General features: G+C 36.2%; 6 protein-coding genes across 11 annotated transcripts; 4 read left to right on the plus strand and 2 right to left on the minus strand.

The window, feature by feature from the left end:
- Positions 1-13,052: 13,052 nt before the first annotated feature.
- On the plus strand, positions 13,053-15,598 carry LOC112287345 (actin-related protein 2/3 complex subunit 3). The gene is made up of 4 exons (XM_024530259.3): positions 13,053-13,204; positions 14,400-14,508; positions 14,664-14,933; positions 15,117-15,598. Exons 1-4 carry the CDS (start codon positions 13,202-13,204, stop codon positions 15,260-15,262), a joined length of 528 nt encoding a protein of 175 aa, XP_024386027.1. The 5' UTR covers positions 13,053-13,201; the 3' UTR covers positions 15,263-15,598.
- A 22,156-nt stretch (positions 15,599-37,754) lies between these two features.
- LOC112287565 (cold-regulated 413 plasma membrane protein 2) lies at positions 37,755-39,749 on the plus strand. The gene is made up of 4 exons (XM_024530666.3): positions 37,755-38,006; positions 38,597-38,704; positions 38,822-38,904; positions 39,033-39,749. Exons 1-4 carry the CDS (start codon positions 37,831-37,833, stop codon positions 39,278-39,280), a joined length of 615 nt encoding a protein of 204 aa, XP_024386434.1. The 5' UTR covers positions 37,755-37,830; the 3' UTR covers positions 39,281-39,749.
- Positions 39,672-42,972, minus strand: LOC112287564 (uncharacterized). 6 transcript variants are annotated; one of them, XM_090253673.1, is made up of 5 exons: positions 42,580-42,971; positions 41,028-42,396; positions 40,720-40,902; positions 40,218-40,485; positions 39,672-39,966 (listed from the first exon to the last, which is right to left on the minus strand). In XM_090253673.1, exons 2-5 carry the CDS (start codon positions 42,264-42,266, stop codon positions 39,959-39,961), a joined length of 1,698 nt encoding a protein of 565 aa, XP_090109799.1. In that variant the 5' UTR covers positions 42,267-42,396; positions 42,580-42,971; the 3' UTR covers positions 39,672-39,958. The 6 variants fall into 6 exon arrangements, with proteins under 6 accessions (XP_090109799.1, XP_024386430.1, XP_024386431.1 ...); XM_024530662.3 differs by having other exon boundaries at positions 39,672-40,485; positions 42,596-42,972; XM_024530663.3 differs by having other exon boundaries at positions 39,672-40,485; positions 42,580-42,972.
- A 3,731-nt stretch (positions 42,973-46,703) lies between these two features.
- LOC112287636 (protein DAY-LENGTH-DEPENDENT DELAYED-GREENING 1, chloroplastic) lies at positions 46,704-51,071 on the minus strand. The gene is made up of 8 exons (XM_024530844.3): positions 50,935-51,071; positions 49,532-50,717; positions 49,100-49,185; positions 48,784-48,957; positions 48,282-48,396; positions 48,046-48,143; positions 47,535-47,670; positions 46,704-47,132 (listed from the first exon to the last, which is right to left on the minus strand). Exons 2-8 carry the CDS (start codon positions 50,399-50,401, stop codon positions 47,064-47,066), a joined length of 1,548 nt encoding a protein of 515 aa, XP_024386612.1. The 5' UTR covers positions 50,402-50,717; positions 50,935-51,071; the 3' UTR covers positions 46,704-47,063.
- Positions 51,072-51,245: 174 nt separating this feature from the next.
- Positions 51,246-53,976, plus strand: LOC112287637 (uncharacterized). Its single transcript, XM_024530845.3, has 5 exons — positions 51,246-51,544; positions 52,356-52,405; positions 52,567-52,693; positions 52,801-52,905; positions 53,046-53,976. Exons 1-5 carry the CDS (start codon positions 51,403-51,405, stop codon positions 53,714-53,716), a joined length of 1,095 nt encoding a protein of 364 aa, XP_024386613.1. The 5' UTR covers positions 51,246-51,402; the 3' UTR covers positions 53,717-53,976.
- Positions 53,977-58,744: 4,768 nt separating this feature from the next.
- LOC112287931 (uncharacterized protein At5g01610) lies at positions 58,745-60,713 on the plus strand. Its single transcript, XM_024531578.2, has 3 exons — positions 58,745-59,175; positions 59,633-59,687; positions 59,890-60,713. The coding sequence occupies exons 1-3, from the start codon at positions 59,089-59,091 to the stop codon at positions 60,270-60,272; spliced, it is 525 nt and encodes a 174-aa protein (XP_024387346.1). The 5' UTR covers positions 58,745-59,088; the 3' UTR covers positions 60,273-60,713.
- The last annotated feature ends 235 nt before the right edge of the window (positions 60,714-60,948 follow it).

Raw genomic sequence — 60,948 nt, forward strand, 5'->3', positions numbered from 1 at the left:
AAAGCAGATGGAGGAATCCAATGTCTGCTCTGACGCCGCACATCCATTATTCTATACACCACACTGAACACCATGCAGTATATGAACACCCAGTATGCGTCAACTACACTCTTGGGCTCTCATACACGCAGCTCGCACGTCATCTTCGCCGATCTTTAAGCGTTGAGAATGTCTTCCTCCTCCTCTTGGAACTCGGGGCTATCCTTCTCGATGGCAGTGACGTTGTTGTCGGATTGGCGTGACAGGGTCAATCCCAGAAGCCGCATTCCTTCGAGCTCGAGAGCGGCCATGCGTTTCTTCCTCTCATCTCCGCTCTTCGCCCATTGCCAGAGGGAAGTGTACCTACAGTACACATGCGCGTGGTGGAAATCGAATGTCCTCTTGGGATAGTAAGCGGCGACTACTGTCAGCATGTAGAATACCGCCTCGTAATTGTCGACGGAATTCTTCTTGAACTTGGTTGCCGTCTAGCGAGCCGAATCGTCCATCGCTTCTCTGGTTATCTCATCCGAGGCCGCAAAGATCTTGATCTGCTCGGGGGTAATGGTGAAGACTGCCGAAATCTCTAGCCAGGCGAGGAAGTCTTCATTCCTGAATTGCTTGGCCAACTCCAGCAGACGCTGAGCAGGAATGACGACAGTAAGGCCGGATGCAGCCATGTTTCAGCAGAAGAACTTCCAGCCCCACACGACAGCAACGCAACTGTTCACCAGAGATATCCCAGATGAGCCTCGGAGGCTAGGACTTCTAATGCTAACAGCGACCTGTTATTGCATACGAATGGGAACGCAGACGACAAACTCAGCGTACTAACACGATCACCTCTACGAAGAGAGATTTGGAGCTTGCATGCAGCAATGAGAATTTGGGACCTAGATCAGAGCAAGCTGTGGCGCCACCATGACTAATTGGGGAGAATGATCATCCGTTTATGAGGAATCTACTCGGGAGTCCCGACGATGTGCTGTTCATCTTGTTTGAATCACTCGATTGTTCATCCGGGAGCATCCTCAGGCAGCTCGAAGTAGGAACAGCCAAGTGGAGACGATCGAGCTAGCTGTCCGCATCTTAGTAGCACGTTAGCCACTTCTGCCTAAGATCTTCCTCATCCAAGAAAAATATGACACTCGCTCCCTTGTTACCCGGTTTACTCCCTTCCACATTGATTGCATGCGTCGTGGATCTCCTTTGCGATGGCGTTCACAATGCTACAATCCGTTCAATGAGGACCTTCATTGAGGGTGCATGGTAACTCGTCGTCAATCTAAGACTATGTGCATGAGGGAGCAAGGTAACTCGTCGTCTCTCGGGGCATTCTTCGGCGCACGCGGCGCAAGATGTAGCGGGGTTAACTAAAAGTGAGCTACTGACTCGGGTTGGTCTGTAACCTGGATTTCAAGTACACACAGAACACCACATGCTCCAGATCAGGCGATCCGAGCCGACAAGATTTCTCCCGAAAAACGCGGCCACTTTTAGTTCACCGGAATTCAGCTGCAGTTCATCGGATTTGAAGTAACTGGATGCACGGTCGAGTAGAAATGTTGAAGAAAACGATCGAGAAGACAGTCTTGGAGCGATTTCGCGGAACAGGTTCGCAGCTCGCACTCTGACCTTTATACTTCATCCGTCCGACATCCATGCATACACGAGATGTTGGGTAGTAACACACAAAATTGCGGGCAATTACACACGGTTAAGGGGTTAGGGCTTATTAAAATGTTCTGGTGCGAGGAGCTTTGGGGATTTTCTGTTTATCTAGTAGTAGAAACTGTGAGGTTTCTGAATAATGATAAACTCAAGAACTGTATCAAGCATCATCAGGACTTTATATTACATCGAAAGAGACCTGATTATGTACTAGCTTGGACTAGTAGTAATCGGATCTGTGCTCAATAGGGTTCTTTGCCAGAGGACTCCTTTAGACCAATCTATGTCCTTAGGATACCTTGATTGATATCCTGATTTCCATATACTTGGAACACCCTGATGAGTATAACTTCAACACCTCCCCTTACTCAAAGGTGTATCTTAAGTGTACATACATATTTTTTGAGCCTTTTCCAGCAGAAGCAATAGTAACCATAAGAGTTGAGGAGCAACCACTATTAGTCTCCCTGCTTTAGTTTCTCACTGATAACTTTTTTAATGCTCTTGGTGATATTCCGTGAATAGTTTTAAATTTATTCTTACTAATACTGATTTGTAGCTCGTCTCAATGGAAGAATTTCATCTTACGCGTATGGACCAAGTGTCTCTTCCTCCGTCAAGCTGGGTGTATGATGGTGAATTTATCTTCAATCACTGTAGTCTAGATTCTGAGGCTACCTAGAATGGTTTACCATTTTCCTATCAGAGAAGCTTCACTGTAACACCTGATGCTGATGGCCCTTCACCCTTTATTGAATTTGGGTTGTGAACACTACTGCCCACAATTCCAAATTCTGTTCTGGTTGATATCGTAAGGTCCAGACTAAACTTTCATACTTCGCCATCACTCTTACACTCTCTACAATTGGCTAGCAGATCTTGGAGGAGATATGTAGACACTTTAGTGGAATGGGCTGCCTTAAGATGTGTGAAGTTGGATACACATGGATACTTGGAGTATGTTAGAAAAATAAGATGAACTAATTTTTCATGTGAGGAAAGATTTTTACTTAAGATAGAAAGGTTTGAGGATCTACTTTGAGAAGATTTAGGATATGATAGGGAGCATATAAGTGAAGGAATCCATGAGATAGAGGAGAACAAAGACTAACTATTAATTTCTCCTTTATGAAGTTAAAGGAAGGTATTTGGGACACCACAATGATTTTCTAGTAAAGGTGGATTATAATCGATGGCTTTGGCTTGAGCCATGTTACATAATGCTAGTTTTTGCCTAAATGCTGAAACTTCACTTTCTCTAGTGCCTTTGGGAGGATGTCAGCTACTTACTTTTTTATGTTGACATACCTTACATCAATCTCTCATATAATAATTTTCTCTTCTGATGAAGTGATAATGAGTTTCAATATGCTTAGTCTTTGCATGATAAATTAGATCTTTAATAATCTTAATGTAGCTTTCATTATCAACAAAGATTGTAATAATTACATGATATTTTTTGATTGCTTCTAGGAGTGATTGGAGCCATATTGCTTCTTTAGCTCCCTCCAATAAGGATTTACACTTTGCTTCTATAGATGAAAGTGCAACAATGGATTACTTCTTGGAGCTCCAAGTTATAGGTGTTGATCCTAGCAAAAATACGTAATCTGATGTGGATCTTTGATTAGAGCAGTCTTTAGTCTAATTAGAGTTATTATGTCATGTGATGTCGGTGGAGTCACCTTCACAATAAAAAAAAATACTATAATCCTTTATTGCAGATAAATATTGAATAATATGTATTAGTGCATCTATGTTGGATTTTCTTAAATTATTTAGAAATCAACTTAATATGTTAGTAGCAAAAGAAAAATCTAGCTAGATTTGTAGTTACAATAATTTTTTAATTATTCTTTGATATGAGATGGTATTGCATGGTTCAACTTCTTCCTTAAGGCTTAGTTATAGTTTTTTTGGAAAGGGTGTTTGAGCCAACAAACATCTAGCCATGTAGAATTCATCTAATAAGGTTGGAATATATGCAATCTAAAATATGAAGATTCCATCTAAAAGGAGAAAAAATTCTACTTCCAAATAGAAGTTTAGTAAGTCTAGATTAGTCATTTAAAATCTTTGCTCTAATTGCTAAATCAATCATTTAGTTTGTGTGTTATTATTCCTTGTAATCAACAAGTCATCCACATACAATATCAAAATGACTAATTGTGGCCCATTACTTAGATGATATAGATTATAGCCAAATTTTGCATGGTGTAGTTTCTAGAGTTGCAAGAACTTAGCAATATTAGTTTACCATGCTATTGAAACTTGTCAAATATCATATAGCCTCCAAATCAATTTGCATACTTTATGCCCCTTCATGTCAAGGACAAGAACTCGATGAAAGCTAAAGAGTAAGTGAGACTTTTCTCAAAAAGAAATAGGACAAAATAGAAATATGTATATTAAGAAAGAAATTGGAATAGCTATTGCCAAAATACAAGAAAACTAGAGACCCTTGAAACTAGACTAGAAGCAAGAAAGGAGTTGACAAGAGTGAAGAGGGCTTCACTCTTGCCTCTATATATACTATCTAACTAAAAGCCACGTGGCGATGTTCTATAAGACCTCCAATATATGTTGACTTTCTAGGCCACATGCCTTTGCTTGCAAGGCAAGTTTTCTATGGATGGACCACGTAGTTAGCTTGTTCTTTAAGCTTCCAACATGCGTGGCACATGGCTAACTTGTTGACCAAGTTTCTAACCTAAAAGTCAACTATAGACTCCTATAAAGTCAAAGCAGCGTCTATGAAGCTTCTAAAAAGCTTCTCTAGAAGATATTACACAATTAACCTACTTTTACATACTTTTATCTATTCATATAGGTAATTATATATATGTCCGTGACATTACCCCCCCTTCTAGGGACGAGTTCCACGAGGAGCGGTGATTATATATTGAGAAAATCTAATATGCGGCGAATTGTATTTGCTACATACTCTGATCTTTGTTCTCTTCGAAGATAGTTGATGGGTCCTCTTAGCCATCGATAGTGTCCCATTCCAGGGCGAGAAGACCACCCTGTTATTTGATCACTGTTGAGGCCTTCATAACTTCCTTCAAATAATATATTTGAAACACCATCAGGAGTCGTTCCTATCTCCAATAATATCACCAAACATCGAGAATCTCTTCCAAGGTCGTGATACCAAACGCGTTGTATCTCACCATCTATTCGAGGAAGAACATGTCGTTCTTGAGGATCTTCATCTCGGTTGCGTCGTCTTGAAGGTTGTGACAATTGCAATGTCTCATCCGGTAAGTCAGCAAACGAAGGTTCTTGAGTTGAATCCGCTGGTTGTTGGCTCTCCATCTAATTAGCGTCACAAATGCAAAGAAGTTACAAACAAGGATAGGAAATTGAATGTTATCTTGCCTCAATCTTGTCTCTTTTATAAGAGAGGTTTTCATCTTGGTTTTGATGGATGTCGTTGATGAAAAACTTTGACTTTAGCTGATGCATTTGCTAGATTCCTGGATGGCTCCCATGTGCGCTCACTAATATCATATCCGCGCCAATGAACAAGATATTCTAGCTTATTTCGGCGCCGCCTTGAGTCTAATATCTCTTCCACCTCAAATTCTTCATTATTATCTACTTCTATAGGAGGCGGTGGCATTTGTCTTCTTCCTTGTATATCCACTGTCTTATATGGTTCAAGAAGAGACACGTGGAATACAGGATGGATCTTCATTGACTCCGGTAGATGTAACCGATATGCAACTGGGTTGATCTGTTCAGAAACAGAAAAGGGGTCAAGCCTACGATAGTCCAATTTGTCACAAGGTCGAGTGGTCTTGATATTGCGACGAAGTAGCCATACCTTATCACCCACGTTGAGTTGTGGTTGCTCTTTACGATATACATCTGCATTTATCTTTTGTCGTTCTTGAGCTTTCTTCAACTGCGCCTTCATTATTGCATGTAACTCTGACAACCGATTTGCCATATCTTCTGCTGCAGGATTATCAACTTTTGAAAAATCAAAAGTATCAAGTCGTGGATGATAGCCATAATTGGCAAAGAAAGGTGTTTGTTGCGTGGAAGAATGTACCGTATTATTATAAGCAAACTCTGCCAATGGCAGAAGGTTTGTCCAATCATCTTGTTGGTAGTTGATAGTACACCTTAAATACTGTTCCAAGACTTGGTTTACGCGCTCTGTTTGTCCATCAGTTTGAGGATGGAAAGCTGAAGATAGCTTTATGTCCACTTTTAAAATCTTGAAAAGAGTCCTCCAGAATCTCGACACAAATTGAGTTCCCCTATCCGATATGATATCTTTAGGTAATCCATGATAGCGATAGATATTATCAATGAAAAGCTTAGCTGTTTCTTCACCTGTGATAGATTTTGTACATGGCATAAAATGTGCCATCTTGGTGAAACGATCTACTATCACAAATATAGAATCATAAGATCTTGAGTTTGGAAGATCTGTGATGAAATCCATAGAAACAGAAGACCATGGTTGTTCTGGTATAGGTAATGGCTGAAGAAGTCCGTAAGGTCGATGTCGAGGAATTTTTGATCTTGAACAAATATCACATGATTGTACAAAGTCTTTGACTGACTTCCACATTTGTGGCCACCAAAAATCTCTTGATATGAGTTCCAGAGTCTTATTATATCCAAAGTGCCCTGCTGCTGGAAAGTCATGACGTGCTTGAAGAACACGCAAACGTGCTTTTCCTTCTGGAACATATAGGCGTCCTTCAAAATATAATAGATTATTCTTGAACTCGAACTTAGAAGAATCATGAGACTTGGAAGAATTATTCTCGATATCATAAACAAGAGGGTCTGAGGACATACTGGACTGGATTTGCTTCAGAAAAGTTGAATCAACAATCAATGTTGATTTCACTGCTCGGAGATGAAATTGCTCTGGTTTCAAGAGGACCGTTCTTTGTTGCTCAAAAGCTGCATCTCCTTCTTTTGGTGCAAAATAAGAACGTCTAGACAGGGCATCGGACAAACCTTGTTGTTTTCCTGGCCGATAAGTGATAATGAAGTCGAATCTTGACAAAGACATACTCCAACGAGCTTGACGACGATTCAACACGCGTGCTGACATGAAATACTCGAGGTTCTTGTGATCTGTATACACAGTGACTGGACTAGAAGCGCCTTCTAGATAATGACGCCATTCTTGAAAGGAATCCACGATCGCAAGAAGTTCTTTATCGTGGATCTCATAATTGATCTCGGCTGCTGAGAATTTTCTTGAATGAAAAGCTATCGGATGAAGTTTGTCATCTGTTCCCATTTGTGATAAAACTGCACCCAAGGCAAAATCCGATGCGTCTGTTTCCATAAAAAATACCTTGGAAAAGTCAACACGATATAAGACTGGTGCAGAGACAAACGATGTCTTCAAGGCTTCAAATGCTGCTTCCGCTTCTTGATTCCATTGGAATTTATCTTTACTAGTCAAGCGTGTAAGTGGAGCTGCAACTCGTGAGAAGTCTTTGATGAAGATCCGATAGTAATTGGCAAATCCCAAGAAACATTGGACATCTCTTACAGTCTTTGGAATCTTCCAATCCATGATTGTTTGGACTTTCTTAGAATCCATCATAAGACCATCATTTGAAATGATGTATCCTAAAAAGTCAACTTGAGTAGTGTGAAATACACACTTTTCTATCTTGGCGTACAATCCTGCATCTCTAAGTTTTTGTAATACTTGACGAACATGTATTTCATGTTCTTCAACATTCTTAGAATAAATCAGGATATCGTCTAGGTAGCAGACGACAAAATTGTCTAAGAATTCACGAAATACATCATTCATGAGATGTTGAAAAGCAGCTGGTGCATTCGTGAGTCCAAAAGGCATGACATTGTATTCAAAGTGTCCGTACCTGGTTCGAAACGCAGTCTTCCATTCATCTCCTTCTTTGATCCGTACTAGATTATATGCTCCTCTTAGATCTATTTTTGTATAGATCTTAGCTTGATTTAACTGGTCAAGGAGTCCTGATATCAAAGGTAATGGATACCTGTTCTTGATTGTGATCTTGTTGAGTCCTCGATAGTCAACACACATTCGTAAAGATCCATCTTTTTTCTTTACGAATAAAATTGGAGCTCCTGCTGGAGATTTTGAATGGCGTATGAAATTCTTCGCTAAATTCTCATCAATGTATGTCTTGAGTTCAGCCAACTCATCTTGCGATAAACTGTAAATTGGTCCAAATGGTGGCTGAGTTCCTTCCTTGAGATCGATTGAACAATTGTATGGGCGATGCTCAGGAAGAATATCTGCATTCTTTTTCTCAAAAACGTCTTGATAATCCTGATATTGACTTGGAATGCCACTTGAAGTCTTTACGCTTTCAGAAATAGGTGCAGCATAAATAGCAAAAGTTGATCCTTCTTTTGCTGCGTGTATAAATGCTTTTGCACCTATAAGTGCGGGTTTTACTATACTATACTCATGGTTTTTTACTTGATTAATAGAACTGTTACTAATGCTCCAAGGAAAATCAAGTTTACGAGAAATCCAATCTATTCAAGGATTATACTTTTCTAACCATGATAAGCCTAAAATTATTGGATTAGAGGGAGATCTAATTATATTAAAAATTACGCAACTACTATGACCATTTATTACTACATCTACAGGAAGTGTTTCGTGAGTTACATCTCCAGAAGACAACGGACGACCATCTATGACTTCTACGTGTACAGGTTTAGTTTTTTGTATTAATGATATTCTATGACATCTAGCAAATTCTTCATCTAAAAAACAAGCTGAGGCTCCTGAATCTATCAAGGCAGAGGCTTTGTAATTATTAGGTCCTAAACGCACATCTATTATAAAACAAGGAGATGGTTTTGAGGAGAGGATAGGACCTTCATTAGAAGTTGTACAAGATTCCAGCCGCACGGTCCCTATTGTAGCTGGACGTACTCGTTTTCCGACATACTGTCTTCTTTCACAGTTGTACTCCTCATTTTGTATTTACGTCGCTTCTTTGGACAATGTTGAGCAGTGTGCTTAGGTTCTCCACAATATAAGCACAATCCTTCTTGTCGACGACGAGACTTTTCTTGCTCAGTAAGAGGTTTGAAACGTACCGCATCAATTTGCATATCCTCTACTTCTGAAGGTATGTGTTGAGGAGACGTCGGTGTTGTCATTGAATTGTAGTAACGTTGAGGCCCACTTGTGCGACTCTCGGATCGAAATTCAAAAAGTCGATTGTCGCACTTCACAGCAAAGTCAATTGCTTGACTCAATGTTTGAGGATCAGGTAAATTAAGCATCAATTTCTTTACCTCATATTGTAATCCGTAGAGAAATTGACTCACAAGTGCGGCATCATCCCACTTGATATCAGTTGCAAGTTGTCGAAATTGCGAAGCATATAATGTTACTGATCGATTGCCTTGTCGCAAAATACGGATCTTGTTGGTTGCAACACGAATTGCATCATGTTCTCCAAACATGGATCGAAACTCCGCCAAAAAAGCCTCTAGATTATCCAATATTGGATCTCGTCGTTCAAGAAAAGATGAAAACCATGACAATGCTGATCCTGAAAGAAGTGTACCAATGAATCTAACTTGTGACCCTGGAATTGGATAGCTCTGGGGTTGAAGTTCAATCACTAGTTGGACCTGATTGATGAATCCTCGAAGCTTGGATCTGGTACCATCAAACTTCTCGGGCAAGGCAACTCTCGGTTCTCTAACACTCGAAGGGTGTTCCATTCTAGGAGAAGGGACATGGTTTGGTGCAGATGTTGAAGCAGCCCCAATCATCTCTATATCTTCACTTTCTACCATTCTTGTTGCTCCTTGTGGTGGTAAATTGAGTTGATGCATCGCAAGCATTAACTCCCTCAATTGTTCTTGCATCTGTGCCATTGTACTCTTCATTTCAACAAGCTCTGCCATAGTAGCACTTAGAAAAGAGAAGATGTCTAATAACGCTCAAAACAAATAGAAGAGAGGAATTGATAACAAAGAAAATACTAAGAACAATATCAGTTTAAAAGAGGGTAATCCGCAACTTCTAATGCGCTTATGTCTTATCAAGAAAAAGGGGTAATCCACTCTTAATCAAGAAAAGACAAAGCTCTGATATTGTAAGTGCACTCTTGTCAATCTGTCAAGGACAAGAACTCGATGAAAGCTAAAGAGTAAGTGAGACTTTTCTCAAAAAGAAATAGGACAAAATAGAAATATGTATATTAAGAAAGAAACTGGAATGGCTATTGCCAAAATACAAGAAAACTAGAGACCCTTGAAACTAGACTAGAAGCAAGAAAGGAGTTGACAAGAGTGAAGAGGGCTTCACTCTTGCCTCTATATATACTATCTAACTAGAAGCCACGTGGCGATGTTCTATAAGACCTCCAATATATGTTGACTTTCTAGGCCACATGCCTTTGCTTGCAAGGCAAGTTTTCTATGGATGGACCACGTAGTTAGCTTGTTCTTTAAGCTTCCAACATGCGTGGCACATGGCTAACTTGTTGACCAAGTTTCTAACCTAAAAGTCAACTATAGACTCCTATAAAGTCAAAGCAGCGTCTATGAAGCTTCTAAAAAGCTTCTCTAGAAGATATTACACAATTAACCTACTTTTACATACTTTTATCTATTCATATAGGTAATTATATGTATGTCCGTGACACTTCATTGGAACTATGAATCATTCAAGTTCCTACATGTACACATCCTCTTGCAATTCTTTATAAAAAAAATATATAGTTTTTACATTAAGATGTTGTATTGGCCATGCTTGACTTGTAGCTAAGGCGACTATGGAATGAACTGGATTCCACTTCACCACTAGTACAAAAGTATCCTTGAACTCAATCCCTTTACATTATTTGAAGTCGCATGCTACCAACTAGACTTTCAGCTTATGTGGCTTATTATCAAGGATTAGTTTGATATTATAAATTGACCTTGACATGATTAGCTTCTTACTTGCCAGTAGATCTATCATCATCTATATATTATTTTGGTGGATCAATTCAATTTCTTATTCCATTACCTATCTCCATCCTTTGTGATACAATACCTTGCGATAATTGATTGATTTATTAGTAGCTATTACGATATTGATGAAATTTTCTTAGATAAGCTCGTTGAAGTATAGGACTATGAGTACCTCATCTCAATAGTCCTATATTCAATATGATGGATATCTATCTCAATGCATGTTTATTTATATGGATGTAAGATTGGAGTTTGGCAGTTTAATTGGAGAGGCAAGAAGTTGTTATCAAAGGTCAAGAATGCTATTTTCATCAAAGATGGGCCAATCCACTTTGATTAAGATATCTGATTTTTTCAATTTTTCTACAAGTTTAATGCATGGAATGGCATCCTTTGTGTGTGATTGGTGTTCAATAAATGACACATGTTCAATACATGTTTAATGTCATAAATTATTAAGATTATTTATTCTATTTGATAGTAGATCATACTCAACCTCTACCTCAAAGCCAATGATTCTTTTATTGAACCTCATATCCTGTGTCACTGCAATTTTTCTTTGAATTATAACATTTGAATGCTTTAGAGTTGGAGTCATAACTGACTAGTATGCTTTCGGTTGTCTTTGAATTATAGTGTCTGATATTCAAATAGATCCAAGTTTTTATTAAATTAACCCACCTATCATAACCATCATAAAAAGAAAAAATGATCTCAAGATTCATTTCTCTGTTGGATCTACAACCAATAAAAACCAACCACACTCATCTTGATTACCATATTCTTTATCATTCATCAAGGGAGTCTATTTAGTAAAAGAATGGGTCTAATTAACATCTCCCTCTACACATAGTTTGTGGGGTGTTAGAGGCGCAGTCGATGTCAAGGTAATGGAGAGGTCTGAGTTATGAAGATTGCCGTCGGTGCTGAGACTGCGCTGGATTCCCACCAGCTTCATATCACGGTTGAGCTTGCATTTCACTGGAAAGCATAGCTGATACGTCAGAAGATATGCGATGCAGCGCCTGCCAATGCTTCTGAATTTTACAAGTAATAAACTCTGCATGGGAGTGTCGAATTCTGGCAGACCTGCTTGCTCTCGTTGATGGGGCTTAAGCTGCTGCATGATTGTCGAATCTGATGACGTTGAATTCTTAACCCCTGGTATGGGGTAGCCAATGTCTTCAATCCCATGGAACCTATACCTTTGTGATGTATTAAATGCCTTCATTGTAGCAGCTATGATGTTTACTCCACTGAAGGGTGTAGCCACAATGCAGGCTTGAGAAATTTCTTTATATAAACTTGCATGATGAAGGTCAATTATGATTGCAAGCCTTGAAACCCCGTACAGAGGCTCATCACACTCGAAGCATTCAGATAGCTTACTAAAATATACCTGCCAGTGCTTTAGGGTTGTAGTTGCCTGCAATTCTTTTACAGCTTGAGTGATGGTAGGGTGTCAGTACTGGCAAGTGATATGATCGGTAGATTTACATCTGCAGGTGAGGTGACGCTGCTAACTTCCCTATACCTGCTTGATTTGGTGTCACTTGCTTGCTTGGCCGCTATTTTTTCGAGTTTAAATTTAGCCATGGTTTGATGTGTTAACCTACTCAGTTTCTTCGTGAATCTTTGGCTCATTCGCTGCTCTATATGTACGATTGGAAAGATTTTTTTAAGAAAGTCGACATCAGGTTGCTTGTTTGAGTTTCTTATTCTGCGAACGTGAAATGCAATTCACGCCTAACTTGAAGAGCAGGGAATGAATTGTCGAGTTCCGTTTGTGGTGAAGATTCCAACAAATAGTGTGCCAACTTCTCTTAAACTCCTAATTATATTTGGAAGTTCTGCTTTGTTACTTGATTGGCAGTCCTTCAAGGAAAGAGACATACTGCTGTTCTCTGTTATTGGCAGGCTCAGAGCTGCTACCAGATAAACAAAATTGAACTTCATACTCTGTCCCTTCACAATCAAGCCCTAATCCTTCAAATGGCACCACTAAAACAGGTGGGTTACGCCAAATTCTTCACAGCGTAAGGCTCTCAGACGCCAATAGAGCTTATGATTTACGCTTGTCCATACCTGCACAAAAATTACATAACAGATGAAAAGGCTGTAATTGCAACTACCGAGGATCAGAATGAAGCTTCTGTCCTCACCGTGCATACAGACTTCGCAGATGAGCCCACGTAAGAAAGTTATTGCAGCATTTCTAAAAAAAACCCCTAACTTCCTGTTAATCCCCACTCGAAAGTACGTGCGTTGTACCTAATGGATAATACATTCACGACAAAGATTTCAACAAAAACTGCAAAAGTTCACACATGATTGTCGAATGGTACGCAAACAGCGGCCGGCAAGGCTCTTCATTTGGCACGTACTCTCAATTATCCATCCATCCCTGGTTATGGAACTCATCCGTTTGTTGTTGGAAATGCATAGGCGAATGGGCTCGGATCGAGAGGTGTCGCCCGTCACGCGAGGACGCAAGGAGCGAGAGGACGAGTGGCGTTGAATTTGGGGCCGAAGGATGGTGGTCGTCTGCTCATGATAGGAGCTTTGTGCACATTGCCCTGTCAAGATGGTGAGATACGCCTGTCAGTCTGATTCCTCCCAGTCCACTTTGATGTAGGTCCGCGTGATGGGTGAAGCTTTTCGGAATCCTTTTGTGTTTGGGGTGATGCTGATTTAGGCTCCCATGAGCAGGATTTTTAATGAGTCGGATTCAATAGTTGGATTCTGCTCGTGCGAGGGTTTTGCCTCATTGTTTTGTTTAAGTGGTGAGCAGAGGAGCTGGTTTTTTGTCTGTTTCTGTCGCAATGATTAATTTGTTCATTTTGGTTTGTGGTCTCCATAGCTTTTAGCTCACTGATGTGTTTCTCTTGGATCTTGTCTGAGTTCTTCTTGCATTTTATGTATCTTGGATGTTTTGAGGAAATGACTGCGCGCTCTGGTTGACCTCAATTTGGGTCGTTTCTGAAAGTTCGCCTTGGTGTTGCACTCTCGGCATCTGCAATTAGGTCTGCTTACGCTGGGCTGATATTGAGACATTTATAGTGGATTTTAGCGTGCACTTGGCTAGGATTATCGAGTCAGAGACCGAAGTACGGGCTCCCCCAAGAATCATTACTTCACACCAGCCTAAATACCGTGGAATTTTTTTCTGGGGGGTTGTGATCGTCTCATATGAGAAGTGAAATCCTTTCAGTTTCCTGAGAATCGTTCATACTCTCCTTTCTAGGCCTTTATTGCTACTTGGGTTAGAGGACTAGTTTGATGAGATCAGAATTAGCTCTTGCTTGATCATTAAGCTACCGTATCACCTTCTCAGCCTTAAACTTCGGGAAACCGGCACGGAAATTAGGCAGATCCGAGTTTAGTGTCAATGGATAGGTTAAGTCCATATGTTGCATATTATGAGGTTTGTGTTTGTGGTTGATAAATTTTCCTATCCTGGAATGCTTGTGCCCTTTATTTTAGTTGATCTGACATCCTTTCGAAATCTCCTTGGAATCATTGGAATAGGTAGATCTCAAAATGTATTTGATTAGGTCGATGAAATATACTGTTACCACGAAGTAGGTGCGTGAGGTTCAATATGATGGGGGTTCCATATAGGCTATTGGAGCTATGCAGTAAATATTGATCTCAATTTGCATTTACCTGTCTGGATTATGATCCATGGGTGATCTATAGAGTCGTCGAAGTATGGTTTCTCTGTCCGGTTACAGATTATGAACTTATATAAAATGATTGTTGCTTGTGTTCCTTTGTCGCAGGTCCATCATTCATCAGTTAAGGTTGATCCAGAAACGCAACATGCATGCAGTTGTCCAATTCTTCCTCTAAAAAGTCACATAAGAGGACCTGCTCCCAGTGCTGAAGCAGGTATATCTTCGCAATATTAATCTGATAATTTATCGGTCATCGTGCTCTAGTTTATGATTCATGCATTGAATGAAGGTTTTTATGATCTTCGCATGCACCTATCGCGGGATTTACTGATCACTTACAGGAATTGTCTATGTTATCTATGTAACCAGGTAGCACAGACATTATTGATGAGGCTATCAACTTCTTCCGGGCTAATGTACTATTTAGGAAGTTCGAAGTCAAAGGTTCTGCGGACAAGTTGCTTGTTTACTTGACTCTGTACATAAACATGGCCCTTAAACGCATTGAGGCATGCAAAACGGAGGCTGATGGCGTGAAGGCCATCATTAACCTAGGGCTAGAGAAGTTTCCCATTCCTGGTGAACCTGGGTTTCCTTTGGGAGGCCTATTTACTGCACCGCAGACAAAGGAAGAAGGAGGTAACTAATTTTCTATTACCGCTGTAATCTGTCATGATGAAGTGAATCTTTTTTGATAGCTTGTTCCATCGAGAGTCTGTAATCCTTCTGCCTCGAAGGTTTGTTCTGATAGAATACCGTCTAGGCAATCGAATGCATGCAGCAGTGCGCTTGGATTAACGAAGGTTGTGTGGCTGTCTGCAGACTTATTGCGTAACTACTTCAAGCAAGTGCGGGAAGAGACTAGTGGAAGGTTGATGGAGAAAGTATATCGCCGAAATGGCACACCCAACAAGTGGTGGCTGGCTTTTGCAAAGAGAAAGTTTATGAATATCATGATGCCGCTTTGATTATTAATTGTTAGCAGTCCTCTTGTTCTGTATTCTTTTAGATTAACCGATTTGAATCAAGCCTTTCTAAACAATGGAAGTTGTTCCAGTGCTCGTGCATTCTTGGGTAAAGAATTGGACCAAATAGATTGATATTTCCTGTCAAGAACAACTTGAAGGAGGTTGACTCAATAAAAGTTTAACTGCCATAGGTAAGAAGAGTAATCTTAGGAGGATTAGCATGGCATGAACTAGACATGATGGAACTGTAGATAGCTAGACATTTGGCGGTGGAATCTGCACACCGAACCTTGTTAAGAGGTTGCAAGAAAGTATACAACATTTTTCGTTTGTCAAGTCCACATCTTCACATTTGCCACTGTTTTTTCAACTGCAAGATACCTCCATGTTGGGAAGTATCTCTAGTCAGAGTTTCTAGATTAGCGGCACTGAAAGGCTGCAAACTTCAGTTTCTAGGTTAGCGGCACTGCAGAACTTTGCTAGAGTTAGCCAAGTTTGGTAGGTGCACGCTATGACATGTTTCTAGGGTGACTCTTATACAAGTGGGCACCATCTCATGTTTAGACACATGCTGTGCTTTAAAGATTTGAGCCTGATTGAAAAGTCCTTTTTTGGAGCTTGCCTTGTTTTTTTCACTTGCTGTTTTGTAGCTTTATTTATTTTCATCTTTGTTGTATCTTATTTGCTGATTGTAATGTGTTTGATTATTTCATTGTAGATTCATCAACAATGGAAAGAAATCCAAAAATGATTTAAAAAAAATTGATTTGGTAATAATTCTAAATAAAATATAATTATATTACATCACATGTTATATAATTAGATTTTATTTGTTCATTCTATTCGACCATTAATTTATATAAAAAATCAAAATTCTAAATTTTAAATAAGTAACTTATAAGTAACTTATGTAATTGGATTTGATTTTGAATTATCATTTATATGAAATTGTGATTTTATAATTAGATCAACCAAGATTTTACTTAATCAACTATTATTGCATACATTAATAGTTCCATACTATTCATATTCCTTATCACTTAGTAAAATTTATTAAAGTTTGTTTAATCATAAATTTTTTATTAAATTATATGCATACAAAAAATATTTATTGATAATTTCTTAATAATTTTATATCTCATTATTATTTGAAGTTATTTTTTAGATTTTTAGAATTAAAAATGAGAGGTTTTCTCTTCTATGGTATTTTTTTAGAATCTCTACCAATCTCTCCTCTATGCTCAATATATCAAAAATTATATGTATATATATATATATATATATATATAATATACACCTAATTTGTATAATTCTAATACATTATAAGTAAATCATTCTTCATTAAAGTTTTTTATACCACTTTATATTACTTCATTTCATAGTTTCACCAACATCTAAACTATTCCATAGTTTTTTTTAATTTTGATTTATTTACTTGTAATATTTTAGCATTCGAATGATGTAAATTATATATATATATATATATAAAATTTATAATATTTAATTTTCTTTTAATTATTTAAAATTTTACTTGCTAATAAAATAATAAAAATAAAATATATGATAAGCACTTGAACCATAACTAAATTCTATAAATTCAATAATAGAAATTAATTATGAGATCTATAACAAAGAGCTCTTTGGAATTGTGGATTCATTTCAAGAATGACATCATTACTTAGAAGGCACCTTGAGTCCAATCACCATATATACAAATCTTAAGAACCTCAAATACTTCATCTCAACATGTATTTTAAATTATTGCCAAACTTATTAGAGTATGTTTTTATGAAGATTTGATTTTAAGATCACTTATTGATCCAAAAAAAAAACAAGGTTTGTTGGATGCCCTTTATTGACGTTCTTATTTTGCACCAAAAGGAGATGCATCTTTTAATCAACAAAAAAAAAATTCTCTGAAAGCAAGAATACTTTTATCTTCAAGCAATAAAATCTACATTGATTGTTATTTCAATATTTGTCAAGAAAATTCAATCAAGTATGTCTTCTAATTCTCTTATCTATGATATTAAAAATAATTCTTCTAAGTCTCATGATACTTCCATGTTTGAATTCAAGAATAACCTACTCTATTTAAAGACATGATTATACATTCCAGAAGGTAGGGTATAATTACATAGTCTTCAACCTCGTCATGTCTTTTTAGCAGTTGGACATTTTTGATACAATAAGACTTTGGAGCTAATATTGAGAGATTTTTGGTGGCTTCAAATATAAAAGGCAATCAAAGACTTTGTACAATCATATGATATTTGTTCAAGATCCAAAACAACTTGCCATTGACCTTATAAAATTCTACAGCCATTACCTATTCTAAAACAATTATGATCTTCTGTTTCTATGGATTTTATCACGGATCTTCAAATCTTAAGTTTATATGATTTTATATATGTGGTAATAGATCATTTTACCAAGATGGCATATTTTGTACAATATACAAAATCTATCACAAGTGAAGAAATGACTAAGTTTTTTCTTAACAACATCTATTGTTATGATGGATTACTTAAAAATATTATATCAAACAAGGAGACTCAATTTATATCAAGAAATTAAAAAATTAATTTTAAGATTTTAAATATAGATATAAAGCTCTCTTCAGCTTTTTATCCTCAAATTGATGAGCAAAAAAAATAGATGAAAAAAGTTTTGGAGTAGTAATTAAGACATATCATCAAAATGATTAGACAATTCTTTTACTATTGGTAAAATTTGTATATAATAATTTGGTACATTCTTCCACTCAATGTCACGAACATACTCATGTAAGCTAGTAATTAAATATACAAATAGGTGGAAGTAAGTAAAAGTAGGTAAAAGTAAATTAATTCTATAGTATTTAATATAGAAGCTTCCTAGAAGCTTTATAGATGCTGCTTTGACTTCATAGGTGACTTTAATTGACTTTTTGGATTAGAAACGTGGTCAACAAGTTGGCCATATGCCACACATGTTGTTAGCTTGAAATTCAAGCTAACTATGTGGCCCACACGTAGAAAAACTTGCTTTGTAAGTCAAGGCATGTGTCCTACAAAGTCAACACATATTGGAGGTCCTATAGAACGTCACCACGTAGCCCTTAGTTAGATAGTATATATAGAGAAATGAATGAAGCCTTCTTCTTTTCTGTCAACTCCTTTCTTGTTTCCAATCTAATTTCAAGAGTCTTCATGTTTTCTAGTCTTTGGCAATAGCCATTCCAGTTTCTCTTTCAATATACATACTTATTTATTTATATTTTGTTACCTTTTTTTGAGTGAAGGCTCACTTGTTTGAATTACTTTTTCATCGAGTTCTTGTCCTTGAAAGATTGACAAGAGTACACCTACAATATCAGAGCTTTCTCTAATCTTGATTAAGAGTGGATTATCCTTTTTTCTTGATAAGATATAAGCATATAAGAAATGACGGATTACCCTCTTCTAAACTGATATTGTCCTTAGTATTTTCTTTGTTCTTAAGTCCTCTCTTCTATTTATCTTGAGTAATATTAGACATCTTCTCTTTTCTAAGTATTATCATGGCAGATCTTGTTGAAATGAAGAGTGCAATGGCACAAATGCAAGAGCAATTGAGGGAGTTAATGCTTGTGATGCATCAACTCAATTTACCACCACAAGGAGCAACAAGATTGGCAGGAAGTGAAGATATAGAAATGTTTGGAGCTGCTTCAACATCTGCACCAAATCATGTCCTTTTTCCTATGGTAGAACGCCCTTCCAGTGTTAGAGAACCAAAAATTGCCCTATCCGAGAAGTTTGCTGGCACTAGATCCAAGTTTCGAGGATTTATCAATCAAGTGCAACTTATGATTGAACTTCAACCCCAAAGCTATCCAACTCCAAGATCGTAAGTTAGATTCATTGGTACGCTTCTTTCAGGTTCAGCACTATCGTGATTTTTATCTTTTCTTGAACGACGAGATCCAATATTGGATAATTTAGAGGCTTTTCTGGCAGAGTTTCGATCCATGTATGGAGAACATGATGCAAATCGTGTTGCAACCAATAAAATCCATATTTTATAACAAGACAATCGATCAATAACGTTGTACGCTTCACAATTTCGACAACTTGTAATTGATATCAAGTGGGATGATGCTACACTTATTAGCCAATTTCTCTACAGATTACAATATGAGGTAAAAAAATTAATGCTCAACTTACTTCATCCTCAAACATTGAATCAAGCAATTGACTTTGCTATGAAGTGCGACAATCACCTTTTTGAATATCGATCTAAGAACCATACAAGTGGACCTCAACGTTACTATAATTCAATGGCAACACCAACACCTCTACAATACATACATTCAAAAGTAGAGGATATGTAAATTGATGCAATATGTTTCAAACCTCTTATTGAGCAAGAAAAGACTCCTCATCCTCAAGAAGGATTATATTTATATTGTGGAAAACCAAAGCACACTACTCAACATTGTCTAAAGAAACGACACAATCACAAAATGAGAAGTATGGTTGTGAAAGAAGACAATATGTCAAAAAACGAGTTTGTTCAGCTATAATAGGAACCGTGCGGCTGGAACCTTGCACAACATCTAATAAAGGTCCTATTCTCTCCTCAGAGCCCTCTCCTTGTTTTACATTAAATGCTATTTTAGGACCTAAATATTACAAAACCTCTACCTTATTAGATTCAAGAGCCTCAACGTGTTTCTTAGATGAAGAATTTACTAAAAGACATAGCATATCTTTAGTAAAGAAAACTAAACCTGTTCATGTAGAAGTCATAGATGGTCGTCTATTGTCTTCTGGAGATATTACTCACGAAATCCTTCCTATAAAAGTAATAATCAATGGTCATAATAGCTTTGTAGTATTTAATATCATTAGATCTCCGTCTAATCCAATTATTTTAGGTTTATTGTAGTTAAAAAAATACCACCCTCAAATAGATTGGATTTTCCGAACTCTTACTTTTTCTAAAAGTATAACTAACAATGTAGTTAATCAAGTAGAGAGTCATAAGTCTAGTTCAATTAAACCTGTATTTATAGGTGCAAAAGCTTTCTTGCATGCTCCTATGAAAGAATCACCATATATTATTTATGCCACACCTGTTTCTATTGATAGAAAGACTTCAAGTGGCATTCCAAGCTAATATCAAGAATTTCAAGATGTATTCAAAAACAAGAATGCGGATACACTCTCGAAACATTGTCCCTATGATTGCTCAATTGACCTTCAAGAAGGAGCACAACCGCCATTCAGACCAATCTACAGTTTATCACAAAATGAGTTGACTGAACCCAAGGAGTATATTGAAGAAAATCTAGCCAAGAATTTCATACGCCATTCTAAATCTCCGGCAGGAGCTCCAATTCTATTTGTGAAGAAAAAAGATGGATCATTGTGGATGTGTGTTGATTATCGAGGACTCAAGAAGATTACCATCAAGAACAGGTATCCACTACCTTTAATATTTAGACTTCTTGATCAGTTGAATGAAGCTAAGATCTATACAAAAATAGATCTCCGGGGAGCATATAATCTAGTACGCATCAAAGAAGGAGATGAATGGAAGACTACGTTTCAAACTAGGTATGGACATTTTGAATACAACGTCATGCCTTTTGGACTAACAAATGCACCAACAGCTTTTCAACATCTAATGAATGATGTTTTTCGAGAGTTTTTGGACGATTTTGTAGTATGTTATCTAGAAGACATCTTGATCTCTTCTAAGAATCCAGAAGAAAATGAACTTCATGTTTGTCATATGTTATAAAAATTAAGAGATGCAGGACTCTATGCCAAGATAAAAAAGTGTGTATTTCATACTACTCAAGTCGATTTCTTAGGTTACATTATTTCAAATGATGGACTTATGATGGATCCTAAGAAAGTTCAAACTATTATAAATTGAAAGATTTCAAAAACGGTAAGAGATATCCAATGCTTTTTGAGATTTGCCAACTACTATCAGATCTTCATCAAGGACTTCTTTCGAGTTGTAGCTCCACTTACACGTTTGACTTGTAAAGACAAACTCCAATAGAATCAAGAAGTGGAAGTTGCTTTTGAATCTTTGAAGATAACGTTTGTTTCTGCACCAATCTTGTATCGTGTTGATTTTTCCAAAGCATTCTTTACGGAAACAAATGCATCAGACTTTGCTCTAGATGTGGTTTTATCACAAATAGGAACAGATGACAAACTTCATCCAGTAGCCTTTCATTCAAGAAAATTCTCAGCAACAGAAATCAATTATGAGATCCATGACAAAGAACTTCTTGCAATTGTGGATTCTTTTCAAGAATGGCGCCATTATTTAGAAGGCGTTTTCAGTCTAGTCATTGTTGTCATACTGTAAATGCTTACAGTATGTAAAAATTAGTTAAAAAATATTATATGTTGATAAATCTAGATGTATGTTAGAGTGGCTAGTAGATTAAATTAAAAGGAGTTGGAATAAGAAACTTTACTTTGTTTCTTTATTTCTTTTGATTTTGACATTAAAATATATATATATATATATATATATATATATATAGGACCTAAATGTTTAGTATGAAACCTTAGGAAAAGGTGGAAATCTAAGGATGAAAATCTAAACTAGTAGGAAGCTAATTGGGAGGGATGAAAGCAAGGCATGGTCGGATGAAGGCAAGGAATGGAGAACTTCATCCCTATTGGTCGAATACCATGTCCAATGGGCTTTGAGGAGGCTGCCTGTGACCTTAAGAAGGGTTTTGGCGACTTCAAAGGGGGCATTCGGAGATTAAAAGTTAGTATTGTAAAGTTTAGGATTTGGAGAACAATTTGTGTTCAAAAATTAGAGGATTTGGAATTAGGGTGAAAACGTTATAACTGTTTGAAGTTAAGGTGTTTATTTAAGACATACTGTTACTCTTTTGAGAGTACGAGGAGTTTTACAGTAGCTTTTGAAGATCAAAAGGTGCAATTGGAATGGCGATTTCAAGGCCTATATCTTTCATGAAAAAATTATTACTTTTGGAGTTTATATGAAGGAGTTGTAAGGAGTTGAAGGCAATGCTTCCAAATCAAAAGTAGTAAGTAAGCGGGTTTGTTTGTAGTAATGATTGAAGCCATAACCTGAGTTTTCGTACAAAGTTTTGGCTCAAACTTTTTGGAGAATGTAAAGTTTTAAGTTAAGAATCTATACATATAAATTTCGTGGCATTTGAGCTTATGTTTTGTGACATATGAAGAAAATTGCACGTGGATGTATAAAGATAAGGGTTTGAAGCGACTGTTAGAGATTTCAAGATATCTCAAGATCTGCAATGATTTTGCAGTTGAAAATTATTGTAGAAGTTAAAAAGATTACATCAATATCTCATGTAAAATTAGAGTTTGTTTGGACGGTCGGATTAAGAGATATAAGGTGTTGAAGTTCGGAAAAATCTCGACATAAGAATAAACAAGGATTTAGAAGATTTTATCATATTTTGGAAGTTGTGGGTTACTTGAGGATTGTGTATTTGGTGTAATTACTCAAAAGAGAAAAATTATATATAAACTTAGGGCTTCCGTTATTTTCAAGCTTGATTGAATAATCAGTGATAGCCACAAGCCCAACGTTTTTTTAAGGCAAACTCTCTCTACCCGACACTGTGTATACGGATCACAAGAACCTCGAGTATTTTATGTCAACACGCATATTAAATCGTCGTCAAGCTCATTGGAGCATGTCTTTATCAAGATTCGAGTTCATCATCACTTATCAGCCTAGAAAATAACAAGGTTTGTCCAATGCCTTGTCTAGACATTCTTATCTTGCACTAAAAGAAGGAGATGCAGCTTTTGAGCAACAAAGAACAGTTTTCTTGAAGCCGAAGCAATTTCATCTTTGAGCAATAAAATCAACATTGACAATTGATTTAACTTTTTTTAAGCAAGTCCATTTAAGTATGTCTTCAGACCTTCTTATTCATGATATCAAGAATAATTCTTTTAAATCTCATGATCCCTCTAAATTTGAATTCAAGAACAACCTACTCTATTTCGAAGGACGCCTATATGTTCCAGAAGGAGAAGCACGTTTACGTATTCTTCAAGCTCATGATAACTTTTCAACAACAAGATATTTTGGATATTATAAGACTTTAGAGTTGATATCTAGGGATTTTTGGTGGCCTCAAATGTTGAAGGTAGTCAAAGATTTTATACAATCATGTGATGTTTGCTCAAGATCAAAAACTCCTTATCATCGACCTTTTGGACTTCTTCAGCCATTACCCATTCCAAAACAACCATGGTCTTCTGTTTCTATGGAATTCATCACAGATCTTTCAATCTCAGGTTCTTATGACTCTATATTCGTGATAGTAGATCGTTTTACCAAGATGGCACATTTTGTACCATGTACAAAATCTATCATAGGTGAAAAAATAGCTAAGCTCTTTCTTGACAATATCTATCGCTATTATGGATTATCCAAGGATATTATATCAGATAGGGGAACTCAATTTGTATCAAGATTTTGGCGGACTCTTTTTAAGATTCTAAAAGTGGATATAAAACTATCTTTGGCATTCCATCCTCAAACTGATGGACAAACGGAGCGTGTTAATCAAGTTTTGGAGCAATATTTAAGATATACCATTAATTACTAACAAGATGATTGGACAACTCTTTTGCCATTAGCAGAGTTTGTTTAAAATAACACAGTATATTCTTCTAGAATACAAACACCTTTCTTTACTAATTATGGTTATCATCCACGACTTGATACTTTTGACTTTTCAAAAGTTGATAATCATGCTGCGAAAGATTTGGTGATTCATTTATCAGAGCTACATGCAACGATGAAGGCGCAATTAAAAGAGACTCAAGAACAACAAAAGGTCAATGCGGATGTCTATTGAAAGGAACAAGAACCATTCTTCTTGGGTGATAAGGTATGACTACTTTGTCATAATATCAAGACCACTCATACTTGTGACAAGTTGGACTATCGAAGACTTCGACCATTTTCTATTTCTGCACAAATCAATCCAATTGCATATCGTTTACATCTACCAGAGTCAATAAAAATCCATCTAGTATTCCACGTATCTCTTCTTGAACCATACAAGATAGTCGATATACCAAGAAGATGACAAGCTCCACCTCCTCTTATAGAAGTGGACAATAATGAAGAGTTTGAAGTAGAAGAAGTCTTAGATTCAAGGCGGCACCAAAATAAATTAGAATATCTTGTCCATTGGCACAGATATGATATTAATGAATGCACATGGGAGCCAATAAAGAAACTTGGAAATGCAATAAAGGCGGTAGAGGATTTTCATCGACGACATCCATCAAAATCAAGATGAAAATCTTCTTTATAAAAGAAACAACATCTAGGTAAGATAACATTCTACTTTCAATCCTTGTTCATAGCTTCTTTGTAGTTGTGACGCTCAGGAGATGAAGAACCAACAACCAGCAGATTTGACACAAGAGCCTTGATTTATTGACCTACTGAATGAGACATTACGATTGTTACAACCTTTAAGACGATGCAATCGAAATGAAGATCTTCAAGAATGATGTGTTCTTCCTCAAATAGATGGTGAGATACAATGCATTTGGTATCACGATTTGGGAAGGGACTCTCAATGTTTGGTGATTTTATTAGAGGTAGGAACAACTCTTGATGGTGTTCCAAATGTTCTATTCGAAAGAAGTTATGAAGGCCTCAACAATGATCAAATAACTGCGTGGTCTTTCCACATTAGTATTGGACACTATCAATGGTTGAGAGGCGCTATCAATCATCTTCGAAGAGAACAAAGATCAGAGTATGTGGCGAATACAATTTGTCACATCATAGATTTCTTCAACATATGATGACCACTCCTCATAGAACTCATCCCTAGAAGATGGGATAATGTCACGGACATATGCATGTAAGCTAATAATTACATATATAAATAAGTGGAAGTAAGTAAAAGTATATAAAAGTAAATTAATTCTATAGTATTTAATATGAAAGCTTCCTAGAAGCTTCATAGACACTGCTTTGACTTCATAGGTGTCTTTAATTGACTTTTTGGATTAGAAATGTGGTCAACAAGTTGGCCATGTGCCATACATGTTGTTAGCTTGAAGATCAAGCTATCTATGTGGCCCACACGTAGAAAAACTTGCTTTGTAAGTCAAGGCATGTGTCCTACAAAGTCAACACATATTGGAGGTCCTATAGAACGTCACCACGTAGCCCCTAGTTAGATAATATATATAGAGACAAGAGTGAAGCCTTCTTCTTTCTTGTCAACTCCTTTCTTGTTTCCAGTCTAGTTTCAAGAGTCTCCATGTTTTCTTGTCTTTGGCAATAGCCATTGCAATTTCTCTTTCAATATACATACTTATTTATTTATATTTTGTTATCTTTTTTTGAGTGAAGGCTCACTTGTTTGAATTATTTTTTCATCGAGTTCTTGTTCTTGATACTTAACATAATGATTATTCTAAAACTTACCTTTCTTTGCTAATTATGGTTATAATCTATGACCTGATACTTTTGACTTTTTAAAAATTCATAATCCTATGGCAAAAGATTTCACAATTTATTTTTTAGAGTTATCGATAATAATAAACGCCTAGTTAAAGGAATTCAAGAATAACAAAATATTAATGCAGATGACTATCTTAAGGAACAACTATAATTCAACGTGGGTGACAACGTATAGTTACTTTGTCACAATATCAAAACTACTTATTCTTGTGAGAAGTTTGACTATCATAGGCTTGGACCTTTTTCTATAAGTAAACAAGTGAATCTTATTGCTTATATCTATTAGAATCTATAAAGATCTAACTTTTATTTTACATGTCTCTTTTTAAGCCATATAAGATAGGAAATATCTCAAAAAAAAGACAAATGCCACCTCTTCCTATAGAAGTGGATAATAATCAAGAATTCAAAATAGAAGAAATTGTAGACTCAAGTTGGCACCAAAATAGGAAAAAATATCTTTTTCATTGATGTGAATATGATATTAGTAAATGCACATGGAAGCCAGCAAAGAATCTTATAAATGTAGCAAAGAAAGTTGAAGCTTTTCATCGACAATATCCATCAAAACCAAGATGAAGAATAGAAAATCTTTGCTATAAAGACATAAGATCAAAGAAAGATAGTATTCTACCTTCTATCTTTCTTTGTAACTTTTGTATATTTGTGATGCTAAAGAGATGGAAAATTAACAACTTGTAGATTCAACTCAACAGCTTTCATTTGCAGACTTATCAAATGAGACATTGTGATTGTCAAAACCTTTAAGACAACAAAATTGAGATAAAGATCTTCAAGAATAATATGTCTTTCTTCAAATAGATGGTGAGATACAATGTTGTTATATTATAGTTCGATTATTATGTGAAAATAATATACATAAATATTTAATATATAATTTATTATACAATTTGATAAGAGCCACATTATTAGATTTTAATTAGTCACAAAATATGATTAGATTATTACTTTAAAATGGTTGGTTAAAAGAGCTATTATTGAGGTTGGTTTTATATTGATAATAGTTTTATATACTTAGAACCACCTTTATTAGACATTGGTGATTTTTGAAATCATATTTTTTTTTCTTTTATTTGATACTTAGGACATATATTATATAAATCATATTAGAAAAAAGATTGGAGAGAGGTCTTGGTAGCAAAAAGAGAAGTTAGGGAATCCATATGGATGAATGGAGGTGGATGATAAAAATCTCCATTTGGCCAAAAATCATATCTAGTGGACTTTGAGGAGGTTGTCTGAGGCATTATTAGAGATTAAGATTACTCTTTTGAGGCCATTTGAGCTTTGGAGGCTAAAGTCAAAAAGTTTAGATTTTTGGTTATAATTTTGGTAGAATTTTTTTGTAATTTGGAATTTATATGAAGGAAATATGGACGCTCAAAATTAAGGTGATGATTTTTTACCGACTATCACTCTTTTGAATATAACATATGCATATGGAAAGCAATGAAACATTGGAAACTAGAATTAAAGAGAGTACTTTTTTGGTTATATTTTTTATATATTGCTTGATGAATTTCAAGTTGGAATAAAGGAGATATTAGAAGTTGAAGTCAGTGCTTCAAATCTAATGGTAGTAAGCGACTTGATTCATTAATAGTTATGTTTTGAGCTATAACTTGAGCAATTTGATGAGATTTTGATTCAAACTTATCAAAAATGTGTATAATCATATTGTTAAATTTTATATATAAATTTTGTAGTATTTGAGTTTTGGATTTTTAAGATATAAAAAAAAATAGTACTTGAATGCCTATAGATTAGGATTTAGAGTACCTGCTAGGATTTTTAAGATGCCAAAAGATCGGTAGTAAATTTACAATTCATTTTATTTTTTTATTTTATTTTATTTTATTTTATTTTGTTTTTTTTTTTATAAAGCTTAAGAGTAATTTCTATACTATTTAGAAATTTGAAAGAATCTAAATATTTGGATCTAGAAATATGAATTTTTAAAGTTTGGAAAGAAGAAATCCTTTATAAAAAGAATACGTTTTGAAGGATTTTCCTACAATTTGGATATTTTTTATGAATTGAAGAGGTTTTGGAAGTAAAGATTTTGTATATAAATTAAAGATGGAATAAATCACTTATTAGAACTTAACTAATAAGTTAAAACTAAACTCTCTATAATTAAATACTTTATATATTTTTAGATTATAAATTATATCATATAATAATGTGTTTGATATCACAACTTTGGAAGAGACTTCTAATGTTTGATAATTTTATTAGAAATAGGAACAATTCCTAACGGTATTCCAAATATTTTATTTGAAAAAAGTTACAAAGGCCTCAACAACAATCAAATAATAGGATGATCTTTTTGCCCTAGTATAGAATATTATCGATAGTTGAGAAGACCTATGAATAATCTTCAAAAAAAAACAAAGATCAAAATATGAGATAAATATAATTTATTATATTAGAGACTTTTTTAATATATAAAGACTACTCCTCATGAAACTCGTCCCTAGAAAGGGACGTAATGCCATGGATATATATAAGTACTCTATTAAATACCTATATGATTAGATAGAAGTAAATAAAAATAGATAAAAGTAAATTAATTTCATAATATCTTCTAGAAAAACTTCTTAGAAGCTTCATAGATGTTGTTTTGATTTTATATGTGTTTATAGCTGATTGGTAGATTAGAAACTTGGTCAACAAGTTAACCACATGTTGCTAGCTTGTAGAACAAGCTAACTATGTGGCCACATATAAAAAACTTGCCTTCAAAGTTAAGACACATATCTTACAAAGTCAACTTGTTTTAGAGATATTATAGGACAAAGCCATGTAGCTCCTAGTTAAGAATATATATGGAAGCATGAGTGAAGCCTTCTTTACTTTTATCAATACTTTTTTAGTTCTTAGTCTTATTTTAAGACTTTTTACTCTTCTTGTTTTTGGCGATAGTCATTCTAATTCAATATTATATCATCTTTGAGTGACTTTCTAATTTTTTTCAAAGACTTAAGAGTATATTGAGGATTTTCTTTTTTTGAGATTTATATCTTTGATACTTGCTTTACAATAGAAGTTTGTTTAGGACCAAAAAATCACAAAGTCTTTATCTTATTAGATTTAAGAACCTCAACATGTTTTATACATAAAGACTTTGTCAAAAAATAAGAAACATTCTCAATCAGGAACATCAAATTTGTGCATGTAGAAGTAATAGATTGTCATTTATTGATTTTTAGAGATTTTATCCATATAATTGTTCTTTTAGATGTAACAACTAATAGTCATGATAGCTTAATAATATTTAATGTCATTAAATCTCTTTTCAACTTAGTTATTTTAGGATTATTGTGGCTAGAAAAATATAACTTTCAAATAGACTAGATTTATCATAAATTTGATTTTTTTATACTTTAATTTAAGATTTAATTAATTAAATAGAAATCCATAAGTTCAATACAATCAAACTCTTATTAATAGGTGTAAGAGTTTTTATGCATGCTATAAAAGCAAGTTCTTATTTTTTCATATATATCAGATCTATTTTTCATGGCAAAAAGACTAGAAGCAGTATTCCAAATTAGTATCAAGATTATTAAGATATTTTTGAAAAAAAATCCAAATATCTTTTCAAGTTATTATCCATATAATTATTTGATTGATCTTTAAGAAAAGGCTTAATTTCTATTTAAGCCAATCTATAATTCATCGCTAAAAAAATTGGTTGTATTTAAGAAGTACATTGATAAAAACTTAGCTAAAAATTTCATACATCATTCAAACTCTCTAGAAAATGCTCATATCTTATTTGTAAAGATAAAAGACAAATCATTGGAGATGTATATGGGCTATTGAAGGCTCGATAAGATAACTATAAAAAAAAAAAAACTTTTATCTTTCATTTCAAGACTTTTTAATCAATTCAATTAAATAAAGATCTATACAAAAATAGATCTATGAAAAACATACAATAAATATATATTAAAAAAAAGATGAGTAAAAGATTTTATTTCAAATTAGATATAAATATTTCAAATACAATATTATGCCTTTAAGATTAAAAAATACAACACTTTTTTTCAACATCTAATAAATGATGTTTTTTTAGAATTTTTTAATGATTTTTTTGTTTATTATCTTAATAATATTCTAATTTATTCTAAAAATTAAAAGAAACATGAACTTCATGTTTGTTATATGTTATAAAAATTAGGAGATGTAAGATTATATGCTAAGATGAAAAGTGTATATTTCATACTACTTAAGTTGACTTATTAGGATACATCATTTCAAACAATGGTCTCATAATAAATCCTAAGAGGGTCCAAACTATCATAAATTGGAAAGTTCCAAAAACAATAAAAGATGTCTAATATTTTTTAGAATTTTTTAATTACTATCAAATATTTATTAAGATTTTTTTTAAAATTTCATTCTTCTTATATGTCTAATATATAAAAATAAATGGAAATGGAACAAAAAAATTGAACCATCTTTTGAAACTTTGAAGATAGTTTTTATTTTAATAAAATAATTTCTTTCTTCTTTCACCTAATGGCCATATTTTTTTATGACACTAGAGTCTATTAAGATCCATCTTATATTTCATGTAGCTCTTTTTGAGTCATATAAGATAGTGAATATTCTAAGAAGAAGACAAATGCCAGCGCCTTCTATAGAAGTAGATAATAATTAAAAGTTTAAAGTGAAAGAAGTCATAGACTCAAGGAAGCATTGATTCAAGTTGGCATGTCTTTTTCATTGACATGGATATAATATTTGTAAATATATATGGAAGCCAACAAAGAATGTTGCAAATGCAACAAAAAAAGTCAAAACTTTTTATTAATGACATCCATCAAAATAAAGATATAAAATTGAAAAAAAAAATTTATAAAAGAAATGATGTTCAATAAAGATTTTATTCCATCTTTTATTGTAATTTCTTTATATTAGTAGTACTAATAAGATAGAGAATCCAAATCCACAAATTTAACTCAAAAAATATTATTTGTTCACTTACTAGATGAAACATTATAATTATTACAATCATCAAGATAATATAATTGAAATGAAGACCTTTAAAAATAAGATATATTTTTTTGAATAAATAAAAAGATACAGTACATTTGATATCACAACCTTAAAAGAGACTTTCAATGTTTGGTGATTTTATTGGAGGTAAGAACAACTTAGGATGGTGTTACAAATGTTTTATTTGGAGGAAGTTATAAAGGCCTCAATAGTAATGAAATATCATGGTGGTCTTTCCACTCTAGAATGAGATACTATTGGTAGCTAAGAGGACCTATCAACTACCTTCAAAGAGAACAAAGATTGAAGTATGTAGCAAATATAATTTATTGCATCTAAAACTTCATCAATATGTGATCATTGTTCTTTATAAAACTTGTCTCTAAAAAAAGAGATAATAGTATATATATATATATATATATATATATATGTATATATTTATTCTAATAATTATCTAATAATATAAATAGATAGAAGTTGATAAAAATATATTAATTCGATAATACTTAATAAAAATGATTTGTAGAAGCTTCATAGATATGATTTGACCTTCATATGTTTATACATGTGATTGATAGCTTAAAATTTTGGCCAACAAGTTAGCCACATGTTACATGTATTAATAGCTTGTGGTACAAACTAACCATATAGCACATATATAAAAAACTTACCTTACAAATTAAGACATGTATTTAGCAAATTGAACATGTATTGGAGATCTTATAAAATGTTATCATATACCTCTTAATTAGATAGTATATATGGAGGCAAGATTGAAGCCATTTTTACTCTTTTCAAAGTCTTTTTTGTTTTTAGTCTTGTTTCAAAAAACTCTAATTTTCTTGTCTTTGGCAATAGCCATTCTAGTTTAGTATTATACCATCTTTGAGTGATTATTTAGTCTTTTCAAGTGACACAAGAATATATTGATCTTTTGATTCTTTGAAATTCATGTCTTTGATATAAGATCATCATATGCCAAATATTTTTTGTCTTAAAATATATATCTAATTGCCATTTCTGAAATTTAATGCCTTAAAGCATTATCATGTGGTAACACAACTATATAATAAAAAATAAAAATATAGATTTTATTATAGAAGAGCCTAATAGAAAGATGTTGTAGAAAAATAAAAATAAATGATAGAAAGGTAGTAAAAGATTTAGTCTTAATGTTTTCTTTCATAGAAAGAACTTCTATTTATTTTTTAGGGACATAATTGAGCCAAAATAAAATAAATGAGATAAAAAATTAATATAGGCATGTTTAGAAAAAAAATAACAATAGGATAAAGCAAAACTTACTTCAGATTACTAAAAATTGTATCCAAAGAGGACCAATTGTCAATGTGGGTCAAAATCAGACCCTGAGGTACAAAACCATGTCCATACGGTGATTCCAAGGTTCCTTGGTAGATTAAAGAGCAAGATTGAGAGAAAACTTGAAGAAAGATTTTGGACATTGGTTTTATGTCATTTGAACTAATATTGAGATTTTGGAAGATTTTTAAAGTTAGTGATGTTCTTAGAGGATTTAGGTTTTGAAAAATAAAAATATGTTTACAAATTTGATTATTTCTTTAGTTTTTTAGTATGTCTAAAAATAAAATTTGGAATATTTGTTGATGTACATGTTATTAATATATATGCAAATTTTAAGATTGATTGAATAGTTAGATTGAAGTATAAAAGGATATTTGTGGGTTGAGGTCTTAGAAGTTGGAGTTTGAAGGTTAGTAAGTATTTTTAAGATCATCGGTAATTTTTCAATTGGATTGAAGTGAATTTATTTAATATAGATACTAGAGTCAATTTCCAATATTTTGATGAAATTTGGAAGCAATTAAATTTTTTTAAAAAGAAATATTGGCACTCAAAGTTTAGCATTCAAGTTGGAGTAGGAGGCCATCCAATACCCAATTGGATTATCTTTCATTTCTTTCAATTGGTATATATGATTGATTTCATCATTTTTGTACTTTTTTTTAACTAAAATATTAAGAAATATGAAAATTTTGAGTTGATATCAATAATTTGATCATTAATTGTTGAGGTTCCATTCTGCTATTAGATTTATGAAGAGTTTGTTTAAGATCTAAGGTTTGATTAGAATTTGGATTAGGGTTTGTTTATAGTTTGATTAGAGCTTAAAATTTGGTTTAAAATTTGTCTAGGATTTTTTTAGTCTTTTTTTAGGATTTAAGATTTCATTATGATTTTATTAGGATTTGACCTAAGATTTGATTAAGGTTCAATTAGGATTTCAATTAGAATTTGATAGAAGATTTGGCTAAGGTTCAATTAGGATTTTAAATAAGATTTGATCTAAGATTTAATTAATATTTAATTAGGATTATATTAAGATTTACATTTTTATTATTTTAAAGGATTCTTTGTTGTTTCTTTAAAATATCTATTTCTAATATTTCTTTAAGATTATTGTTATTTTTTTTAAAGGTTTATTTTTATACTTATTTAAGATTTCTTATTATTTTTTTTTGAGTTCAAATCAGGATTTTTTGTATTCTTTTTGTAACTTCTTATAAATTTATTTTGAATCACTCAAAATTTAATTAAGATTATTAAGGTTTACTTAAATTTTATTTAAGATTCTATTAAAATTAGTAGGATTGTTGTTGCATTTTTACTTACCTTCCCTGGCTAAATGCCCAGTGCATTCTCAAGCAAGAACACACGTAATATAATAGAATAAAAAATAATTAAGTTTCTTCTATATTCTTCTTTGTATTTCTATTTTCTATGCTTTATATACATTATAGAACTAATCTTTTCTATTTAAAAAATTCAAACTTGTATAGCTCAAATACTCGCCAATATGTATAGCTAACTACTTTGATATGTTAAAGTTGGCTTTGTCAATATATCCTAAGTCCAACATAATAAGGTCAAGTATACTCTTAGCTTGTTCATAATTATCCAAAAAAAAATACTAGTATAACTTGCTAACAATGCAAGATTTATATGCAAGCATCTTTTCTTTGTCTCTTTTGATGCTCAACCAAAATCACTATGATTAGCCACCTTATCTTTCAAATCATATTCTTCGAAGTATATGCTAATGCTTGATGCCACTTAATTAAAGTTCAACTTAGGATATTAGCATTGGCTACTATTATTGATTTTTTGATCTTATAGAGCATGAAATAAGGCTTACTGTTGAATTTTTTGAGAATTAATATATTTTTAAGTAAGAAGATGTAATCAATGTTAGTTCTCTTAAGGTTGAACTTACAATCTTTCTTGCATAGAAATGTTGCGGAGAGGAAAATGTTGTGTGTTCTTCAAGCATACATTCTTCACAACCACATGGATGTACTTTTTTTATAGACTCTAAATTCTAAGATACATTTTGCTTGATCTCTAAGATCCATTAGTGGCCTTCTAATTAAATGGGCACAATGTCATCAAAGTTCAAAATTTTATTCTTATTCTGTTGGATGTGCACATCAACAACATAGTCAATGCATATATTTTTAAAGTTTTGGATTAGCACCAAGATTGATGCTTAGCATTCATGCAAGGCCAACAATGATGTTGTTATTTGGAGCCCATGTATAACTTCTTAGGTTGATTGTACAATAATGATGCCAATGCTTAATGCATTGTTGTTTGGCATAGAACATTATAAATTATCTTTTTGGTGCCTTCTTTCTTTGCATAACCTGCTACTGATCTTTAGCTTGTCAATCGTAGATTTTTGCTATACTTACTTAGAATACAACTTCTTCCTGGATTGCCTGCCAAGCTTGTTTACAAATAAAGCAGAGATTAGAAAGTTGATTTTATCTTTTCTATGCCTCTTCTTTGAGAAGTATGGCTTCTATTGTATTTTTGGTAATCTTGTCTTATTTTTTAGATCCTAGCAATTTCATTGAAAAGAATCATTGAAAAACCAACTAGTTTTTTTGGGATACATGTGAGTTAAATAAGTGGATAAAAAATAAAGATAAAAACCACAAAAGTTAAAACATATGATGTATTATATTTTTGTGTGTGCATATATATATATATATATATATATATGAATGAGTGATATGAATGTAGATATGAATGTTTTAACATGTAATTAATCTCTTCCAAAATATTATGTAGAGAAATATTTGACTACAAAACTCACAATTTACATACAAGTAAATTGTCTTCTATAATAGTACATAATGAAAAAAAGTAATGAGTATATTTTTTTCATAGAATATATTATTTTTCTTTATTAGAAAAAATAATAAAGATATAGCAAGAATATAAGTTTGCATGCCAAAAATTCAATAATTGTATTGATATCTTAGTACTAACAAAATTTTATATATTTATCTTACCACAAAAGAATATTTTTTCACAATAGAGTCTTCTTTATTAAAATGTATTTAAATAAATCAATTTTGTAACATGGTAAACTTCCACTCCAATTGATAAAGACATATTGATATCAAGAATAGTATTTTACTTTTTTTATTTTTTTATTTTTTTATGTTTTTAAAATCAAGAACCGATTGTTATTTTATTATTTAATGTACTCTTTTTTGCTTAAAACCTTTGTTTTGTTAAATGTAAATGGTGTAATACATTCAAGTAGATAAACATCATAACAATATAGAGAATAAATAAAAATAGTGTAAGTAAATTCACATGTTGTAAGAAAATAAAATCATTATTGCAACCTACATAAATATAATTAGTAACTTTCATTATATTGCCACAACACATATATATACATATACATAATTTTTTTTTCCCTTAACTTCTAACCTCCTTGCAAAACAAACAATTCAAATTATAAACTTTGTTTGTGTACTTAGTCCTGACTCTGTACTAATTATGTAAGAAACTTCTTCTAAATCAACTCAACTCAATTAATGAGATGTCATTTAATATTAGATTCTATGTGTGTTGATTGAAACATATATTTTGAAGTTAAGTACATCTATTGCTCCATTTCATTCATTTAACACCCTAAATGAAAATATAGTGGAATCATTATAAAAAACAGAAAAAAATTTATTAAAAGAATGCACATGATCCAAAGTAATTCCAATAGATTGGCCCTTCATTGACACTCCTTTTCACACTTTGGAGTTTCCAAAAAACAAAAACCAAAAGTCCAAAAAGAAACAATAAAAAACTTCAACCATGATTGATTCCAATGACAAGATTTAAAACAATTTTCAATAATTAAATAAAAAATCCTCCTCCAACAAAATAAAATAAAATAAAATAAAAATACAATGACGGTAAGCATGACATCTGTACATATAATACACATGTCAACCCCACGTTGCTTGTAATTTTCTTCTAGATATACACATTTATAATTATTTTATTTTTCTTCACCAACACACACTTTCTTTCTTCAGATACCCACATGATTTTACAATGAAAAAAAAAAAAAAAAAAAAAAAAAACTATATATATATATACAAGAGCACAACTCAAAGGGAACGCAAGAGAACGAGAGATCCCCAGATGGGAGCGAGAGCCGCATGAAATACTTGCCCGCGTCGGCGCGGCCTCCCTTCGTCGCACGCCGCGGCACGTCCTCCTCGCTCGCTGGCTTCCTCCCTCGCAGGGGACGCGGCGCGAGCGGAGCCTGCTCTCTCACACGCTCACACCCAGCTCATTACGAGCTTAATTCCCTCCCCCACGCTCAGAAATTTCTGAATCACCACCGATTCGGTGACTGCTAAGCTCTGCTCGGCTCATGGCGTGCTGTCCGTTGTCAACAAAGTGCCACTGGAAAGAGTGACAGCGTGGGGGTCGGCCTTTTTCTACCCCACTACAAGACACACGATTCTCTTTCTCCACGAGTCCACGAGATGCTTATCCTCACGGATTGCGTTTCTCCGTGACCATCCATGGCTTGCGTTTTCTTACTTTTTTGCTGGTTTTGTGTATCGTCGGCGTGAGCAGGATGCTGCTACAACTAGAACCAGTCCAACCATCAACCCACTTACCTGTAAGTTAGTAACTTCCACGCCGATTAGCTCCCAACTGTGCACGGCGTTGAAAGTATATATTCCATGGATGGGCATCATGTGAACCCGTATTGTGGCTGCACTACGTGTGTGATGGGCATGGACCCAATCCCTCGCTCTGGGAATCCGATGCACGATGCCAGTGCATTGCACGAAGCGCTTGATATGCACGTGTTCGTTTTCGTTCTGGCTGCCGCTGTAATTTCTTCCATGAGTTGAGGACAACAGTGGAGGACGTTTCAAATGCTGGGTTCTTCGATCTCACCATCTTTGGCTCTCGTTCATCGATTGGGCGGGTTACTATCATGATATCTGTAGCAATCCGCGGCTTGCTCATCTGTGTAGTACAATACAAAAGAAGGGATGCGAAAGTATAATACTACTTGAAGCGCACAAGATCCTTGTTTCTACAGTTTTCCAACTTTTTCAAAAAAAGCTCCAGAGTAGAGAATTTTTTACTGGTGTTTTCTTTGTCTCCATTTCGAGTTCTCCACTGACAGTTTTAGGCTGGGACGATGCAAACCTGCAAAAAACGTTGAGTCCGGTTTGGATAGTCGGAAGCTTCAGCTTATATCCCATGCACATTAATTATGCACATTAATTATGATGCTCCTAAGTTACGCCCCCGAGTGAATTTCTTCACCGTTCAAGATGGGGCCAGCCAGAGGTCGACTTTTAAGGCTTGTCACTACAGGTACTGATGAGTGCCGGCGACGACAGTCACAAGAAATTTCTGTTGAAATTTAATCACAAGCATGCATCTTGCACAAGCTGATAAACACTGTAGGGAGATTTCTTCGGCACAAAGAACCAAATGCCAATTCCAACCAGCTTCTCCGAGTCACCAGGCGTCCCCCTGACTGCCACGTGAAAAGCACCAGCCTGGCAACCCTGACGTGGAAGGATCAACCTCTCGGCCACGGCTATTGATGCCTCGCAGTTGCCACAACAACTCACATTTCCCAGATACATTTCGACGTTGCTCTCCTGTATCCCTAGGACTTGCCTTCTCGCAGGTTTCCGGAGGTCGAAGAGGAGGAGAAGATGGTGGCTCCAAATTTCGGAATCGAGATGGTGACGAGTCAATCCGCAACGCTGGGCCAAGACTGGCAGGCTGTGGGGAATGCTTTGAGTAGCTTGTGTTCTCATGCCGTGGTCGCTCTTTCCTTCGGCTACACGTGGGGCGTCATTTTGCAGTGGCTCGCCGTCATTGCAGCCATGTAAACACTCCGAGAGATGCTTCCTGAATGTTCTTGTATTTTGCGTCATGGGTATTTGGGGGTTGTGTCCATATAGCTTGAGATGATTGTCGCATCACCGTTGTTGCAAGTTGTCTCTTCGTCGTTGCTTAGCGGTTTTCGAGCGTTGAGCTACAGGTCTGACCATGGTATGTTACAGCTCAACTGATCTTAGGCTTTGATCCCCCTAGTGAGTTTTCGCCTTTTTCGGTTCCAAATTTCCGAGGTCTTGATTGAATTTGTAGCCACGATCTGTGGATCTTGAAAAATCACGATAGTTGTGAGTTTTGAAACTGGTGAAGTTTGGCTTAGAAAGTTTTATTTGCACAGCATCCATTCAGATGTTTTTCTATTCTTAAGAACCCGTTTTCTACTCCCAATTGCTTCTGACCTTGTCTTCATGCCGAGGACAGCAGCATATTGCTCAGTGAGGTTCAAATGTTTCGACACGAAAAACGAATTACCTGCCGTGTTTCGATGCTCCTGTGATTTCTCTTTAATGTTCTCTGCTCTGACTTTTGGTGTGAAAGTTGGATGTAACAGTTTTTTTCTGACTTGCTCATGCCGTGCAGATACTTGTTAGTCTTAGACAGAACTAACTGGAGGACCAACTTGCTTACCGCCCTCCTCGTCCCCTACTTGGCCCTGCAACTCCCAGAGCCTATCTTCAACTTCCTAAGGTGAGACTCTGATGCCTTAGCCGCTGGAAATCTTTCAAAATCACTCTAAGCTTTCCTAGTTAAAGTGTTGTTCATGGGAATATGGTGGTTATTTGCTGACCGTGACTGTGCCTGAAGGGGTAATGTGGGTCTGTGGATTGCCTTCATTGCTGTTGTGATCCGCCTCTTCTTCGCTTCCCAATTCCCCAATGTCATCCACGGTATGCAATTCTATTCCTGATCACAGCCTTACTGATTAAATTTTCGCAAATAATCTCAAATAAAAATTCCGGATATTAGCTCACTCTTCGCACATTAACATGCCACGCCTTGCACTGGTGGATATCAGGTGATTTGGAGTTGCCTGGTGCGTTCATTCTGCTCATCGTTACTGCACCTAAGTTTCTCGTTAACCACCGCACCGGCATCTGGGGAGAGATCGTCTCCGTGATCATTGGTGCCTACCTTCTGGTGCAACACATCAGCCAAGCTGGAGGCTGCCGTCCCGCATTCTCAGAAGCCCGCGGCATTAGCCACACCATCGGTATCATTCTGTTATTCGTGGCCCCCCTTTATGCTATCATCACCATCTGGTAACTGTGCCTGCACAGTTAACACTTGGCGTGGAACGTTCAAACAAATTGTTTTTGACGTGTCCAACGTGGAGGTTGGTTGTTACAACATTCCAGTATGAATAGATCATCATGTTAACAATTGAGATGATGGTTATTAATTTGCGTTCCTTGCCGCGGAGTTACAACGGAAAGAGCTGGTGCCTACATGTGAATAAAGTTGTAGTGTATATTATTTACAGCATATATATATGCATAATGGTGCAGATGTACAACGCATATTCTGGTATAAAGCATGTTGACAGAGTAATAATGAGAAGGACATATACAAGCAGAAAGATCTGTGAATGAACGCTTCACACGATTTTCGACCGTAGAAGACAGTGCTAAACATTTGCCGTATATGATAACGTGCGAAAAGTGAATAGAAAAAAAATTATATTCTGATAACTATATCAATATTTGAAATAAGAGAGAGCTACTATTGCATAGCACGAATTTTCCTGTCCACGCACCCCAGTGAACTTGTCTGGGCGCCAGAACCTTGATAATGTTCACTTTGTTTATGAAGTGAAACATTACCCTTCACTATTTCTCATAACCTATCCACGGGACATGGCTACTGATTGGGCACGATCACTGGATTGTACTAGTCAATTAACTTTGACACGACCTTCGGTTGTAGACTGTGCTTCGTTCGTAATCATGAACCTGCTTCACATCCAAATGATCGATTAGAAGTATTTGGGATGCAGTAAAGACAAACAACTTTCGGAAGTACAAGCTGTCAAAGTAATCCTTTGATAGTCTACTGCACAACTATTAGAAGGTAACCATAATTGATCAGTACGATCTGAAGTATGTGAAAAGAGGAACCGGAAGGTCAAGTAAAAGATTTAGCACAGAGAACTGATACCTAGAAGAGATTCTAACAATATACATTACACCAGAAAGTGACTGACCTTCTGGGGTGTCTGTGATTTCTGATTGATCGGAAGAATGGATTGTTGTAATTTGGTTATTTATGATTACGTCGAAATTTACCCTGGTTACTAAACTCTCTATTGAGTCCAAAGATCGTGAAATCCCTCGATTAAACCCTTTCACTGCTTTAGATTTTGAGGGAGGCTTCTTGGAAATTGGTGATTTCTTAGATATCAGCATCACGTTTGGGTCGACTTCTGACAGAGCTGCTCTTGCAGCTGCACCTCTATCCTTGACCTGCTTCGCCTGAGCGGAATGAACAGCAGATAACAAGACGTAGCGACTTAGAACCTCGACAACTTTCAACTCCATTAACTTTCATGGCACAATCAATGATTCATGTGCTAAACTTAGCAAATTTGATTCATGATACACTTCAAGTTCAAAGGCGACACATTTTAAGGGTTGTGCATGTGAAGTGGAGCAAATCCGAATGAAAAGTGCAATGATTTCGCTGCCATTCACATCAGCAGGACCCACCTCAATTCCTGGGTCGGTTGGGATGAATAATTCCGACGCTAAGGCCTCAGCACGCTTTCCTGTAGACTGGTCGACCCTGAGCGTCAAGGGCTGCGAATGAGAGCAGGAAGACATGTTCTGTATCTCCTTGCCAGCGGATTCCGGGGCTGATACATTGGCAGGCTTATCAGCTGGAAGTGATCTCTGCGGAAGACGAACACTGTAACCATGTGACCATCTGCATTCTGAAATCAGTTTGATATCATATGGTAAACTTACACATTTTTTCGAAAGAGGTGGAAATAGTGGATGATGCCAAAAAAACACACCTCACTGGAATGGCTCTCTAGCGAGGCTGACGGCGGCAATCGCTGCGGTGAAGTGGCAACTGGAACAGAGACTCTCGTAATGCCGGAAGAATTCTCAAAAGTGGCCTCGAAGAAAGTGAATTGCTCATCGCAATGCGTCTCTTCAAATCGGTAGCTGGGGAGGCGAGTACTCTCACACTCACTTTCCTCCACGCTCCTCGGAACAGTGGTTATGATCAACGGGTCGTCTTTGGTGGGCTGCACGGCTTCGGATGACAACGACAACCGCGGAGCTTCTATAAGAGATACAAAATTCTCAACCTCTTTCAGGAAATTCGTGACAGACTTCTCGAGTGGCATCTGCTTGATAACAGGCGCTGCAAGGGAAACAAGATTGCCCATAGTCTTTCGCTTAGAGAAACCATCGGGGCAAAGCACATTCGCTGGCTCTTCTACGACCTTGGTATTCCTGGTTGGATCGAGATCATGAGTACTCGAGCAACAATGGGAATCCGTCCGATCACAAGCGGGGGGTTGAGAGCAATGGTCCTTCGGACGCACAGATGACTTCAGCAGATGCGGTGGAAGCTGGTAGTGGCGGGCATAGCGGCTCCAGGGCGTCGAGTCTGCCCGGTCTACTCTCTTGGGCTCACGGCCAGAGCGAGACTTCGGAAGGACTTGCGTCTTAGGTTTGAGATCCGAACTGCAGAATGAGGAGCCTCGCAATTCCAGATTCTTCCCGTCATTCAATCTATCAAGGCGTAGAATCGCCTCGACGAGTCGCTGATGAGCCACGAGGTCCTGATCACTAGCTAAGGAAGATTTAGAACCCCGCGCTGGCCGAATCTTCTTCCTACAGCCTACCAAAACAGTTTTGTCAATAGAAAACCTGCCGCCCCAAGAACTGAACGAATTTCGAGTAGACTTTGGGGAGGAAGTGGTCCTGGATGAGGCTGAGACCCTGCTCGCCCGCGCCGGAGAGGGCGATATACAGCAGCTGGTGCGCTCAGCATCGGAATCAGGGAGCGAGAAAAGCTCACTGCTGTGTGGAATCTGCAACGATTCTCCGAGACTTGCCCGAGGAGACGACGAAGACTTCCTCACATCCACGATCTCGTAGAGATGGAGAAACTTCTTCAGGGAGTGGCTGGGGTCATGCAAATCCCCAGCATTCCCTATGGAGCCCTGGTGGGAGATGGTCGCCGCCACAACCCCGGCTTTCTGTTGTGCGTCTCCACACCTACTCAGGCAAACACCCATTGTGTCACCCTTCGTTTTATTCCAAAAGCAACCTCAGAATTCTACTTGTGAGACTTCAGGAATCCACTACAGATTGTGAAGGGTCCGTAGAGATGCAATTCTTCAATTGTGCGGTGTAATTATCAACCTCCTGCGCAAAGGCAAAAAGTCAAGACACTAGTGAATCGTCACGTTCCTCCTCTGCGTATGAGTTGAACCCACCCTAACTCGATCAACCACCATTGCGACTCTGGACATCGCGATACAATTTTGTCACAATCACGGCGCTACGTAGGTGGGAAGCGCGAAACCACAATATCATGAGAAGGGACACCTGTGAATCTTCACACCTCAACTGCAATTCCTTGGTTGCTCTGATAGACGACCGAGCGCAATCAACTTACTCAACCATTGATCGCGTCGAGCAAGACAATATACATCATGCAATGCCATACTTGCGATCATCTCCACCCTAAACACAGGCCAAATAGCACCGGCACAGGAAGAAGAGTGAAACCACTTGTAACGTTCAACGCTCCCGAGCCTTCACATCTTCCAATCTCAGTCCTTATCTCACAAACCGTTCCTCACATCCACACAATACGATAGAGCCTACTCCAATTTCGCTGCAGGCAAGATTATCACACAACGAGTGCGCTACAGCACACACACCCATCTCACCCGGAACTGAACCCAGAACACAACTCATATAGACCCCCCCCCCCCCCCCCCCCCCATCAACAATGAACGAACGAATCAAGGAGACGTTGCAGGAGCATTAAAAATGATACCCACACAATCACATAGGCATACACACACACACAAAGGCAGAACAATTTGAATTCGAAACCAGTTTTCAAAAACAACACTACATAGCTAGCATCATAATCACGCTAAAACGTCACTCTCTCGAAACACCAACAATAACGGCACTGCAGGCTCCGAATCAGAGCTGGAGTAACTGCATCCCCCTCTGTGTTTATTCTGTTCTTTTTCTTTTCCTCTGGTTTATGGTTAAAAAAACTTAGTATTCTAGCAATACAGATACACAGCCTCAAAGGGGTTTATAACTTATGGGCATGGCAGGGACATGAATGCAGCGATGGGATTAGTACAGAGAAGGGAAGGGGCATTCATTTTCATGCTCTTGTGCAGGCGATGTTTAACTTACTCAGCTGCTGTAGTTAACTCCCCTTCTCTCTTCCGCTTTATTATTATGTGTCTCTCAGGGTCTTCACTGGGAACAGCGCCCCATTACTGGGTCTCATTAACTCACACTCTGGGTCTCTTTTTTCCAAACCTAGTTTTTTTTTTTTTTTTTTTTTTTTTTTTCCCTTCCCTTCCCTTCACTTTTGTGCCTCGTTGGGTTCATTGGGGCACATTTTATTTATTTATTTATTTTAATTTATTTACAATGAAATGGGTGTTTGGAGGTTCAGGGTGTGATCCTACTGTCATTCTGTAATGAAAATAACCCATGCATGGATGTGAGAAATGGCATTCTTTGTCACTGAAGATTGTTTCCTTTTGTTGCAAAAGTATTTATTTCAGGAGTGGTCAGAGTTTACTGTAATTTGGATGGTTGATGGGTGCATAGGATGTGTTTCATAATGTAAAAGCTTGTTGCTGTTGGTTAAATGCAAACAAAAGGTTTTGTGACTGTCCTTTGCAAGTTTGAGGTGTTTTGAACTTTTAAAGAATTTTACTTTAACAAAATAAAATAATATAAAGGGAAGAATAAAGAAAAGAAAAGAGGAAATCTTTTGAATCCTTGCTTTGAAAGAAATGATGTTATTTGGTTAAATCTTAAGAAATTTTAATTTGGATCAAATCACAGTTTTTAATTTTATTTATTTCTTTCTTTAGTTGTACAATTGGAAGTAGAAATGAAAATAAGTTTGTCTCAAGTGCTGTAAATTGTGTTCTTGATCCTTTTGACATTGTGATTTGCAAATGATCTTGTATTTTGGTACAATAATTATAATTATTGCTTTGGTTTTATGAAATTTATATTTACTTCTACTTCTTGAATTTTTAAAACTACTTAATCTGCTTATTTTTATATAAAGCATAAATTTCTGATTTTAATAGATACGAAAAATTATATAAAGTAATATTACTATGTAAGATGGAAAAAAAATCTTCAATTTTTTGTTGTCCAGGAGTGTGTTTTTCTTGCTTTTTTTTTTTTTTCTCTTCTCTTATTATTATTATTATTTATATATACATATAATACAATTCTAACTATAAAAAAATGAGGTTAATTTTATGGGTTTGAATACAGAGTGGAAAAAAGAAATTGATATGTATATATATGTATAAAGACACATAATCTTTAAAATTTGCTCAAAGAAACTAATGGCACAAACCTTAACTACAAAATATGATAAATATATTTTTTGGAAATTTCTACTTTTACTATTATTAAAAAAAAACTGAAAACTTTATTTATCAGTTCACACTTAAATATATTTTAACTAAAACTTTCCATCTGCTGTTATTTGTTTACATGTTTGAGTAACATTCAAACTTTTAAAGAATCAATTTCTTTCTTGCAATGCACAACCTTAAAATGGCATGTCAAAAGTAAAGTCAACATTCAAAATCAAACAAGAGATTCTACAATAAATCCTTGTCAACTTCTTTATTGAATCTTGTTACATTGTACCTTCCCTACACATATGGAAGGTACAATATAACACAATTCAATGAACAAACAAATGAACATACATCATCAATATTCACATATTTATTTTTATTAACTGTTCCATCCCATGATGGTCAGATCTTAATACCTAACTTTTTTCCTTGTTGCAACATCCTCATATTATGATTTAGTTCACAAGGTAAAATCAACTTCATGTCCATGACAAACCCATTACGCCAAACAATGATACAAAAAACTTCATGGAGATAATGAGAGATTGCAATGGAATTTTACGCAACATGTATGAGAAGTGAGTCAGTATTGAGAGTGAAGAGAGAGCGATAGAGAGAGAGAGATGTCATGGAGTGTGTGTTTGTTGTTAAATAAGAATAAATAAATGACCCAAGTGACGGGCCACTTACTGCAAAAGCTCTTGCAAGTCCATCTTCCCTACAGCGTAGTAACTAATGCATACCAAGCTTTTGTCTGCCCCGGCCTCAGGCAGCCAACTTGCTCATGTGGAAAAAAATGTTTTGGTTGGGAGCCGTCAAGTTTGGGCAGCCCGTGCTTTCCGAGGGAAGCAAAGCTGACATGGCACCCTTCATAAATCCCTGCCTTAGCCTTGGTTCACATTCATGAATGGGTGGCCCTTTCAACATGATGCTTTGATCTTATTTATTTCACTTCTGACTCTTTGGGGTCTTTTTTGGTAGCCCTGTGTGTGTGCACTTGAAACTTTACTTCTTTGTACCTCCTCTCTGTTTCCTTTCAAACTTTTTTATTTATTTTCACTTACATTTGATCTTTTTAAACTTTTAGAATGAATTGTTTGTATGTATGTATGTGTGTGTACATATGGAAGTAAAATGAAGTGGATTAACCTTTTGCAATAACAACAAACACTGTAGGTTCTGCATGTTTGATATGTGTTTAGACTGCTTGGTGTTTGCAATGCCATTAAATAAGAATAATTTTACCTTGAAATTTTATTGCTGGTAAAGTTTTATAATTTGCTGCATTATGATTTACTGAATATGAATGTATAATAAAAAAACACTTAACAAAACACTTAAAAAAAACACTTAAAAAACACACTTAAAAAAAACTAAAAAACACATAAGAAAATAATTTGTTGAGTGAATGGCACATTGGGGTGGCAGTAGCAAAAAACTATGGTGACATTATCACTACCCTTAATAGAATATTATATTTTGAAATAAATATAAAATAAAAACATAAATTATGAACTGGAAGTTCATGTGATGAATGATATGTTACCACTCTGAACATTTATACATTTATACACAAAAAAAAAAAAAAAAAAAAAAAAAAAAAAATCTTTGGCATAAAATTTATTCGTATCCTAGGATTTTAAAATTAGCATTGGACCTGTATATGAATCAAACAATTTGAAATTAATGTGCACCCATGTTGCTACTACACATCATTTCAGAGAAGTAACAGTAAATCTTAACTTATTGAATTAAATTTAAAAAAAAAAAAAAAAAAAAAAAAAAAAAAAACTCTACAATTTTGAAGCAACTCATTATCAATGATCACATTGTCCCCATGCCACTCCATGAGCATTAATTTCCAGTAATTACTGAATTTTCAATCTCATCTTCCATCGATTCACACACACATTTTTGCGTATAAAGCAAGATTGGTGGGATTTAGAGTTGTTACTTTTCCTTGTTTTTGTTTGAGCTCTAAAGTTCTACAAAACTAACATACTCACAAGAATGAAACTGAATCCTTCTCATGTCTTGCAGATAGCACTTGACTTGACCAAAAACTGCCAACGCTCACTCTTTCAATGATAAAACCAAATTTAATCTTTTAAGTGGCTCGAAACAACGGTTGTATAAGAGAATAGTAGCAGAAATGCATATAGTAGCAGATGCATTTCTACCTACAAGACAATATAATACAAATATGAGCTTGAACCTATGTATATTTGAAGAGACCTAAAGGTAGCAAAGCTTTTTTGAGTGGAAAGTGGAACTTAAATACTCTCGAGCGTAACTAAGGTATTTCAATGCAGACACCTTGGCAAGAAAGAGGGGGAGAGAGAATCTTATAATGAAAATTTTTTGGTGACCTGCGCAGGAACGTGGACAAGACTACTCGTGACAGGAATAAATCCTACGTTTCTGTAAAATACATGGAAGTCAATGCCGCTGCATTTCCCGAAATGTTGCACTTGCGGACGGAGAAAGAGTTCTAAAAAAGCGAAACACCTGCATCAGGCACTCTTCATTGTGAGAACAATGTAAAATCCAAGGAAACCCATGCCAATGGGCACATGAGCCTGATAAAAGCTTGCGTGGAACCTTCACAGCCTCCACTTCACAAGAGAGCAAACTGAAAAGAGGTTTGTGAAGTTGATATCTGCAGAGAAATTCAGCACGTACCAGGATCTCCCAGGCTATGCATGCAATCCGTGCGACCAGCTAATTTGTACAAAGGTAACTACAATATTTTGTTTAAACGACAGGAAACCGTCTCTAAGCTGCAGATAAGTTGCAAAGCTCGCTAACGTTGCATCTACGAGAAACTCCATCGGTTACAAAGTAATCTGAAAAGTGGATGAGCATCAGCGATTTATACTACATATCATTTGCAAGCAGTTAGTTACATACCCAGAGCTTGAAGCATGCATCGATTGTCACAGGCACAATGGCTACAAATATGTAAATGGCCGCTTGTGAGACTTCAATTCCGTAATGCTCAAGGACCATCTCTGAGACTGTTTCCCAGCCTGATTCTGAATGGTATCTGCAACAGTGTCAACACCAACCAGGGTCAGGAAGAGCACTTACACAACTGTAGGGAAAGCTGATCACCTTTGGACCGAAAACCATAATTTTATATTTATGACAGCTTGGGTGAAAGCTCCCGTCAGCATAGTTGTGGGTTTACATGCCTCTGAATAATTCTACAATATGCCATTCCTTATCAAAACTTAGAACGAAAACGACTTGAAGCAAGCCAAATAGGGATACTGTAACAAGGATACGTTTGTAATTGTTTGAAGCACCGGATGTAGGAAACAAATCTCTGCATGCATTATTAATTGATAAAAGCAGAAATAACCCCGAACAAAAACTTAGCTCCTATTAAATAGCGACAGCTACACGGTCTCTTCCTTACCCTAAAAATATGTCCGTGAGCAAAATGATAATGAAAGCCTTCCCAGTATCTGAGATGTTTGTAAACAAACGTTCACCTGTCAACCTCATGATAGCGACCTGCGGAGAGCATCCAACATGTAACTGTTAAAAGTGAATGATCGACAGAAAAAAAAAAAAAAAAAAAAAAAAAAAATTGAAGAGAAACATGTGCAACTTCAAATCAGAACAAAATGCCAATGATCCAGGAAGTCGAACCTGCTGGGGGTTGAATACTAACAAAAGTAGAATCGTCAGTCCTGCAATAAAGTCAGACCCAAGCGAAGCAAAAGCCTGCCTATTCTCCAGTCTGTACTCCTCTCGCAGCTCTAACCTGAATTCACCAACTTCAAGCGTCAGTACCATTGAATCACACGTTTCACTGAACACTAGAAGAATCCTCAAGGTTTTCTATGATCGCACACTTCTTCACATACATTGTAATCAGCGTCACCACCATTGCCGAATTCGACGATCATATTATACATTAAGTAGAATAGCCAGGCATCATTTGATTTGAAACATTGACTTCTAGAAATGTATGTAGATCTTCTGGTGCAATCTTTTCATAATCTATCCTGATTACAATAACCACAAGTCACCTGGCGGTCATATTTAAGGAACACACGTGCCTAATATTCAAGTAAGCTCAAACTTTACATTCCCATAAAATACAACGATATAGGGTGCTGAGGGAACTCATAATAGCGGAGTAACGTACGCTTCCTCGCGAATATGCTCAGATAGCTCGTCATCGGAAAGAGAAGGCGCTTTACCGATCTCAGCCTCAAATCGCAGACGTTGGCGTTCTAACTTGAGTGATTCGATTATTTTCAATTTTTGAGATTCCCTCACATCTAAAATCTTTGCAGCTAGTGGAACTTTTTCCACATACCTGCATGCCAAAAATTCGTGAGTTTACTGATTCAACATTGCCTAATTACGTGCTAGCTTACATACGATAAGAAAACAAGGGAAATTACGCTATTATTCAATATTCTGGAGAGAAAGTGCAAGAAAATAGCCAAGTCACTTACGTTTGCAAAAACGGAACCAACACATGATCATGAATGGTGAAGTCTGTGATCCACGGTAAAAAAATGAGAACTCCTACAAATTTGGCCTGTAAAAGACAACGTGATCAAATGAGGACACTTGCTAAACTTTAGGTTTGCCATCTGAGTGTGTGTTGGGATACCCCTCAGGCTATCAATAAGCTCTTGATAAGGTGAGGTAGATTGAAATGAATTTCATGAAAATGAAAATTTGAATTATCTAATATGTACGAAAGGCAAGAATGATGGTTGTCACTACATCTCAAAACCCAAAACCCAAAACCCACACGTACATCTGACAGAATTTTGAATTTACAAATGTGCTCAAGTGTCTAAAAAAGAGTGGAAAATGGAGCCAAGCATAAGAGTCCAATGACTGCAGCTGTAGAAACGTGAGGAAGATGCTGGCTTTACAGTGGTTTGAGAAGTAAATTTGAAAACCCGCTCTTCGAATTGGAGATCGTCCACAACTTCATCTTCGGGTTCAAAAATACGAAACAAGAGTTCCTTAATGGTTCTCTTCATACCCCGCTCTGGTTTTGAGGGAGGGTCACGAGGTACCCCGTCCTTCTCCCAATTGGAAGAAGGCTCATACCACCCATCCATTCTTCCAGCCAAATTGTCCCCATACTGATTCCAGCTATCATCCAGCCAATCCTCCCAATCTCTACTGTCTGGGTCAGCTCCAGAGGCTTGATAGTCCCGCAAATCGTTTTGTGCTTCATTCTTAATCTTCCACCTGAAGAACCGTCTGTCGTTCTCAAGCATTTCATCCACCGCGTCTGCTTCGCCAACAACCGCATCTGCCCTTTCTTCAAATTGTATGCCATCCTCATACATTCTAGGAATTTCCAATTCATCAGCAATATCATGATCAATATCCAAATCTGGGATTTCAATGCTCTCAAAGAGGAACCTCCTGAACCAAGATCTCCGCGGAGGAGTAGGTGATCCGGCAGCACGAGCTTCCACGAGCCCCCGCGAGCTCTTCCATCTTGTTCCACTTAAACCCAATTGAAATTCCAGTAACCTCTGAATGTGGGAATCCCTCCTCAAACCTCTGTCTAATCCAACACGTGAAAATTCGCCTTGCAATGGGAAACAATTTCTTACCCCCCAATACCCTTTCCCGATGCCTAACGTCAACCCGATGTTCCAATCGTTGGGGCAATATCCTTTCCCCGCCGCTGGACGACATTGCGCCTTCTTCCTCGAACAGTGAAATCTTCGGATCTTCGACAGAGAAGCAGTGTTCGGAAGGACCCAACGATGGAGCTCTGTCATGCTGCTGAATCACCATGCTGAGACAACGTAAAACCACCAATTGCGACGCACCAGATAGCGCTTGATCATCTTCCCTCGTGGCTAAACCATCTCCTTGTGGCCGTGATCACGGATGACCTACCCACAACGACTCTAGAATCGTCACAACCGCATTTCAACACGTATCGTTACAACTACAAGTACAAATACCCGAAAAGCTAACCCTCTTTTCCACCATAGCAGGGTAACAGAGCCAAGGGCCCACAGTCATCTATCACCATTCCACATCCCAGAAAGGATAGGGCTACCCGAGTGCCACCTCCGTCACTTTGCACACCTGTTGCCCAAACAAACTCACTTGCAGATAGATTAGTACACCCACAATTGAATCACAGGCGCCATTATCATCATGGCGCCGAGAATATAATTTCAGAAACTGAGATAATAAATAACTCTTCAGTTGCACAAAACCAAAGCCACATGCCATGCAGCCACTTGACGGTGGCTGCCAATCCTCCAGAAATACCTAAAATGTGCACGACTCTGTACCCCACCTGCTCAAAGCTCACGGATGCGTAGCCTCAGACTTTCTTCCTATTCAGCAGCTTCTAAAATGTCCTGCTGTTCTCCTGGAAGCGCGCGCATTCTGTCACCTTCAATTTTCAAAGCTTGCAATATCAGTTTGAAGAGTAAAGAATTTTTGTGTAGTGGAATGGAATGCTCCACTATATACGGATTGATAACAGGGACAACGAGTGCATAACCGGCGACATAGAGAACGTGCGTCGGGTTGTATGGCCGAAGGGCGCTGGAAGACAGGAGTCAGACTTGAGTTTATGAGAGAAAAGGGCCGAGATTAAGAACAGAGGACGAGGAGAAAGACTCGGACGAGCGTCTGGACGTGAGGCAGTTTGTAGGTTCTGGCTGGGAAAGTAGCGTACGCGGCAGAGATCGCAGAGGGGGGCGCAAGAAGACGAGTTCGGCATTCATAATTTGGCAACTGTGGGACTCGGTGAGTAAGCATGGGTGTGAGCAAGGGCAACTTGACGGAAGAGTGCGTTGGAGATGGGGTGTTCCTCTATACTTTGGAGCGCGGGGGCGTGCGCGCCGTCTTCACCAACTGGGGCGCCACGCTCATGTCGCTGTGTGTGCCTGATGCACGAGGTAACCATGCGTGTCTGTAACCTCGATTGGCCTTTGTTTGTTTGGCAAGCTGGGATACTGCGTCCATCTCGGTTCGTTGTGTCGGCAAAAATTGTGGTCTACGAAGATAACAACAATGGAGGAGTTGGAGCCTTGTGTGTCGATCGTCTTGCGTCCTGAAGAAAACGACGTGGCGGTCATTTATGAAGCAAGATACTCGTTGATCGGGCATGTTCGTCGATGTAATGTAGCATATGCACGATTGCACGTGGGAAATTTGGGGGGAGGGGGGGGGGGCTGGAAATTTACATGTTAGATGGCTGCGTCGGGGTTCGTTTTCTGGTCTCCGAATATGGTTTTGCTGTTGGGTCGAAGAAAATAGTTAGAGGATTAGTTGCCTGGGTGACTTAAACGTTTCTCCGTCGTCAGTTCTCAAGAAGCTCCTCACAGCTGATTCTGTTATCGGAGGATGGATCTCCGAAGCACATTCCTTAGGTGGGGTATCGCTTCGTGCGTAGTCACACGTTGAAGTGGCGCAACCAAGCACCTTTTGTGACGAATCTATTCGTCGCTTCTCAAACTTCGACCAACGGCGTTGATGTGAGGTTGCCCACGAAGGGTCATGATATGCCACTGCAAATTCTGTGATTCAGTATCGCTGCGTATGAAATAAACCATTGGATTGTTCAGTTTCGAGCTAGCCACGAGAAACCCTACCGTACGCGGACAAGTAGTGTCAAGAATATTGTGCTGAGCTTCTCAGCTTTGTGATATCGGTAAGAAAATTGTAGAATTATGAGATGCTGATTTCGTTATTGGACTTGAATTGCAGGAGAAATCGGTGATATTGTCTTGGGTTTTGACACCTTGGGCCCTTACACGGTAACCCATGCTTTTAATTCTCTTCAATCACCATCTCAGAGACTGCTTTTACTGTTGTATATCGTGTGTAAGAATAGTCTATTTTCTTATGAGTCTGGGTCCACTTAAAGGTAACGTTCTGTACTGTAATCAAACTATGCCGTGGCGGCCGGTGAGATCAGGATGGCACATCACCATATTTTGGAGCAATAGTTGGTCGCGTTGCAAACAGGATCGCGCGCGGCACTTTCATCCTCGATGGGGAGCGCTTCACATTGCCAGTTAACAATGGACCCAACTCCCTGCATGGTTAGAGTACTTTAACTGGAACACATTGCTCACTTGGTCAATTGTAATCATTCTGTTTATCCAGTTGCATCGGAGACTCTTCACGTATATATCACATGTTTGCTCAGGTGGTTACGTCGGGTTTGACAAAGTTTTGTGGGAAGCGAGGAAGGTGACGGACGGCAATGGCCCTTCAGTACAGTTCACTTACCACAGCCATGACGGTGAACAAGGTACTCATATGTGCTTCTTATTACACAGACGACGCATTCCTCCAGCATATTCATTCAATTATTTGTGTCAACAATACAATCCTGATTCAAGTCATGTGCACTCATGCAATTTTCTGTTGATTGTTGCTTCTTTTGGACAGGGTATCCGGGTGACCTTGATGTCTCCGTGACTTACACCCTAAGCAGCGATTGTGAGCTCCGGACAGAAATGGAGGCCAAGCCAGTGAACAAGGCTACTCCTGTGAATCTTGCCCAGCATAGCTATTTTAATCTCGCGGGCCATGGAAGTGGGGATGTGCTTCAACACCGTGTGCGGTTATGGAGCACAAGCTACACTCCCCTGGACGACACCCAAATTCCAACGGGTGAAATTGTACCAGTTCGAGGCACCGCGTTTGACTTCACTGAAGAGGCATCCATCGGCAGCCGCATCAACGACGTCCCTGGAGGATACGACCACAACTTCGACCTCCGAAGCGGCCTCGAAGATCCTGCAGGGGATTTGCATCCTTTGAATGGAGGTGACTTGCTCGGGGATGGACTCCGCATCGCCGCCAAGGTCTGGGACCCCGTTAGCAGGCGCGCCATGGAGGTCTTCACCACGGCACCTGGAGTCCAGTTCTACACCGGCAACTATGTGGATGGGATAGTTGGCAAAGGCGGAGCTGTGTACAACATTCACGCAGGCCTGTGCCTTGAGACTCAAGGATTTCCTAATGCTGTCAACGACTCAAGGTTTCCTTCCATCATTGTCCGCCCCGGTGAAACCTACAGGCATGTCATGGTGCACAAATTCTACACCCAGTCTTGAGTAGTCGTGATGTTTTGAAGCCGATGCATACTCCTCGGAGGCTCTTCACAACTGTACATTCTCGTGAAGCTCTATTATGAGGAGGAGCGGAGCCAGCATGCAGCGGACTAACCTGGTTAGACTTCTTCACTTTTGTATAGTAGCGCGGAAATGACACCGTGAGGGTTCAGCTCTGGATTAAATGCCATGTTGTGCGAATGTGTACCAGGACAGGCTCATCTGCGAATCATTAAACTTCGCAATCCATGCTATTTTTAATCTTTGCCCTTGCGATCTTAGCTGTCTTCGTCATTCCTCTTGCAATTTATTCTATTTTGCATCTTTGCTCTTGCAAACTTAGCTATCATCGTCTTAGCTCTTGCAATCATTGTACGTAACCACCTTTACTGCGCCATCTTTTTTGTTCCGTTAAGAGTTTTATGGTTTATACGATCATCCTTGCACAAGGAAAATGTAGTTTTTGTGGGAGTATACTGAAGAATTGCTTCATTTTGGTTGCTTTTCTTGCGTAGAAAACTGATAACGTGGTTCAACATGGTAATTTCTTACATCTTGTGAGACACTAGAAATTGTGGGATACCAGGTGTTCGTTTAAGGCCATATAAAGATTTGAGGAATCCACACACAAACAATCAAACAAACAAACAAGTTTTTTGTTGCTAAGTTGAATGAACGTTGGATTGAATTCTTTGAATCTTTTCTTGGCGTTTACCGTGCTCAAAATGTAATGGTGTCATATGTCTTGGTGGACATCATAATCATAAGTTCGTTGCTAAAAATAATAGAATTTCAATATAAATTTCTCATCTTGTTTAATTCCAAAAGAGTGTATACTTGAGGTCTTCAGTGTTGGATGAATTTTCAGGCAACAATGGAGGGCTCGACTCTTCTAGGAACCACAAGGTCGTGCCTTCTGCAAATTACATGAATATTGTTACAGTATTAAAACATAATATAAGATTTAAGAAGTTTTCCATCAAGCATTTTATATTGTAATTTTATTTAATATTTTTAGTAATATTTTTTTGCACTAAAAATACACTTGTTGTGCATAAACTTTTCTAATGTAGGACAATTTAATTAATATAAGCTATGTGTCCTTAAATAGTATAAAAAAAATGTCTTAAATGAATAGAACATTTTAAAAACTTGCCAAATATGTAATAATTGTGCTTGTTGGTTGTATAAGTATTTTTTGAATTTTGTTGTGTTGTTAAAGAAAAAATATGATTAATAAATCCTAAGTATGTCTTTTCTTTTTAAAATTTGTGTTTAGAGTTGTTGGGCTTGTGAGTAACTTTGTAAAATAAAATCAGTTTGATTGTAGAATTATGTAATTGTCATTTTTGCAAATCATTTAATTGGGAAAGTAAAGGAGCTAATGAAGGGCAAATGCAAAAATAAAAATAAACAACCACTTTTTTATACTAGTTGAAGTCATCTTGACTAAATACCTATTAAGAACAAGAAAGTCAAGAATATAATTAAACAAGTGAGATGTGCCTTAAAAAAAGATGACATAAAAGAATTGAGAAAGTACGTATATTAAAAAAAAAACTAAAATGGTTATTGTCAAAGACAAAAAAACTACAAACTCTTGAAATTAGATTAGAAGCAAGAAAGAAATTAACAACAAAGAAGAAAGCCACACTCTTGCCTCTATATATACTATCTAACTAAAAAACTATGTGGCAATATTCTATATGTCATTTGACACATGTCCAACTTATAAAACTTATTTAATATGTTTAGGCGTGAACCATCTTTCTTCTTTAACCTTAATATTAACCTTCTAGTGTCAATAGCTCCCTTTTGAATTATTCAATTGCTTTCAAAATTTTCAAAAATATTAGGAACTAAGTCAACTATTGGTTGACAAAAAATTAATTTCAATCCAATTAGAAAATTGCTCAAAATCATAAGAGCCCTTACTAATCTTCAAAATCCAATTTCTAAAATTCTAGCTCATATGAAGCTTAGTTATTTTTAATTTGACCGTCTAATTAAACTTAATTTTAAAATATACATCAAAAAAATATATTAAAATGTCTTCAAATTTTTATTTAAAGATCTACTACAAAACTCAAAAATTTCACCAAAATATAGCATCTTTTTTATTTTACAAAAACCAAAGTCACATAAAACAACCCAAACTTTATAAAGCTCTTATAAAGCCATTATCCACTCAAATCTCTCAAAATCAACATTTGTCAAGAGCATGAATCTTGAAGAACAAAAAAACTCAATATACTTGTGTGTAACTCAAAAAGAATAGATATTTAGTCAAAAATAATATAATATTAAAACTCGAATGGCTATTGCCAAAGACAAGAAGACTAGAAAGTCTTGAAACAAGATTGAGGACTAAAAAAGCATTGATAAGAGTGAAGAAGGCTTCACTTTTGCCTCCATATATATTATCTAACTAAAAGCTACATGATGACGTTTTATTGGATCTTTGATACGTGTCCAATTTGCAAGACACATGTCTTAACTTATAATACAAGTTTCTTATATATATATGCCACATTGTTAGCTTATACCACAAGCTACCAATATGTGCAATATGTAGCTAATTTATTAGCTAAGTTTCTAACCTATCAATCACTTATAGATACATATAAAGGTGGAACCACGTCTATATAACTTCTAAGAAGCTTCTCAACAAGATATTATGAAATTAATCTATTTTTATTTATTCATAATATTTAGGTAATTATTAGAGTAAATATGTATATCTGCAACAATATTTTAAAAAATCTTATCTATTTTGATCTCTAATCCTATTTTTTAATCAACAAATAATCTCCCATTTCTTGTAGGTGTTTGATTTGTGCTTCAAGATTTAATTTCAACCTTGATTCACAATTGGTCCTCTCTAGGTATCAATTTAAGGTTTTTCTACATAATTTTTGCTAAAAGCTACTCTTTACTTTTAGCTAAAGATGACTGTAATATTATTTTTGCTAATCTTATAAATCAAATAAAAGCTCATTTTTAGAAAAAGATAATATTAACACCTAAACAACTAAATTGTTTTTATTACCTCCCTAATTTTTATCTTTGGTTTTGAAGTAATAATTTATTATATTTTCAAATGAATTCTTCCATAATACTATCTTCTTTGTTTTTTTTCGTTTTGTTTTTCTTTTTTTTTAATCCAATATTTGTATTATAACACAAAAATATATAATTGTTTCTCTATACCTTGTTAGTTTTAATGACATTATAGTGATATTATCCAACTATGAAAGCAACTCTTGAGATACATTTTTAATTATTTTATATTCTTATGGACTTTTTCAACATATCAATTGTTGATTTTATAATTTTAGTTCAATCTTACTAGATTTAATTGAAAACATTGTATAGCAATACATTTATTTAAAAACTCACATACAAGCACAAGTTCTTGAATAAAGTTGTAGTGATTAAATTTATATTATAATTATTGTTGGAAGCTAACTTAAGCAAGTTGTTTCATCAAGCATGGATTTGAGTTGGTTCTTATTTTATCTACCTTCATATGTTGGCAATATTAGTTGCATTATGCCTACTATATCTTGCATTAAAGGCAACTTCTTCTTAATGGATTTTTGACAAGACAAAAACTCTTCAAGTCTAATAGGTTTTTCATTGGAAGTGGTATTGTACTCCAAAAAATACCATTTGCTATAAAAAATAAAAAGTAAAAAATAAATTGCACATCTTTACTATGAGAAGAAATAAACTTTATTTTATTCTATTTTTACTTAATAAGCTTATATTTACTAATTTCTAATAATATTCTTTAAATATTTTATTAGAATTAAATTTAAAAATATTAAATAGATCCAAAAATTTACTAAATCAATCCATCTATCATTGATTGCGGATCCAACCATCTTTTCATTGATTTTGAACTGATACAAATCCAACACTGGAAATATTTTTGATAATGATTAAGATGGATAGGTTGATTCAGTAAATATTTGAGCTAATTTAATAAATTCTTAAATTTATGTCTTATATTATTTAATATAAAAAAATACTATATTAAAAAGTCCTAATTATGTGTATTTTAAAATTATGCATATGTTTCTAAATTTAATTTTATAAAGATAGAATATATAAAATATAAATATAAATATTTATTGCTATGTATTCATATAAATATATATATATACATATATATATATTTTATTATTCAATGGCTTGCAATATAAAACATATAATGATTCTATAAATTGATGATTTTGTTAATTTTTAATAAATTTTTATTGTATTATAAAAAATTTAATTAAACTTTTGTTGATATGGAAAATAGTGTATGCCACACCAAAATAAAAAAAATACACATAGTTTTTAAGTTCATGCATAATTTTACTTATTTCTCAAATAATTTTTGTGGGAATGGTTGTAACTGAAATGAATGTAGTTGCTGTTGAGATCATTAAATGTAACCAGCACTCTCCATAATATTTACTGTAGACTATAGTAAATACCATAGCTACACTATTTAGAGTCTAGTGGAGAAGTATTGTTTATCCTCTCCCCTTTTCTCTTCTTGTATACAAGACACAACCAGATCAATAGATTTTTATGTGTAAAGCTCTCTCTCCTTCGAAACCATCTTGTGTGTATGACTTACTACTACTCTTGTGTGTGTGTATTACTTACTATTACTCTCGTGTCTTTCTAAACATTCTCAATAGTTGCTTCTTGTTTTGTCTACCTTCATATTGTTATGTTACAAAATATTAAATCATTTAATAATATTTTTTGTAAATTCTTAACTTCACATTTATTTATCCTATAAAAAAAAAAAAAAACAAAAAAAAAACAAAGGGCTACAGTTATGTGCCCCTTGTTCATTCCTCAAATCAAATTCATCCTCCTTTTACAAATACCTGAAATTAAACGTTGACCTGCATAACCGGTTAAGACTAGGAACGAATGATAATACCGAATCTGGATGAATTAAGATGAATGAAGATGAATGTGGATGACCGACTGGGAAGAAGGTCGACCGACAGACTCGGAGAATGGGCTTTTACCGACGACGGCTCATGAGCCTCACCAACTGCGAGCAAATTAGCCCAAGCAAGCGAGAGATTGCACGCAACTGATCGGGCCACTTCACAGCCTGTTTCTCCACTCGTGTGAATTGTGGGTTCCTCTTACTTCTGCACATTTTTTAGCTTCGCGACGTGGTTGTGGTGTGGGTGTTGAGTTCGAGCACAAGAAGCGTTGGTGTTGCAGAGTCAGGGAAATTGGAGTCGGAAGGGACGTAGACCGACTTGTTGGGGGTTTGCTGAAGCGCACTGGGTTGAAGCTCATTCACAATTTCCGGAGGTGGGGGCTAGGGAGGTGGAGGACCAGGCGGTGAGAGCATGGACAGCATTTTGAGCAAAGCAGGGGGGTTCTTATTCGCCCAGAAGGCCTCAAACTTCTCCGACAGTCTCGTCAATGACGCTAATGTGAGTGATTGTTCTCCACCCAATCCCTTAAACTCTTTCCTTTGAGATAAGACCCGATGATGGTTTGTTGTTAATATCCGTCGTCGCATTTCGCCCTGAATCTCCCTGTCTGAATTGGTGTTATGGATGAGGGGTACTTGTTTATTGTTGTGCACAAGAAGTTTCGGCATTATTTGAATCACTTAGCAGGTCATTCTAAGAATTGCGCCGAAGTGATAATTAAGATCTGACGGACGTTGAATGGGCTTGGGGTTTCGAGAATATGCGATTCATACAGTGGAGACCCAGCTATGCTTAGAACCCCTAGAATTCTTCGGCAATATAGGGGTTGCAGCCAACGACGGGTGATATTTTAGCTGATCTTTGAGATCAGACAAGCTGTACTGACTTTTTTGTACATATGTTTGAAGATCGCGTGTGATGTTATGCTAACCTACTTTTGGGTGGATGTATGCAGGCGTTCTCAAGCAGCATATCCGAAGGCACCTCACGCTTCATCAGTCGCTTACAAGGTAGTTGACTTCCTCGTTTTCATGGAAGTTTTGGAAAACCCAACGTGTTGCATGCGGTTTCGAGCTTGATTGCACTGCATCTTCTTCGTAATGCCTGTCACCAAGGGTTGTTACCCACATGTGAGTGACTGAGATGAGAATGCATTAGAGCAAAATATTGCAGCTGCGCTGATCAACAACGCTTGTGATCTGCATTGGGCAGGCAAAGTGCAGACACCGCTGCCGGAGCTGTTACAGAAGCACCAAATCCCCGAGGGTTTGTTCCCCAAGAACGTCCTGAAGTACGAGTTCGATGAAACAACAGGGCAGCTAGCGGTAGTGCTTCCATTCCCATGCGAGGTGCGGTTCAAAGACGATTCCGTCGTGCGGTATGATCAGAGAGTAACGGGAGTCCTGTCCACAGGCGTGCTCAAAAACATCGAGGGCATGAAGACCAAGATCCTGATGATGTGGTCCAAGGTGGTATCAGTCACCATGGACAAGCCAGAAGCCACCAAGGTGGTGTTCATCTCGAGCATTAACAAATCTCGGCCTCGAGATGCGTACATCCTTCTACGAGACGGCATTGAGGTGGACGATTTCTAAGCCCGATCAGCCTGGAGGATTACAGACACTTATCGAGCTGATGATTTCCTCTTGTGCATTGCACAGGTGTGAGATTCAGAGCAATGGATCGGTGTCAGTGTTCGTGGCTGAAAGCCTGCATCTCAAGCTTCGTGCCTTCGCGATTTTGCAGTGATCCTCCAGTGACAATGCCGTCTTTCCATTCTTATCTTCACAGCAGACTCTAGTGTCCGTGTTGATCGACCACTGCTTTGTCTTATAGCCTTGGCAAGAAGTGAAATTGCCTTGGTGTCGTTGCATCTTTTCTACGGTTGATTGCTATACCTTAAGTTTTAGGATGGAAATGGTTGTTCACTTGTACATTCTGGGGCAAAGCTTCTGCCCAACCCCCCGCTTAGTCCGTTAGATGAGCTTTCATGCAATCTGAGACCTCGAATAATTTTATACAAACTTCATTACCTACTTTTTTTGTGTGAAAACTAATTTGGAAATAGATGCATGATGAACATAAGTGGAATTTTTGTTTCGAGACAGAATTACAAAGGATATAACATGTAAAAATTTATGTGTGAAAGAACAATTCAGAACCGAAGGTAATGAATAGATCTTTTTATTAGAGAAACCACTAATCTTGAGCAATAATAGCTTTTGTTGCATTGATTGTTTTGAATAAACTTAAAAATCATACCCTATATTC

Source organism: Physcomitrium patens, chromosome 10 (assembly GCF_059467195.1).
Source record: "Physcomitrium patens ecotype Gransden chromosome 10, ASM5946719v1, whole genome shotgun sequence".
NCBI lineage: Eukaryota > Viridiplantae > Streptophyta > Bryopsida > Funariales > Funariaceae > Physcomitrium > Physcomitrium patens.

Excerpts from the sequence above, each read along its gene's own strand:
- LOC112287345 (XM_024530259.3), top strand. Across the intron at positions 14,509-14,663 it reads TGCTCCCAGTGCTGAAGCAG|GTAGCACAGACATTATTGAT; the intron begins GTATATCTTCGC and ends CTATGTAACCAG. Across the intron at positions 14,934-15,116 it reads GCAGACAAAGGAAGAAGGAG|ACTTATTGCGTAACTACTTC; the intron begins GTAACTAATTTT and ends GGCTGTCTGCAG.
- LOC112287565 (XM_024530666.3), top strand. The coding sequence starts at position 37,831 with ATGGTGGCTCCAAATTTCGGAATCGAGATGGTGACGAGTCAATCCGCA. Across the intron at positions 38,007-38,596 it reads CTCGCCGTCATTGCAGCCAT|ATACTTGTTAGTCTTAGACA; the intron begins GTAAACACTCCG and ends CATGCCGTGCAG. Across the intron at positions 38,705-38,821 it reads CCTATCTTCAACTTCCTAAG|GGGTAATGTGGGTCTGTGGA; the intron begins GTGAGACTCTGA and ends CTGTGCCTGAAG.
- LOC112287564 (XM_024530662.3), bottom strand. The coding sequence starts at position 42,266 with ATGGGTGTTTGCCTGAGTAGGTGTGGAGACGCACAACAGAAAGCCGGG. Across the intron at positions 40,903-41,027 it reads TAGAGAGCCATTCCAGTGAG|AGATCACTTCCAGCTGATAA; the intron begins GTGTGTTTTTTT and ends CGTCTTCCGCAG. Across the intron at positions 40,486-40,719 it reads CAACCGACCCAGGAATTGAG|GCGAAGCAGGTCAAGGATAG; the intron begins GTGGGTCCTGCT and ends CATTCCGCTCAG.
- LOC112287636 (XM_024530844.3), bottom strand. The coding sequence starts at position 50,401 with ATGACAGAGCTCCATCGTTGGGTCCTTCCGAACACTGCTTCTCTGTCG. Across the intron at positions 47,671-48,045 it reads CTCACGGACATATTTTTAGG|ATACCATTCAGAATCAGGCT; the intron begins GTAAGGAAGAGA and ends ACACTGTTGCAG. Across the intron at positions 47,133-47,534 it reads ATGCATGCTTCAAGCTCTGG|GTGTTTCGCTTTTTTAGAAC; the intron begins GTATGTAACTAA and ends TGCCTGATGCAG.
- LOC112287637 (XM_024530845.3), top strand. The coding sequence starts at position 51,403 with ATGGGTGTGAGCAAGGGCAACTTGACGGAAGAGTGCGTTGGAGATGGG. Across the intron at positions 52,406-52,566 it reads ACACCTTGGGCCCTTACACG|GATGGCACATCACCATATTT; the intron begins GTAACCCATGCT and ends CGGTGAGATCAG. Across the intron at positions 52,694-52,800 it reads TGGACCCAACTCCCTGCATG|GTGGTTACGTCGGGTTTGAC; the intron begins GTTAGAGTACTT and ends ATGTTTGCTCAG.
- LOC112287931 (XM_024531578.2), top strand. The coding sequence starts at position 59,089 with ATGGACAGCATTTTGAGCAAAGCAGGGGGGTTCTTATTCGCCCAGAAG. Across the intron at positions 59,176-59,632 it reads GTCTCGTCAATGACGCTAAT|GCGTTCTCAAGCAGCATATC; the intron begins GTGAGTGATTGT and ends GGATGTATGCAG. Across the intron at positions 59,688-59,889 it reads CTTCATCAGTCGCTTACAAG|GCAAAGTGCAGACACCGCTG; the intron begins GTAGTTGACTTC and ends TGCATTGGGCAG.